This window comes from Grus americana, chromosome 7 (assembly GCF_028858705.1).
Source record: "Grus americana isolate bGruAme1 chromosome 7, bGruAme1.mat, whole genome shotgun sequence".
In the NCBI taxonomy this organism is placed as follows: Eukaryota; Metazoa; Chordata; class Aves; order Gruiformes; family Gruidae; genus Grus; species Grus americana.
The window spans coordinates 19,018,582-19,082,767 of NC_072858.1; the positions used below are offsets into that span (position 1 = coordinate 19,018,582).

At 38.7% G+C, this 64,186-nt stretch overlaps 1 protein-coding gene across 1 annotated transcript; it reads right to left on the reverse strand.

The window, feature by feature from the left end:
- Positions 1 to 1,917: 1,917 nt before the first annotated feature.
- Positions 1,918 to 41,960, reverse strand: HECTD2 (HECT domain E3 ubiquitin protein ligase 2). Its single transcript, XM_054832530.1, has 21 exons — positions 41,242 to 41,960; positions 35,824 to 35,953; positions 30,350 to 30,488; positions 27,798 to 27,900; positions 26,778 to 26,867; positions 26,109 to 26,173; positions 24,986 to 25,031; positions 23,760 to 23,869; positions 22,230 to 22,378; positions 20,585 to 20,708; positions 18,995 to 19,091; positions 17,991 to 18,098; positions 16,016 to 16,148; positions 12,200 to 12,288; positions 10,955 to 11,113; positions 10,462 to 10,536; positions 9,389 to 9,476; positions 9,027 to 9,133; positions 7,705 to 7,820; positions 6,926 to 7,069; positions 1,918 to 4,485 (listed from the first exon to the last, which is right to left on the reverse strand). Exons 1-21 carry the CDS (start codon positions 41,473 to 41,475, stop codon positions 4,365 to 4,367), a joined length of 2,427 nt encoding a protein of 808 aa, XP_054688505.1. The 5' UTR covers positions 41,476 to 41,960; the 3' UTR covers positions 1,918 to 4,364.
- Between the last annotated feature and the right edge of the window lie 22,226 nt (positions 41,961 to 64,186).

The following is a 64,186-nucleotide window of genomic DNA, read 5'->3' on the forward strand; positions in this document are numbered from 1 at the left end:
AAACATGCAACAAGCCCATTAATGTATATATCCTATTCTCATACATATAGATATTATTTAACATTAGTACTGCAGAAGAGTCCAGAACTGAACTTATGTTAAGTGCTGCCCAACTTGCATGAACTTCTCCCACCCTTCCAGAGTTTAATGAACAACTACTCTACCAGATCCTCAGAGACAAGATCTCTCTATCTTCCTTGACCTCAGCGTTCTCTCCTAAATGTAGTTTGTAGAACAAGGGTTTTTTTGAATCAAATATCCATTCTACAGTTATGAACACACTAACTATATCAAACGATAATAACCCTTGTCATGCCAGTTCCCCTGTTATACTTTACATAAAGCCATTGGGGTTTAAAGGCTTTAATAAGAATTTAATTAACAATGTGAAAGGTGCAGATCTCTGGGGGCCCATTTTTGCTCATTAATTTAGCAACAAAACCCACCTGACTATGAATTAGAACATTTCTACCACAGGGAAGTGAAATAGCTGTGGCAGTCCAAGCCATCCCATTATTATTTTCCTAGACACTATGAATCTTTAAAAGCACAAGGAACTTCAACACATACAACGGCACAGATCCTGAAGAAAAAACCAACCAACCAACCAACAAAACCCCCCAAAACACCCAAACCAGAAATAGAATGGAAAGTTACTTGACCCAAACCAAAAAGAGAAATTATCTTGGAAGAGAACTAGGTGCTCTAGCAGGGAAAACCAAATGCTCTTACAGTCTGCCAGTCAGGATGTGAAAACAGAGGCTTTGAGGGACCTTTAAGATATTTCGGTTATTTCAGGGAAGGATTCTTAAAGAATATTAAATACCACAGCAATGAAAAATAACAGATATAACATTTGCTTTTGGAGCAAGTCAACCAGTACCCACCAACAACTACAAACACAGAGAAGGAACCCCACCACTTTTGGCCAAAAAAAAAAAAATCAAAAGGAAATACTGCATTTCAGCTCAAGCCCCAGCACCAGCCATCTGATTCCTAGTTGGAACAGGACAAGGCAAGATAGGTTTTCTAACCTCTTTCTAAATACCAGTCTCGAGGCTCTTGACTGTTCAGAGATCGGTAACAATCAATCTCCTCTCTTTGAGGCTTTGGCAGAGTCTCTCATTTATCCCAATACACATTAGGGAACTTCATGGAAAGAAGAGACATTTTCAAGACCCAATGCTAGACAGAAACAACTTCTCCCTCCTACATATCTGTTTGCTAGAAGTCAATTTCTACTTGCAGATTTTGAAAAATCTGAAAAGATTTGTGATGTAGATTTATAAGCTATAACTCTTTTCTTCATTTTTTCTACTTATAATATCTACTGTTAGTTAAGAGGAAAGTCTGACATCTAATTAAGTGGTTTCAATCCTCATCTTTGCTGCCATCTGTAGGTAACTGGAGTGGTACAAGGGAGATGAGAAGCAAGTTTAAATCTGGTCAGATATTAGTCCTGTGATTAGGACCTGTGTCCACTAGAAAGTATGATGTTCTTGTTCCTTGCCCCTCCCAATTTTAATGTTGAAATTAGTCAGAAAAAGGTAAGACATACAACAGCTTGGCTCTGTGTCTTAGTGTATCTCAAAGTAATCTTGCAACTGAGGAAATTAAAAAAGTAAGGTAAATTAAGTTGAGGATCCATGATATTTTCCAGCATTGTTACACCACAATATGCAATTTTGACTCTAAATACAGATTATACTTCTGGGTGTATCTGGTAGTTGAGACTCAGTTTCTTTTTCAGTGAGCCATGCAATGTTTTAGGAACTCTTACTGTAAAGAAAACTTCTGAAAAGAAAAATAAGACAAAAGCAAAAATATATTGATCATATTTTTAAACCCATTATGATCAATTTTGGAAATCTGAAATTAAACAAGTGAGACAAGAAATTGAAATATTTAATGACTGCACAATTTTAATACATAAAAATAGATACTTAGTAATGAACAAGTTTATACAAACCAGATTTCTTTTGTACGGTACAAAACAATGATGGAGATAAAAAAAGATTTGTTGGATTATGGGGCAAGACAAAAGAACAACAAAACATCATTGAGGAGAAGTTTTAAAATGATCAGAGGCTTATTTCATAAATACAGTGCAATGCTTACATTTAACAAATACAAAATTTACCATTTATCAACATCAGGAAATATATAAAATGTCATTGAATGACAATCTTATTTAAAAACTGATGCAAATACAATAGCCTTCTTAGAATTCTGAGGTAATATTACACAGTAAATCAAAAAAGCTTCAATAAATAAAACTAAACCCAAGGCAAAGTGCAATTCAGTGAAAAGAAGATAAAGCTTTTATTTTAACAATAATAGATAAATAGTTATTAAAAGTGGGCTTAAGCCATAAAAAAATATTTTGGCTAATTTGCCATGTTTTCAGAGAAACTGTATAGCTATTTATTCATAAGCCAACCTTCCATGAATCCAATTCTACAGAGAGGGGAAAGGGAGGAGGTGTTTGTTTCCAGAGTTCTTACCTACATCCACATCCAGCTGTTAGAAATGTAACATTGCTTGAAGGTAACTAGTTCATTCAGTGCAATGGTGAAAATTTCATTTATTTCTTAACATCTGAAATCCTGAAAATTAAAACTTATTTTAAAATCTCCATTTGGGAGAAAATGTAAAATGCATGAGTCTGAAGTGCTGTTTTTAAGTACTCTCTGTGCTAACCTAGTTTTGTTTGAGGCTGAAGTCAATGGAAATTTTAATATTGGTTTCAAAGAGAGCACAATAACTACTATGCCAAATATTTTAAAATATCCTACTATTTATCTCTGCTTTAATAAAACAGTAAAATAACCAGTACCTTCTCTAGGAAATAGAATAAAACAAAATTTACACTTAGCTATTGAAGAAAATCCACAACAGCTTTGAAACTACAGGTTAGGCAGATTAATTTGTTCATCATGTGTAAATCTGTTGGTTGTATGTAAATAATACAGAGAGGGAAAACAAGAATGATACAATATTTTACTCTTATTGCAAATAAGTAATTGAGTACAGACACTACAAGATATTTAGCATCCATGCCCCAGCAGAAGTCAACGGGGGAAGCTGACAAATTAGATGCCAAAGTGTCTTGAATGATCTGGGCCTCATTCAAGCTGAAAGAAAAATCTATAGAACACACAGTAGCTATTCATATTAAAAAATTACTATACTGCATGCTGATAAATTCTTTCCATTTAATGAATAAAGCCCAGACTTATAATTACATCTGCATTTTAGAATCAGTTTCTTTCCTCCCAGCTCCTAATTTACTAACTCAGAGCAGGCATACCAAGAATTCTTTTCATGTAGTTTGTGCAGTGAAAACTGCAAAACATTGTCTTTAAATGCTGCCCTTCAAGTTAATGAAGGCTTCAACATTCTTCTGAAACGTTATTGTATTCACTTTTGTCAAGATTACTTAAGACTTTCAACAAAGTTGCTGAAAAAAATTATAGCATGACACGCTATATCCGTTTTCCATGTGTTGTGGATTTCATTCTTTTCCTGAAATATTTCACCATATGTGGAATTTATTTTAAATATCTAGGTTTGTTTACTATAAAGCCACAGTACATCTGGTTAGTTTGCTGTCAAAGAATGACCATACAGTTGCTTAATACCTGTAGTTTGAACCTGAATCCCCTCAAGCTGAAAAAAGTACCTTTTAACACTCTTGTACAGTCAAGCCTGTTGATCTGTAAAAGCTGAATATAGAACATCTAAAACCTCTTATTCATACAAAATAAATTTTTAGCAGTAAATGGCACTATCAAAACTCTATTTGTTCACAGGCAGTTATTTACATGCTTCTTAGACAGCCTGTTTCATTGAGAAGGAAAACCAGAATATTAAAACTGCATACATTTTATAAAGACTAAAATTCCTATTTGCCTTTGTGAAAATATGGCTACATGCTGTATGTTATATTTTTTCTATTATTCATGTTAATTGAAAACATTCTGCCACTGGGATTAGCTAAGAAAGAAATATTCTGTATATTATCTCCCAGTGGGATACCTGTGACATAAAGGAATTATGATTAATGATAAAGTGCTATTAAGAAAAAACAGAAACAAACTATAACTTAGAAATTGTCTTAGTCAGGTTTTGTTTATCAAATAGACTAGCTTTTTGTATGAAGAAAGCTACTTTCTGTGACAAAGCAAGCAGGAAATGTATTGCCATTCAGGAAAAACCATACACTTCATATTTAATTTAAAAAAAAAAAATCTAAGTTGGATAAGACTGGCACAGTATTAAGAGACATAACAACAAAAAGCTTAAAGGCACAATTAGAAGAGAGTGAATGCTACATCAAAATGCTGTTCTTGAAGTATTTAATTTTATTCTAGACCAAAACCCTCTGCATTTGAAATTCCAATGATCAATTTTTGCTTCAGTTCTTTCTTGTTCTTGTAAGGAGGGAGACAAAGCTGGTTGAAGCAGGTATGGGCCACGGGTAACCTAAAATAATTTGAAACAACACCAACAAAACACATTTAATAATAATAATAATACAATAGAAGTAGAATATTGCCAACTGCCTGCACATTTTCAGTTAAACACTACTTAAATAAGAAACCCTGTAAAAGGAACATTTATCCTAATGTTGTTGGTTCAAGTTCTCTTGAACACAAACACCACCACTATTGGTCATATGCACCTCAGGTGAATTTGTTTGTCTGCAACTCCCTCCCCCACCCCTCCCTTTTTTTTTTTGTCAAGTTGGAAACATCTCCTTCCATGTTTTGCAAACTCCATGTACCACATGACCTCAAAATCAGTTTTTCTCTAAATACAAAATTTGGGTATAATCAGAATCCACAACACGAAGAAGGAAGGTGGGTCTTGGAGTAGGTATAGAGACACCTAGATGAACCACAGTCACTGTAAGGATACAGAACTCAAAGTTCAGCCAGGTAACGTACATTCTTGCAGACATATGTCTCGGTGCAGAGCACTGAGGGGCTCATTGAAGCCCTGGAAAACAACAGTTCACAAGTTTTGGTCTTAGCTGTACCAACACTCAGTTGCGAGTTTCTTCCGAGAGCTGAGTTTGAACATACATTGCAGATTTCTCTTAGGACTGCCTGGCTGAAACACTGGAAACTCTGCTCCTCACTAGAATGGATTAATTTGATGAGAACTGTTCTTCAGTAGCAGAAGCATTTGTTGTGCCATCAGTATGAGATGCCACTAACATCCTGCCTCATAGCCACAATAAGAAGTTACGGGATCTTCTTGCCTTTTATATCCTCAAATGACACACAGGACAGCACTGAGGATATAGACTTATCCTATAACTGATTACTTGGGGGGGAGGGTGAAGAAAGACAATAAGCTGAAGCTCAGCTTGACATTTGGAATTAACCCAACACACTACAAAATTTCTAAAACTTGGACACTTAAAAGTTAAATTTTAGTATGTGACTCAAAAGCTCTCTAGTTCTGTTTTCATTGAAGCACTTAGTCTTTTGAATGGCAGTAGCTTGGCCTTTGGCCATTAGCAAATGTTCTTGAAAGGGGGTGGATTCCCCCAAATCTGGAAAACCGAGCTTCTTCCCCTTCCTTGCCCTTTAAACAAGCAAGCAAAGATCTGTTAATCTGACTGGAGTCATGTGCTTCAGAATTTGGAAAGCTGGGAAACTGGGTATTAATTTGGCAATTCTTATTGCTATTCTATTCTTTGATCCTATTGTGGAAGCAATGCAATGCCGACATGTCTCTGTTCATCCCTGCACAGGGAGTCTACTGCAACAATTATCTTGCAAAACACAGACCTACATAATTTTAAAATGCACACTATTTCAAAACACATTTTCCCGTTTTTAAGAAAAAGAACAAATTTATAGGAGAATGAACTTAGACATTCAACATTGAGTGATTTTTCTTCATTTCTCATCAGATCCTCGTGTTCCTTTAACATGTTACTGTAACCAGTTACTAGCTCATTGAATAAAGCATTAGAAATACCACAATAATGAGATGTACCAAATTTAAAAACAAAACCAAAATTTATTTTGTTTATGAGTTTAATTCAGCTCATCACAGAAAACCCAACAAAATTGACTTAAAAAAAATATATTTCCATTTAAGTATTCTGATTACCTTAAATGTTTGAGAAATCTAGGTAAAGCCAATAATTACTGCTTGGCAGCAGCTACCACTTAGCAGTGAGCTTCAGAGCAGCAAGCTTTTCTATACAGTATTTCAAATTATTTAAACTGTCTCCAACCTTGAGAAGGAAAATACTAGCTGGAAAGTATGTGGAATGTCTCAAGTCAATTGAACACAAAATAAAACACTACCAGAAACATAAGAACTTGGCATATACAATTTAACCTTCACAATGAAATTACAAGGCTGCTTTGTTCCTATTTCTTCTGAGCAACCTCTCTATCAGCCATACACTTACTCACCAGAGACCCTAAAGGAATGCTACATCTTCTCCAGCCATACATGTTGAAATTCTTATTTAGACCGTAAAGAAAGAATGCAAGCATTTTCTGCAACTGCAGGGGCTGCTATACATAATGACAAACAGACCCAATGAATTCAGAAAAAGTCATGGTGATTCACAGTATATTTTCATTAGCTCAGCTGTCATGTTAGAAACAATTAAATAATTTATTTGAATTGAAAACATGTAAGTAATTGCTATAAAGAATTCCTGGCCTCAAATGTAAACATTGACTGGAGAATCGATTTTATAATAGATGGTCACCTGCAAATTTTATGCAATCAATAAATGGGTATAACAACATTTTGAAGACAAACTAAAGGAGTCCATGTAGTTTCTTCCTTATACTTTAGTTTGCTCTTATTGAAAAAGACATTCAAGAGTCATAAGGGCTCTCAGGAAATAATTTAACAAAAATTTTTAAAAATCCAGAAAACTACTTACCAATTAGTTGATGTTTCACTCTTTGAAATCTTGAAATTCAAATCAGCCATTCCTCCCACAGGTACTCTATCACTTCCTGTAGCAAAATGTAGCAGCTTCTTTTGAAGGTCAAGAGAAAATCCAAGTACTACTTCCCAAAAGTATCTATGTTCAGGGCAGGAGAAGAAAATGGCGTAAGATGCATTATCATGACAAAACAGTAAGCGAATAATAATAGAACCGCAAGTACTACATGATGAATGTCACTTACTGAGACTTTAATTAATGTAATATATAGGACATCAACAGTATACTAATATGCAAGGTTAAATAAATTCCTAAGGACTTGAAAAGTACAATGTTTTATGAATTTTGGAATGATGTCTTGTCAAATGATGTCCAAACAAACTTTTCTATAAAAATATAAAATCCTTCTATTCACTAATATAAACGTCATCCTTATCAAACAGAATTGGAAGAGAAAAAGCATTTTTAGAAGATTGGATAATAAAAATAAAGACTCAGATTTCACTATGCAGAATTTGAAGCTACTCTTTCTAAACTATCTCCCTTGCAATCTGATCATAACCTTTTAAAGGTATTCAGAAACACATTATGCTATTAAGGATCTAACTCTTCCTAATTATAGATAATTTAATAGTGTCTTTGTCTTATTTGGAAACAAGTTTTTAAAGCTTCAGTCATTCTCAGATTATCCTTGGAAGAGATTGTTCCCAACAGTCTACCATTCTATGATGGTTTTAAACTGAGTAATTAGAATGAAAAAAAATTAAGCTTACCGTATAGTAAGATCAGTTTTTTGGTAGCCCTCATATTGGGTACTTCGTTGTAAAGCGGACATATCCAGTTCAGGACTGCCACAGACAAGAATTTCAACCTCTTCTGGACGAAGTAGCTGCCAGAAATTAAGGATAAAATATTTTTTTTTTTTTTAAAGATGAGAAATTATGCTACTAGATTCAGATTATTTTTTTCTTTTGGCATTATAGAAAAATTAAGAGAATATCATCCAGTATAAATCTATAACTTAGATAGATACTGTTTTATAAAAATAGGAATTCCTCAGTACTTTGGAGAATCTTTTACTGTTGTATATAGTAAAAAGCAAATTACTAGATAACATCATATTTTAGCATATTTATATTGTTCCTCACTTCTTTTTCATTCTTTATTATACTGACTTGTTTGTCATCTGATTAGATTACAAATGGGTCAGGAAGAAAATTAAGTTTGTACACATGGAATTCAGAGAGAGGGTCTTGATCTCAATTTTGGTTATAACTGCCGTTTTATTTGCACTGAAAAGTCCCAGTGTAGGTTGACAAGTAGCAGTGGCTGACAGAACTTGACTTTTAACTGTACACACTGCTGTGCAAAGCAAATACACATAAAAATAAACCATGTTTAACAATCGCTAAACTTACACCTGCAGAACCTACTTACTCATTTACTACAACATCGTTAAATTGCATGAACGTATATTATGACATTTCAGTAGATTTTCATTCTCCTTCCAGAACCTTCCCTGTAGTTAGTCATATGTCACTTTGCTACAAGCGTGTCATACTTGGCTAATTTCACAGGAATGAAGAAAATTTCATGCAAATTGTAATTGCCTCGTCTTTCTCTTCTTAACTGCACAAGGGATGGTGTAAATTACAAAATGCATTCCAACAGCCAAACAGGACTGAATACGGAAGAATGTTTAATCTCAACCTCACTGAGTGTTCTTCCTGCAAAAAGTAATAGGTGTTTTCAGAGGAGTCACTCAAGAGCACACATAGTTGCTCTGCTGCTCATAACTGCAGGGAACACAGAGAATCCTTGTAAACATTCACACAACAGCCTGTGAAGTGTCTGTGAATGCACAATGAAAAACCTAACTTGTGGAGCTTTACTTATCTGTTTTCAATGGAACACTACAGAGAACAGTTGATTACCTGCTTAATTTCTTCTGCTTATGTTGGATTAATCAACTACATTGATTAACCAAGATTCTTCACAAATCCTAAAATCATCCAGTGTAATTTGTTTAATTTGGATAAGTCATTGTCACATATTTGAAACAAAAGTGAAGAATTATGTTTCATTTTATTCTTACCAGTAATGCATATGAAGCACAGACACTATGAAATCCATAATAGAAAGCTGCAAATTGTTTGTAGATTGATTTGTTGAGAAGAAAATCAACATAGAGCTGCACATATTCTAAAGAAGAAAAACATTTTATTTTGTTATGTCATAAAATTTTAAGAAATCATTTGTTGTGCTCTCTCAAATTGTACCGAAATAAGAAAAATCAATGAATTTCATTTTAGATACTATTAAATTGGTAGATATACTAGAAAGGACTACAGTAATTTCATTTTCACATGTTGTTAATGAAAACATAGGCTTATAAGAAGGAAAAAAAGGATCAACTTAAATCTGCCAAATATGTGTAGTTGGTATGTATTGAAGTACCTTTCCTATTCTGATTTGTGACTGGAATTTTATCTCCATTTGGCTTTAAGTTGTAAGATTTTATAACACCAAATTCTTCCTGAAAAACCTGGAGAAAAAGAGGATTCAAAGTCAGTACTGGAAAATACATTCATATACTCACAAATTACAAAGCTTGTATTTATTATGTCATGTATTTCTCCTGTGTCTCTTTAGCACATGCTGTAATTCTGAGGGTTGTGGGGTTTTAAAAAGTTAAATATCACAATTTTCAACAAATTGCTCAATAAATTGGTATTCAAAGTAGAAAAATTGACCCTGTTACACAGTGGCTTATCAAACTGATCTGCAGGGTCTGGAGCCACACAGTTTTTCATACAAAAGAACAATTTAGGAGCATCAAATACAATTAAGAAGGTATTTGTTCCACTGTCACTCACCTAGGAACTCAAAAGTACCCATTTTACAAAAATTCTCTTATGGTCTGACAATAATGTAATTCAAAGCTGAGGAATAAAAGGTCAATACTAGTCCAGTACACATCCATAAACCAGCATGAAATTTTACTAACTAGTATGTGCTCTAAAACAATGAATAAATGAAAAAGGCTTTCTTGATTGAAGTAGCAGTTAGACATATGGGTCAGGCAAAACTATCGTAACTCGAACAAGCTATTGTTCAAGTGAGATTTCCTGGACAAAGCATATATAATAACCAGAATAAGCTTTGAATAGCATCTGGGTTAGACAGAAAAGGGATTGCTTTGCAGCCAGAGGAATTCCACAAACCAGGTCACCAATTGCAAGGTGATGGTGTCAGAGCAAGCAGAGCTGGAAATGCACCAGCAGGCAGCAATCAGTACTCAGATCCACCTCCACTGCCAGGGGCAGCAGCTTAAAGCCCAGTAAGGGAGCCAGCCTCTGTACGCCCCAAGCCCCCAGGACTAGACTGGTTCTTGAAGCAAGCTTTAGTGCCCATGCAGTTAAATTCCGAACAATCAGCAATCACACAGGAGTAGGCCACTCCATTGCAGAAACATTGGTAAAAATTAGTGAACGAGTTTGAGAATCACTTATAATTGTGTATTTAATGACCTGAAAGGTCGAGTAAAAATCCTCTTCAACGTTGCCTTCATAGGCTAGAAGTTCACTTAGTCCATGAGCCAGTTCCTGCAATATGATTAAAAACTCTTTAGTAAATCTACAAAGCTAAATAACGTACTTTGCAAGGAGAAAGTATCTTGGAAAAAGCTCTATATTCAAAGTGAATACACAAAGAAAAACTCACTGCTTAATTAAGACGTGTGTGTATAAATATATTTATTTTTATTTCAGTATAAACTTACATTTTTCTTTTCGCTATGGAAAATGTTTCTAAAATGCTCATGTCAGATTTTGGTATTCTAACTTCAAGTAGATCAACAAAAATTCTGCTATGCTAGAAAACATGAAGAATTTCTCTTTTCAACAGAAAAAAGAGACTTTATCAGCCTGTGCTAAAAAAAAGCTGTTTATAATTCAAGAATTAAATATAGATAAAACAGGTTCTAAATCAGTAATTTAGCCTCTTAAAAAACATAATACTTACAGGCATAATCTGAAACAGGTCATCTAACGTGACATCACAGATGCCTACAAGTGTGTTATGATCGCAGGGAACAATGGGGGGACTCAATAATTTCTTGTAACAACAAGGTGGGAAACGAATATCCAAGGTGATGCTGTTATATACAGCAAGTCCCATAAGCTATACACAGCAAAAGTTAAGGGCAAACCCCACACATCCTTATTATAGTTAATATTTTAAGTAACTTAGAAAAAAAATTTTAAGATTTTACTCAGCATACTCTAATACATGCCAAACAAACAGAAAGAATGGGAATTATTTTTTTTTTGGATTGACAATTTAAAATGCAGTTTTGTATTAAAATTAAGTAGTAGTTAAAATGGTCAAATGATGCACATTGACAGAGCACTTGAGAATCTTCGTCATAATATTCCATATAAGCATTTCTAGAATAAATTGTTCCAAAGTATTGTTATGAAAAAAGTTTTTACAGAGAACTGTAGTTATATATTTTTAATCCAAAAATTCTAGAGAGAACTCAATATAGCAATTTTTCTGTTAAACAAATCTAAAAGCATAAAGACAAACCTGCACTGGCACTACAGCTCATCAGCTAGCACATTTAAGCCTATCTTGTGAAACAAATTTGAAATTATACCAAAAATTAGAAGAATCCAGTTCACAGTTCAGCTTCTCACTATAATAGTTCAGTTGGAAGACACCTACAACAATCATCTGCTCCAACTGCAATCAGTGAAATGGGGATATTATCATCTCATCTCAGTAGAGTTATAAACATATATTATCATTAATCATTTGTCTGAGGACTTCATAAGTGAGCACAACAGAAAACCTAGGAAATAAACTTATGCTCAAAATAGCATGTGGCTTCCATTCAGTTAAAAAAAAAAAGCCGCATACTGATCAACAGGGACTTCAAAATATTCACGCATACATACACGCTCATTTATGTTTACTGAATAAACCTAGAGGTGTAAGTACATAAAAAATTACAATTTATACACAAAAAGGTTGCATGTGTAATCCTAATTCTAGTGTTTTGAGTGTAAAATGTACCATGTACCCACCATTTTCTTCCATTTTTTATTTCACTTGCTTGAATTACATTCTTTTTATACATTTAAAATGGAACACGCTTGTATAATAGAACATCAGAATGAGCTTTAATCAATGCCTTAATTCATCCCTGTACCAACTCATTTAATGGCTGTTCATTTAGCACATCTAGCAGACAGAAAAGGATACAGCTCCAACCAATCGGAATTCAGAATAGTTATCGCACTTAAAGCTGCTGAACCAATGGCAGTGCGAGTCCTTGTGGTAGGTGAACATGCCTGCAGAACAGGAACGGTGGCCTTTACCAAGCCTGAGCTTCAATAAAAAGTTGTACAAAACCTCCTCTTTCTTACATGTGCACCCTCAAAAGTGCTCCTAGGAGTGTCCATATCTCCACCCTTGTTCTCAGCCCCACCTTCCCCCCCACAGCAGGAGCCTGCCCGTGCTTGGGCAAGGACCACCAAGGGCAAAGCCAAACACGATGCAGGCCTAACCATTAGCCCTGTTGGGTGCGAGTACAACATATTCTTCAGTGCCTCTAATCACAGATATTCTACGTTGTCTCTGCACAATTTGTTTCTTCACTGTACTTTCATCTGTACAGCCAGAAACATTGTCTAACACAAAAATTTCTTGCTGCAACGTAAACCCATTTCTTCCTCACTTCCTGGGTCAATAGCAGATGACAATCTTTAAAAATGCTGGCATGAATCCAATGATACAAATACCATAAGCTTTACCTTCTTAGAATAGAAAGCTGTAAGAGGTTTATCTTATATGCACAGTAGCAGCAAAGGGGTATGTTTCATATTTTCTGTCAAAAAATTGTATCAGAGAAGTTAAAAAAACCCACCCAAACCCCAAACACCCTAAAAAACGCTACTCACTGGTCTAAAGGACAAGATAGATCCTACTGAAATCATGACTACAGGCTAATTTGACTGCTATTTGCATCAGATATGGATCATTCTGTTTTAAATAGCGGGAAGTAGAAACCTACGTAATGAAACCACGTAACACCTTTAAGATGCCTAGGCAAGTATTGCTCAGAGAAGCAAGACACACTCTAGTTAAGCGTGCACTAACAGTGGAATTAACTTCAGCAATGCAGAAGTAAATTGGATAAAATGTGATGACTGATTTTAATTTGTTGGGAGTGAATGGGGTGACAGTTTATTATTGTTTCCCAGTCAGCGTACAAACCAACGCACAGAATAGTTCTAAGGACATCTTGTATGCAGTAGCTCACTACATTTGTGTTTGAAGATGAAAGTTGGGAAAAAATAAGATTTAAATGAAAAATCAAACTTCTTTGGATTAAAAAAAGACTAAAAATCCAATAGATGTTTCAGGGACATCTAGCTCTAGCTCTAAAACTCTGCCTTCATATTCCCCTCGCACTGTGCTGAACAATCTAACTTTATCTTTTGAACTTCAGCTCAAAAAAGTGCTCACTACAAAAGATTTGTGCCTTTACCAGAAGCAACGGAACAGTTGCGTGTAAGGCAGAGCAAGGTTCACATACTGAAAGATGACAGTGATACTGGAACAAAATAGGTCTCAAATCCCATTTATTAATTGTCCGCGCCAAGATGAAGAAAGCTTTGTAACACACGCAGGAGGGCAGACAACTGAGTTAATTTAGAGTTCTTTAATTTCAGAGGTTAAATCTGCAGGATCAGCTAACCTGGAAAGGGTAATAACAGTGATGTTTTCCTATGCTTTTTCTTCCAAGCTTCTGACATCTATTATTTGCAACTTAAACATTAAAGACAGCAGAATATAGAGTCCGTTTCCAAGGGACAAGAACATTTCTGAACTCCTCCCACACTTGGCTGATAGTCATATCAATGAAAGGATTTACACTTTAAAGAGAGGAAGCCTGCCAGAGCTGGTGAAAAAATTACTCTCAAATGTTTCCAAACTCATCAGTTACCAAGCTCTGCTGACAACACATTTTTACTAACAGAACTGTCAAACTTACAGAACACTTTCTACAGGATAAATTGTTTCCTATTAAGGTTGTTATCACCAAACGTCATCTCTCCATACAGACCTCTTTTTACTAGAAAAAAGGGCTATAGGCAAATAATGATCTCAGCAGATTTGAGGACATATTTATGACTCAAAACTCTGGACCTTTAGAAGCAGTCCCAGAAACAACAGAGGATCATGCCTTTAAGGGACATGAACACTTCCAGGCAAAGACAGACAAGCTCTTACATTCTATCAATGACTATCACGTGTTATGCTGAAGTCCCTGGAAATCAATATTTCTAATTTAAGAGCCAGCCTGGAAACACTTTAACCCATTATAACATCAGTAATTTATCCATGCACAGCTGAGAAAAGCTGACTTGTTTGAGAAATAGTAGAGTGGGGGAAAAACTCCCACCCAGAATTATCTATAGCAATATAAAAAAAGTAGATTGAACTGCTTGTTTATGAATGCTCATTCATGTCTTCCAATCTCCTATTTACTCAAAAAATGTTCCTTTTTTTCCCCCTTGGGCCTGCAGATATCATTATGGGCTCACAGGTCCTGGTAACAGCAGAGGCAGGCTATTTCATTCTGTCTCAGATCTGCCTATACTGCCTCTGCACCTGACTGAAGTACCTGTCTCTCCTGAGAGCATCTCAGACCACTTTAAGAATACTGGCCACACTTTAAGAATACTGGCCACACTTTAAGAATACTGGCCACACTTTAAGAATACTGGCCACACTTTAAGAATACTGGCCACACAGATACCCCAAACAGAATGTATGATGACAAAGATTCAAGTAATAGCTAACCTCTACCTATATGAATCACAGAAATAGTGCTAGAACTTGCAGATACTATCAGTGCAAATGGAAACCATTGATACAGGAGGCCAGAGTCAGCCATTTGCCAGAACTGACCACAGTAACAGCATCCAACTGTAGCTACTTAAGAAAACCAGGAAAACTCCCTTGACTAGCAATATGAAGACAGCTGAGGGCAGTGTAAAAACAGAAAGTGCAGCAGCATGAGAAGAAAGAGGCAAGGATGGAAGGTGACAAACAAATACATTTGGCCTTATCTCCACTTGAATATTTGCTAAACCATCCACTTCAGAGGCTGCTATGTGTCTCTTCCTATTCTGGAACAGGAATATCATATTCCAATTGCAACCAAACACCATATTGAGGAAGAAACTTATTCTGAAGTCCAAATATACAGATTCACACATATACTTCTGCAAATTCTAGAAAATTTCCAAGGGCAGACAAGTGTCAGTGTTTCAATGGCTTGCATATCTTTTGCTTATTATTCTTAGCTTGTTTTAGGTCTAGCAATTCACTGACACTCAGAAGAGAAAAAGAAACCACCCTTTCAAAGGCCTAATTCCATTTGAGCTATAACAGATTTAAGTTATCCTTGTCCTACTCCATAAAATAGTTGATAGCCTTCTCCCATCTGTCCAGAGGTAAATCAGGATCCCCTCTCTTCTGGATGGAGATGGAAACACTAACTCCACAGATATCTCAGAGGAACAGCTTCAAGATAAATCTATTGCTAGTCTTGAATCCTCCTGCTTCATAACCAATATGCTCACTAGCCTAGGGATACTAACAAACTATAAACACTGAGCCTTCAGGTTCTGAAACAAGATTTAGCATGACTGAAGTCTTAAAAAGCTGAATCCTAATTTAAATTCTAAACCTTTCCATTGATCAGAGATTTGTTCACCTTCTAATTTTGCCATACTACTGAAGCGAAATCTTTTTTAGCAATGCTTGAACCTCCTTGTCAAAAGCCAAGATCTTCAAAGCTCTTCAAGTACTTCCCACTCTCTTCCACCTTTCTCTATGCCAAAACTTCTCATCTATATACAATTCTAACTTGCCTGCTTTTGTTTCTACATCAAATAGTAACTGGTCTGCCTAATACTGGATTAATGAAGAATTCTTATCCGTCACTGTTTTGATAATTTAAAACAAATTTTCACATTGTACTTAAGAACATTTATGAGGACTCACCATAATCTGGGTGAAAAATCTGGCGAATCAGAAGAAGAAACCATTCTTTTGTCAGGCCACCCATATCAAGACCAGCTTCCCCTACAAATGTGACTTTCAACTTCTTTTTCAGATCTGCCCTCTTCCTTGCTAGCTATTGCAAAATAGGTAGGAAAGAAGAAAAAGGAGATTTAACATTTTATCAGTACCTCTAGCCATAGAGAACACATCTCTCTACTGCTTTTGCTTTGTTTAAACGAGTAAATCGTATTGTCTCCTACCAATAGCTCAAAACTATATTAAAACAATGATTGAATTGCAGAAGCAAGATGATCATGACTACTTGACATCATCAACTACCTTGCACATGGTACCCCACTCTAGTTTTGAAAAGTAGTTTGGTAGTATACAGACTTTTAATAAGCTACTAGATACAATGAATTGAGTCTGTCTGGAATACTTTGGACCTAAAAAATTATTTACCTACACAGAAGACGTTCTGCCAGGAAAAAATGATAGATTTAAAAAAGATTTAGACATCCTTTGGAGATATTTAGAAATACAAAGGTAGCTAAAATTGTCTACATTTGGCTATCATTCTATTCAGCATAAGATACCTGCCAGTAAGTATCAGCTATATGGTAAACCTGTTTTTTTAGACAACAGTAACAGGCTTTTTTTTTCCATTCCTTTGTCCTAAGAGACAGAATTTCATCCATGTATGCAAAAGACCTGCAAAGAACTAGATGCAGCCTTTCACAACTAGCAGTGATCTTTCAGATCAAGTCCCTATCCAATTTTTCCTTAAATCATTAATTACTGGCCAGCTCCAGGGAAAGTGTTTAACCAGTCAGGAAGATGCATGTGCTAAAATAATTTCTATGTTGTGCTGCTCAGGTAAATTCCTGTTGCACAAATTTTATAACTACAGGTATTTGTATTATTTGACACAAACTATTAACTGAGGTGATTTTCCTTTGCAAATTATTTTTTTAGGTTTGAAATACAAATAAGACATCTTTCCTTCACCTTCTGTTCCCCACACTTTTGAGAATATGAATAATGTAATACATTCTTACTCATCCCCGAGGTGGGCAGAAGAAAACATCAGAAATAAATAGGAGAATATTTTCAAAGTTGGTCTTGGTTATTTCAGCATGGTAAATAAAGACCTACAACGCCTGAGAGAAAGCAGTATTACCACTCATATTTCTTCTATCTTAGAAAAGAAGGCCAAAATGGACAAGTTTTAATCGAAGAAAAAAAGTTTAAACTTATGTTTTCTGAACATGAGCAATCCGAACTTGTTTGGTCTTGTTTTGTTTTCACCACTTGGACTTATTATTCAATACCACCAGGCTGTTTTTAGGGTGGAGAAAGAGTAGGAACTAAATTCATTAAATAATATTAATTAGCAAGGTTCAGTGGATACTGAAGAATTGCCTACTTTAATGGAAACATTTGTTTCATTTCTAAAAAAGGAAAAATTACATTGAAGAATATGAGGAATCAGTTCAAATCAAGATAAGAAGTTAAGAAAAGAAAGCCTGAAATAATTGTTATAGACTAGAGAAGTTAGTGAAGGAAAAGAATAAAAATATTCCAAGAATTAGAACAGAACAAACTCATTAGTGATTAGTCATTTCCTATTCATGTTCCTATCATGGTACCAAGTTCTACATACCTTATAATTATGCACCATATTCTTGAGACAAACACTACAAACACATATACATACTGCATGGTATGCAAGCATGTATGTTCATTATGGGCTTAGCTATGGAGGAGTATGAGGACAGAAATTAAAGTTCAGAATGTCTAATCTATTCTGCAGCACTGCTGTTGTGACATATTAATTCAGTTCTTTATATTTAGTATTATACAGTTATATTCCTCATCTCTTAGCACAGAAAGATTTAAATATGACTTATCAAACTGAAATCTAAGTGCACTAGCTATTCTGCAGCACACACCACTTAATTACATTTTTTGTTACCTCATCAAGTGAATCACTAACAAGGTGCGTCCTCCTCACTTTCACATTTAGGAACAACATATTCATGTCAGGTTTCTGTCTGCGAGAGACTTTATCCACAAGGCTTTGCTATTTAAATAAAAAAGAAACATCATACATGCAACATTTAAAAACAAAGTGCTGCAATTCTCAATGTAAAAAGTCCCTATTATCTTGCATTAAAGACATTACCCTACTATGATAGCTGCTTCAATATCTTCTAAGAGATGGAGAGCAATTTCTTTTCTACTGCAGACAGCATTTACACCATATTTGAATTAACTCATCAGGAAGTTTAACAAGAAGGCAGAAGTTGTGCAGCAACCTTTTACGCTCCCCAAATAGTTAAAAACGTACCCATAAGATTCTGGAGACTGGCTTGTGCTTTACTTAGCTATCCACAAGACATACCCAGCAATACAGGAATGGATAGGTGGTGGTGCTGCCACACTGAGCACCAAGGAAACCAGTATCACACCTAGCACCTGAAGAAAATTACCAGTGAAGGAGGCAGACCACGCCTTTTTCAAAACAAAAAAGGCTGCCCAGAAGCAGTACCTCCTCTGTGACTTGTGAACATACAGTTGCATCTTGGTCTTCCATGACAACATATCTTCACAGAATAAAATAGGAAACAGTCCAAAATTCTCATGGAATTTTTCTTCCTTAATTATCTTGTTAATTTAACATGCTAGCATATTATGCTGGTTTCTCAAGAAAGGAAAAAAAAAGCAAACCCAAACTGTAACTCTTTCTTCACAACACTGGTATTTATAAGCATCCTGAAACTAGCACATGAAAATAAAAAAATATTGAGAGAATCCAGCATGGACATTTCTAGACTAGTAATAGTAAAATGTTCAAGTTCTTTTTCAGGGTAGTCCAATACTAGAAGTTGTGATGAAAGGCTGTGTGTAATATCAACCTAACAAAAACTTATAAAATACCGAGGATGAGACACAAGCATTTATCACTAAATGACTTACCCGTGCAATACTTATCATCTGTTGTTCCGAGTCCCTTTGAATAATAACTTTTTTTGCTGCTATAGAAATAATAAATGGGTATTGACAGAAAGAAAACCTAACAACAAGAGAAAAGAAGATAAAATATTTCCTTTTTAGCATCTAGCATATTATTTTCTTTTTAAGAATACAGGAGTGAATCTTTTCATGATCACTCAGTAACTACCTACCCTCCACTGACAGTAATTTGCAAATAGCTGCTGGGTTTTTTGTATTGCATACATAGATACTCAATGCAGTAGAACAAACTGTTATTTGCAAATACTACTAAAAATTGTAGTTAGTAATAATACTTATCCTCAATAAAGCTCTTTTTTATTGTTTATCATTATCAATAGACCTAGTAAAAACCAGTCATCTTTTGTTTAAAATACTAAATTTTAATTGCCACACTGAATTAAAGAAAATGATAATATCTTATTAAATACCAGAAAAACAGCACACTGTGCAGCATTCTTAGATACACAGTAGGAATATTTCTGGTTTGGCTTATTTGCTGCAGAATTGATTCTCAAAGGGACTGATTTTCTACAGGTCCTTTAGATTTAACCCAGGGTTACAAGTGTTTAGGACTTAAAATATCAGATCACAGCCACATTCCACTGCAGTCAAATAATACAAATAATTTTTAAAAACTTCAGAAATCATCAAGGTAAAAGATATTTTTGTTACTGGTTATTCTGGTATTTTTTTATTTTATTTAGCTCATGCATCACCTAGCAGAAGTTCATATTGAAACACCCAGAGCTTCAGACTATGTGTGCATCTTCAATCCAGACTGCACGTGCACCCTGAATCCTGCCTGTGAGACACTCTGAATTCTCATGTCTTTAGGAAAGAAAGGAAAATGAAGAAAAGTATTCTCACTTGGCCTCCTGGAAATCCTAATCCAAAACGTTTTGCCAAGAAATATTGACTTAGTTTGAAGAATAATGTATTTCAGAATATTTCATATGCAAGGTAAACCAGGACTTGCTCCTACTTGGCCTTCTTAGTTCTAAGCATATAGTCTTGACTATCATGCTTTGTTGGTTTTTGTGTTGCTTGGTTGGGTTTTTTTCAGTGGAATACCACAGAGTTAAAAGATGTAAAATTGGAAAAAAATGTGGTTGTAACAAAGTAAAAAAAATAAATTTACATTAAGAATAATACAGCTAGTCTGCACTTCAGCTACTCCAGAAATTATGTATCAAGCAAACTTTGTTTTGATATATATTGAATTCCCAGTGTCCCAGCTAACTGAAAAGAACTGGAGCAGGTGGAGATCTCACAGCCCTTTTATAAGTTTGGATGTGGGTGCCAAAACAGCCAGATGGTGTCAATGAAAAAAAAAAAAAATAATGTTGAAGCTCAGCAGTATTCAGATTCCAATGCTTTGACTGAGACTATGCAAAGCCTACTGTACATCCATTGCTATCATGTCATGGGTTTGTGGGGGTTTTTTTTTTTACATATACACACCATATATACACATGCTATATACAAGATATACATACTGTAGATATGGTGCTTTGAAATACTTAACAAGAAACAACCAGTTATTCCTTTTACCTGTGAGAATTTCCATAACATTGCCAGTTATGATATTCTTCCATAAGATCAATATGATCAAGTGTAGAATTATAGAAATCCGTGTATGAAATAACAGGAGGACTGATCAGACTATTTGCAGCATCTACAAAGGAAACACAAAAATCTTTTAAAATATTGCCTGGCTTAGCACATCTGTTTTCTAGGCATCCTGAGCACCAGTGACCTGAGAAACTTTAGGACAAATCAGCTACTATGTCTTCCTTGCTAGAGAATTACAACTATAACATAACACCGTATGACATCATATTAATTGCTGTAAAAATATAGTAAATCCCTAATTCAGCCCATTTATCATAAGAGAACGTCCATTTGACTCTAGCCCACTTAATGACGCACACTAAGTTAAGGTTTGATGGATAAAGAATGCTATGTTCTGTTGATATCAATCAAAAAGCAGTTTCACAGATGTATCTCTTAAACACCTTCATTTAATTCCAAACATAGCTATGGATATAACATCTACATGCTTTCCAGTTAACAATTATCTGTTTGAGTTTGATGCCTGCTTGCAAAAGGGATGGAAAGGGAGGGGCACAAAACATAGTATGCAAAGATATGTCTATGTCCTCAGGTAACTATTATTCCACCTAGACTCACCAGTACGCGAATTAAGTACTTGACCAAATGAAGAAAATCAATTCACATTTAGGTTGCCTATCTCATTACGTAACATTCATATAATGTCAAACAGTTAATAAGTTTTCTCTATTTGCACTTAAACATAATTTAATTTTGATCAGTCAGACAGAAGGTAGTGTATTTTGAATTACTAAATATCCCTTTTCCCAGAATTAAGGAATTAGCAACTCTTTCATAGATGACTAGACAACACACGCCTCAGGTTTAGACACAGTTGAGCTTATGTCTAAACTGTTGCTCTGGACAGGCAGGACTGTGCAGAATGCTTTTAAGTTTTAAGTTGACAGCAATGTGAAAACATCTTCATTCCAATCTTAATTTTCACTTGATGGTTTCATTTTCTCCTTGAAAGGAGAAAGGGTTTCTACCCCTCAAGAAAAGGGGACTGACCTTAAAACTCCCATTGCCATTCTAAACACTAAGCTACCGGGAATGAGCGGCAGAGAAGGTTTGTAGTTGCGATGATCAAATTTGCTGTGCTCTATGTTGAGCTGGACAGGGATTTACTTTTTTTTAAGCTGTAGTTTTGGACTTAAAGAGGCATATGCATTGACTAGCTTCTCTTAGATGCTAAATACTTCTGTGAGGGTAAGCCAGTTACAAAAGAAATTCTGGCAATTACACATTTAAAACAGTTTATTTTACAAATCTAAGGGAAACCTTAACCATCAGTTACTTCTGTGGATTTTTGTTTAAATAATCTTCAATTGTTGTTATAGGACAATGACGCACAGCAATTATCTTCTACTGGAAAGCAAATACAAAGACTTGCCAATAGAAGATGTTTTTTGTTGCTTACTACTTTTTAGCATTTTATGGTAGTTCATACTGTGCCACTATCATTGTCAGACTCCCCAAAAGGACAGGAGGTATAAACTATCCTTCCCTATATGTATCTATACACACAAACGTACATATATATACACACATACATATGCATACACAGTTCAAGAAAAATACCTACTAAATAAAGCCAGGACTTTGGTTGCTGATGGAATCCACCAGGTACATTTCACCATAGGTGGAAACTCTTCAGGTTTTGCAGGAAATAGGCGTAAAGAAATAAATTGCAGTAACCTGTCCACCAGCTGTTTGAACCTCCTCTGAGAAATCCTAAAACAAACATGTTGCAGTTACTCTCATGTGATCACTGTCCACACTAGAGTTTATATTATCAGATTTCAATATTATTTTAAAAAAACAAAACAAAACCACATGCTTTTGTCCTATACATAAAACAAAACTCCACATATAAAGTTTGAGAAGCATGCTTTTAAATATTGGCACACAGCAGTGCTCTTCAGTGCACCCCTAACTACACTTTTTAATGTCCATGATTTAAAAAAAATAATGCCATAGAATCATTACTTATTCTTGATTTTTAGTAAACGTTAAGAAAACAAAAATCCTTAGCTATTTCACTCCACAGTCTGAATACTGAGGAATTCTCATTTTTTTATTTTGAGATACTTGGTCTATTGACTAAAGAGTGGAAAGTACTTCATATGCTTGTGACAAGTGCACATTTTACATTATGTGCTGCACCACTTCCATAATATCACAACAATACCCATATATGTGTAGATATATTAAAGCATCCTTTTCTAAATAAGAGCTCTCCTATTTTAATGGCTTAGATTTCCAATACATGTTTTAAGAATAAAACCATCAATGTGCCTATTGCATCCTTAACCCAGAGGGTAAACCTTATTTGTAAACACTAATTCAAATGAAATCATATATTACCACAATTTTAAGCAAATCTAGACATATTACAGGGTGGGAGGAGGGAAATATACTTTCCATTCTCGCAGAGAAGAAAATCCTTTATTAACAGATTCCCTAGGAGATGAGGGAATTGTGAATACGGCCATTCAAACTTTTTTTTTTTTACCCCAGACGGAACTTTCGCAGTCAATATAAGGAAGGCAAGGTGCATACTAACTTAAAAGCCACTCTTTGGGCAGTTACCCCCATATGACTTCATTAGTGAGGTGCTATTAGAGTTATTCAATTAATTAAAAATCTAATGCCCTAACTACATTCTCTCAACACCTCTGTTGCACTACGAAGCAGGGATTTAATTTGTGGTTTTCATAGAATACAGTAAAGTTACAGTATCTTTTGCAAATTATGCAAGATAAACCTTTATTTAAACAAAGATCGTAAAGGTGTTTGTATTAATAATACCATTTAAACATGTATCTAAAAATTTGCATGTGTTACGGAAAAATAACTTACAACAGTTGTTTTGCAATTAAAGGTCTTTTGCATAAAGATATTCATTTTTATACATTATATACAGTTTGCATCTATAAATCAGTATCACTTAGTGGACTATGTCCAAATGTACGTTGAAAAAACAAAAACAATCTCTTTAGTCAATTAAATTAACTTTCATATATTTTATAAAACAGTCAACATCAATGGAAATACATTAACAATTGTAATCCTAAAAATGGAATTTCTAGTTTTATTGTTTTATTTTTTTTACTTTTTAGACCAGTGCACTAGGAAATGATGGTCAGCTTCTGTTAAGGCTGCTATCTGTCTTAGCAAGTGAGCATAGATGACATAAGTAGAAGTGTTACTAAATTGAGGATTCTGAAAAAGATTAAAAAAATGTGTTAGGTTAATAAGTTACATAAAGGGAAAAGAGTCATTAGGATTTTTTCTTATGTTTGTTGTTGCCAATACAATTAAGCAGGAAAGGAATTCACAAAATTGCTGTGACAGTGGTAAAATTATTAAAAAAAATTATTTGCAACTTCTAGTCAAATAAAAAAAATACATAACTTCTATATTGTAAAAGTATGATTTTTTGTTTGTTTGTTTCAAAAGAAAGCCCACAGGTAATAATGGCAGTACTCAATATATTTTTCTGGATTATCATTTACTGTGTAGCACATAAACTACACTCGTCTGAGTGATGCGCTTTCCATCTCAGTGATATGGATTCTCATAGCTCCTGTCTTTCCGCACATCAATCCAAACTTATTTTCCCTCTTATGTATAAGTTCACACATTCCCACTTTTAAGAAGGATATATTCCTTACAATTCACAGCTCATATACCACCCCAGAGAGGAAAACTATTGGCTTCAAAAAATTAAATTACCATCCGATCTTCTCAAATAACAACAGAACCCTTTCCTTGTGTGGAGAGGTGTTATCTATATTGGCAAAATTTAAAGGGGAAATTTGCCACAAATGCAAATCAGCTACAGTAGCAAAGGTAATAGGTTAACACAAACAGAAATCAGACAATGCAGCCAGTCAGACTGGAGAAGGTCTGCTGGATAAAATGCAACACTGGAGAAAGTTACAGCAATATCAAAAAGTGCATATACTGAAACTTTCTGGAAAGATCAGAGTTACGGCATACCAATAAAGCAAACCTGGGAATAAAGAAGAAATAAGAACAAATAACCTGCTAACACGTTTGTTCTTTCAACCCACAAAATCATAGGAAACAATTATATATCTAACTTAGTTCATAGTCTTAATCTACGCAACCTTTCCCCATCAACTATCTTCTATTAAGCTCCCATTCCCATCATACATACCCTGTACTTCTTCCATATTTTAAAACATTCTTATAACAGGAAATTAAATTGAAATTATCTGAGCTATACAAAGTATCTTGTTTGTACAGTATACTGGTTTATAGATTATAAGTTAAGCAGACATATACTTAAATAAAAATACTGTATTTTCTTACCTGTAAAAGTATACAGTATGCTCTAAGATCATCTTTTGTTCGTGGCCTATGAATAAATGAAATAATAAGCACAACCATATGCATACATCATATATGCACATTAAGAGTCATGAAGTCATGCACCCTATGATTTAACTTTACTTTGCCAATACATGTTGAATATCATATTTAAGGATCTTTGCTGCTCTCAGAAATTGAAGACGACACTTAAAGATTCTGACTACTCTCTAAAGGCAGTAGGCTATTTTAGCATCTGTCTTTTGTGGTATAACACAAGAGAGAAGACAAAAAAAAAAAAAAAAAAGGTAGAATTGAAGAGTAAGAGGTGTTCCAAAGAGGGAAGTCCATGCTGTTGTCTATCTCAGATGACACCACAGAAGAGTTTATTTGCCCCATCTTTGATACTTCCTGCCAGAATTCTCCATACACTTCTACCACTGCAGCCTCTGTACTTCTTGCTGTTTATCTGCTTCACGGCTTTTCCATAACCTCAAACTTGCATACATCAACAGCACAGAAAAGGCAGTATAAGGGAGAGAAAGGAATAGCCAAGGGCTGGGTCACAGGTGAGCCACACAAGGCACTGTCTCTTGCTGTATCTTTTTTTGAATGAAACTATGCATTTTGCTTCTATTATTCCTTGCTAAAAGGTCGTCATCTCCAACCCTCCTGCCTCTGAGCTATCTCTTTCTATATCCTGTGCTGCCCTTTATGCTGTTGCCACACATGAACGGTATTGTGAGGTAAGCTTCGGATCAAGGAATTATCTAGGTCAAAACATGTTAGTTGCTGTTGGGGGGCAGGCGGGGACAATGTATTTTACTCCAGATAAATTCCTTAATTCATCTCAATTCAGATGCCCGAATGATTGCCCTGGCAAAAAACAGCTGAGATTTTGTGAGGGAACATATGGCTGGGTCTGGGCCTCCCTCTCAGAGGTTCAATGTTGGCTTATGGAGTTCAAGACACATTTCAGCAGATTTGCCTGCCAAAAGGAGACAAGTTCTTAAGAGTCAAATAAGTGGTATCAGAACGTTTTCTTTCTTTGGCTAAAACAATAAAGACAAAGTATATCAGTTGTAAGTGCTGCCACAGCACTCATGCAAACATTTGTTACAATTACCCTTTCCATTCTTGTAGCAGACCATTAATTACTCCTTTTAGGACTGACTTCTGAACATCTTGAGGCTATGGAAAAAGGAGAGGAAAAAAAATCACATCTGATGTAATTATACATATTCTATACAAGATATTCTATGAACAAGCAAGTTTGTTTTGCTTGTGATTCAAGCCAGCTAAGAAATCTTAGTGTTACGATGCTAAGCTCCTAAGTATCTTCCCTCACAGACTATTAGCTGAGGCCTGGAGTTGTGCCAACAGTGGCTCTCAACGCTTTAAACAACTTAAAAACTGTAAATGTAATTTCTAAATGACTCCTGTCCTTTGTTTACTAGGCACAACATGTACTTTTTACTACCCCCATCCTCACATTTTCCTTATTTCCCACTATGCAGTATCCCATCACAGTCATGTCATATCTTGCAAACGGTCTTTGAGATTTACCACAGTATGAACTGTGCATTACTAGCAGAAAAATTTCCTCCTCTTTTACTACAGCAGTTTTCATAATTCTATGGCAATTCTCATGGGACCATTTTAAGTATGTTTTGAGAGATTCTTCAGAAATTGTGCCTAAGTGAGAAAAAATTTTGGTATAAATTTATTCTTAGCATATTTCTTTGCTGAAATAATTTACAATGTTTTAAAACATGGATTCTTTTCTTCTACTTACAGTATTTAATAAGGCATCATAGACAACATTCACAAATTTTGCATTGATTCCAGAGTCCTCAATGGTATTAAATGGAGAATTGGTATCTTTCTGTAAGTTAGATAATACATGAAGCATTTTGGTTTTGAAATGTTTTGAATATTTTAGCTGTCTTTGAAAATAAAAGTTTAACAACAAGTTTAAACAAAAACACATACAGATATAGCTATTTATTTTCCTTATCAAAACATAAGAATCTAAGTTGCTTTTATTAATATGTGAAAGATGAAGCTAAACAATATTAGTCTTACACAATGGCGATATTCACATAACTCCATTACTTTGTCATTCCATTTTAAAAATGTAAGAGGGTTTCAAATAATGAATTACATTGAACTTCATCTTTCATCTTTGTTGTCGATCCATCATCAGACAAGAGCAAAAAAAGTGACAAGCATTCCATATTTGTTAAGTAGCTAAAAGTCACAGGTTATTTTGTCTATGTTCAGGTCCTACTGTCCATATTAAATATCATGAGCACATTTTGCTCTGTAATAGGCAGGAAATATTAATTTGCATGAATTCAGAAAGTTTTCACACATGAATATGATTGTTCCCAAGGAAAACTGAGTATGCCATCACAACGCAAGAACAGCTATACTACTTGAGCTCACATCACATGTTTTTTTAGGGACAGGGAATTTCTGTTTCCAGATTTGCCTGAGCCTCCATAGTAGCTGCATTAGCTTGCATGTTTTTAAACTGTAGTTTGTGTAGAAAGTATCTACATAGTCACAGTGTCACAAAACAAACTACATACTGGAATTTTAAAGCTCCACATACACTTGAAATACAGTTGCTTAAACTGGAATCAATAAATCAATGCAATAACAGATTGTCTACCAAAGGCAGTGAGAACATGACAAAAATATCTTACTGGCTTTGAGTAACTGGCTGCAAGCCTTTAACTGATCTTTTTGTAAACACTGTCAAGATACAAAGCACTGTAAATACTAAATAGTATCATGAATTATTTTCTACCTTAAATGCAGCATTTATCTCCAGGAAAGAATCAAATGTTGTAGAATAAAAATCATGTACAGCTTTCCAATCTCCTGATGACTTAGCCTTTTCCACATCATCCCTAGAAAGAAAATACAAAAAAGTTGGTAATATCAAGGTTCAGTCTCTCCAACCACTTAGACTTTAACCTGCACTGTAACTCTAAGGTTCCTTCACTAAGCACACTTAGAAGACAGACAAGTATAATATCAGTATCTAACATCTTCCTTGTCATTTTAAGATCATGGTATTACAAGAGAACAAAAGCATAGTTTGTGTTTGATACAGCTGAGCAATGTCTCTTATTCAAAAATGTTAATTCATGGTGTCACAATTCAGTATGTTAAGACAAATAATTAGCAAAACAGAATTATGCTGAAGGTACACTGACATGATAAAATTTCTGAGACTAATTTATTTAAGTATGCAGGATCCTAAACTAGTCAAATTCATTATCATTTGTATAAAATTTTATTTCTCTTCAAATTTTTCAAATAAAACTTAATCTTTGCATGCAACTGTACACGTTCCTTAAGGGGACAACAAAATCTATAGATTTACTCTTAAAGTCCTTTTAAGTATTGGATCTTAAAGCAAGTATCTGTATAAGAAATTTTGTATAATATCATGCATTTAAAAAAACAAACAAAAACCCCATCCAACCTTTGAAGCAGAATTTTATTGTAGCTATCTACAATGCTGGTGATACAAATCCAAGTTTGCCCTCCCCCCAAAAATTTCTTTGTACTAGATATTTTAAAAAGTTATCAGTGGGACATACCAAAAACTATAATGAATTTTTAATACTTTACTTGAAAGAATAGAATTCTTGGTAATTACATAATTAGGCAGCAGTCAATAGATACAAAAATCTGAATATGGAAAAAATTTCAGTTCTTCAGATCACCTGAATACCAACAAGGGATCACTTTTTGTCAAAATCTCTTTTATTCTTGTTTCCTTTTCCACCAAATACACACACTAACTAATCAAAACCCATTCCTTTTCCTCACTGAATGCACAAAATTTCAAACATAGAAAAGAGCAATGAAGAGTATATCTCATACGCCTCTTGGAGAAACTGTGATTTTTTTTTTTTCCATCTGTTTGAAAAATGGAAGAATCAGGTTTCTTCCTAGGAATACTTCTCCCCATTTCCTGACCAAGATTATCTTACTGTAAAACACTCAAGGGAATTACCACAGCATAACACTGCTCTGTGGGTGCTAAGGCTAAAAAAAACCCCAACAAAAACCAAAGCCACACTTTCAATGAATTAGTAAATACCTAAGAACACGTCCACTCTAAAAAACCACTCTGCCAATATATGTTTCCATATTGCAGGCAGAATCCCCTAGTGTAGACACACCTTATGCCATTAGTTTTTCAACACAGCTATGCCATTTCCTCAAATGACAGTGTCACAGTGTCAACATCACAATTTTTGGGAACATAGCTATCTTAAGTAGAGAAAAAACTATTCTCTACTGCCTTATGCCCACAGTGCATCAAGTAAAGCCATCAAAACTTTGTGGTGTAGACCTGACATCAGGGAAACACAACAGGTTAAAACACACAGGTTAAAAACAATTAAGGTGGTTTCCCTGGGAACCTCTCCTAGCCTAGCTAAGCTGATCGAGCATCATGTACAGATTATCATAACACTGCTGGAAGAAATCTAATGCACATACAGTTTTGATTAAGGGTCTGTACTGATCTGGAAAAACAGAAGTGGAACACAAGGCATTATTTCACATCAATTCCACTTCTAGCTAAATCAGTGTTACAGGGCAGCAGCATAAATATTGTCTGCACAGACTCTTTGATCTTAAAACTCTTTTTACTTTGCAAACTTAAAGCATAGTGCTTCTCAGAGAGAGGTGCTAGAATAGCTTACACTTACAGTGCTTAAAACGGTCACATAAGCAGCAAGTATACATCAAAAAAGAAATAAGTTTTTGCCATAAAACTACTATTGAAAATTAATGCTCTTTAACATGATGCATGAAGAAAGGTCATCTGTACTTTTAGACAATGTCAGAAATAGTGCAGTCCACATATGTAGTTACCATTCCAGGTCCTCAAATACAATATTATACATTTAAGTGTCTGATGTGCAGTGTTTCACACAAGACTGAGAATGCCCTGTACCTCAATGGACAGGACACACCATAATTGGCAGTACAAACAAAATACCTAAGACTGAAAGGGATTTTCCAGCCTACAATAAGCCATACGTATTTTTTTCCAAAACTGTACATCTATGGAACATCAGGAACTGCATTCTATCTCTGAAGTACAAGCTTTGCCATTTCTTGAACAGAACAACACTTCAAGCTAGAGACAGTATCTTATTTTCACAGTAACAGTTATCAATGCCACCATCACAACCAAACTAACTACTACTACTAATCAGTCTTACCAAACTGTTCCCTCATTTGCGATTAACAAAATCAAATGTATGAGTTTGGACAAAACGAAGAAAGTCCAAAGAAAGAAAGTACACTTCTAGAAACCCCAGTGCAACTTACTGAAAATCTTTCACAGTTTTGGTTCGGATGGGAAGGGAAGGTTCAGTAGGAATTGGTGCTTTCACTTCTTGGGGTAGTGTATCTATAGAGATGCGCTGCTTTTGTCGTACATCGAGGCAAATAGGTGGTAGGTCTCTCACTTATGAAAAAAAAATAAATACAATGCAATCATATAAATGACAAACAACTATAGATATATAGAAACTAAGAGAAAAAAAAAAAACCCTCACACTGTTTGATTCTACATCTTTAAACCCCTAACTCATCCAAACACTTTTCTTACTGTGTGCTCACCCTAGACAGGATGGAAGCTTCCACTAATTGAAGGGAAATAAAACCCTATACACAAAAACTGTGTCCTGAGTTCATAACCAAGTCTTTGTGAACAAAGTGCTTCCTTCTGGCAATGGAGGAAGAAAATTGGCCTGTCTGTCTCCTATCTAAGGCTTTCCCAAAGACAGGAATCTTTACTATTTTATATGTGAACTGCTGGGCAAAGTTGCAAACAAATTATTTGTCTATTACAAAAACAAAGAAAACCAAGAGAGATTTTCACAACTGAATTGCTGGCATAATGCTGACAAAAAAGAAAGCTGGTGGTCTGTATTCTAACTCATTATTAGGGAAAATAGTAAAATATTGTACTTACATCAGATGCACTGGTATTACATCAGTAATAACGCACTGGTATACATACAGCAGCATTCACATCACAAGAAAACCTGAAGTTCATATATAATTTCATTTTTAGAAATGAGTGCTGCAGAATTTTCGTTAAATCTATTTGTAGCTGTAGATGCTCAACCTTCTAAACATTAAGCCACGTGTCTTCTCAAGTCAGATGCATAAAGTGCCTATTCTGAACATCACATCTATGTGAATCTATAAGGAACTCAAGCTAAGCAAGTTAGAACATAATTACAACAAAACAAAACACCAAAAAAAGTCAAAGGATGTAATGGAATTAGAATTACCCAGGGTGATCCTGTTATATTTGTTGTTTGAAAGACATAGCTGCCAGTCACGGACTTCTCAAACTTGGCTGCTTATCCTAAGTACAAATAGCAGTGCTTTAACAAGGTCTTTCTATTCTCCTCCTTACTTTGTATTTGATCCAAGAACATTGTATAGGGTTTATGTGGCAAGTTTTCAGCAGCAGCGAGGCTGCAGGGGTGACATCTGGGATAGCAGACATGGGGCTGCCTCTATGTCAGACATAGCTGACTTCAAAACAGACCCACTGCTGGCCAAAGCTGAGCCCATCAGTGATGCTGGTAGTGCCTCTATGATAATATATTTAAGAAAGTGTAAAAAACACTGCAGAGCAGCTGAGAAGAGGAATTTGAAAAAAAAAAAAAAAAAAAACACAAACCCACAAACCAACAAAACAACAACAACCAAAACCAAAAGAACCCTACCCACCCACCCAGAAATCACCCTGCAGACACCCAGGGCAGTGGAGAAGGGGTAGGAGGTGCTCCAGTCTCTGGAGCAGAGATTCCCCTGCAGCCCATGGACAAGACCATGGTAAGGCAGTCTGTCCTCCTGCAGCCCATGAAGTACCACAGTGGAGCAGATATCCACCTGCAGCCCATGGAGAACCCACACCTGAGCAGGCTCCTGGCAGGAACTGTGGTCTGGGGGACCCACAGTGGAGCAGTTCATTTCTAGAAGACTGTAGTCCAATGAGAAAGGGCTCCCATTGGAGCAGTTCTTGAAGAACTGCAACTCATGGGAAGGACCTGTGTTCAAGAAAGACTGTATCCCATGGGAGAGACCCCATACTGGAGCAGGGGAACAGCATGAAGAGGAAGGAGTAGCAGAGATTAAGTGTTATGAGCTGACTGCAATCCCCATTCCTCTCCCCCCTGCGTCGCTTGGGGAAAAGGAGGTAGAAGGGGGGGAACAAAGGAGTGAATTGAGCCTGGGAAGAAGGGGCCAGGGGCAAGGCGTTTTGAGTTTTGCTTTTGTTTTATTTAACTGACAATAAATTTATATCCTCAAGTCAAGTCTGTTTTTCCTGTGACAGTAACTGGAAAGTGAACTCACATCTTTATCTGAACCCATGAGCTTTTTCATCTTATTTTCTCCCCATGTCCTGTTGGGGAAGGGGAGTGATAGAGTAGCTTGGTGGGCATCTGGCAGCCCACCAAGGTAAACTCACCAACAACATGAAAAAAATATTCCAATGTGGTATACACAAACTTCCATTTTACTGACAGTGTCTTCTCAAATATCCTGAAATGCTTCTGTAGTCTGATTTATACTGCATGTTTTTAAAAGCATTTATATGACTTATGATGTATGTTTGGGATAAAAGACATTATATAAAGTAAAAGTGTCCACAAAAGTCAAATATATTAAACCAAAATCCTCCATGAATTGTCTAAGAACCCTCTAAGACTTTTCACTACAATTCCAAGAGTTGTTTTTTGTTGTTTTTTTTTTTTTTAAATTAACTAAACTTCATAGTAGTATCACTACTCCATTTATCACAGCAGGGAAATAGATGCTAACAAAATCCCCAAAACTCAAAAGGCAGATTCTTTTCCCTTATGCTAATGACAGAAACACTGTCATTGCGACTTAACTCAGCCACCATTCATGAAATGATAATACATCAGGGCTGCCATCAATCCCCTGAGTATAACATCGATTATAGATATGGGACCTTGCCTACTCTCACAGCTGGAATTTAAAGCCATTTAAAGAGAAAAATAGTAATTTTACAAACAAAGTGGACACATAGATACTAAATTAATTCAAGCCAAGGTGCCAAACAATCCCGCCATGCAAGTGCTCTGCTATTGCACATCATTTTCTGAAAGCAGGATGGACTGACTTAAAAGAAACTAAGACTACGTCTTATTTTTACACTCTGAGAAAGACAAGTAATTTTAATTTAACTCCCATTCTGTCTTCTCAATTTTAAATGGATTAAACATTGAATTATAACCAGCTGAATACACTGAAATGAGGAAAATATTCTCTGCATTTGTAGAAAAGTGTCAGCAGCTGTTTCTCCCTTCAATAAATTGAGGCTGCAGGTGCTAAGCTGGTAACTTGCACATTGTCAGTGATGCAATTTTCTTTGAAATATATGCAGCTTAAATTAGATATACTAAAACTGAGTTTTAATAATATGTTTAATAGATACTGTCAACTTCAGTACATTTTGCCATAATTCAAGTTTATTTGTAAATAGATTTATTTGCTTGTCTGACATTCAGAAATATTAATTAAGATCTGTCATTTGAGTTCCATTGAGGAGAAACTTGAAACTTTAGGTATTGAGTTAAGCAGCAATAACACAATATTACAAGACCAGAAAGGCAATCATTTCTGGCTGTTTGCCCAGTTACATCAAGTAAAAAGACTCAGCAATGCATGACTGCTTAGGGAATGATCAAAAAACTGAGGAAGAAAGGCTCATTGATACGAATTGACTACTACAAAGAAATTTAGGGTGAATGAATTTACATCAGCAGTTATTTTCATGGTGACCAACACAGCTACTGGCAGATGAAAAATGTCAGACTAGGTAAAGCAAACAACTTGTATTTGTAACATTATAAAAGAACTAGAACAAACTAGTTCCTATATAGATTTCATACCAGATCAGTTACATTAGAAGACTTGTTATATAAACTCAAACTCTGTGGCGGCTATACAGCAAACAAACATCACTCCAGCTTTCACGCTGTATTTACCAACATTACCTTTTCCGCACTTTCGTTTTTCAACAAAATTAACATTCTTTGAACTCAAGCCCAAATTATTACCAGTATTTACACACACATATTCAGAGATAGCACATGTATAGACAAACTGAAAAAACCCACCAACCTAGCATTGTTCCTGAATTCCAGAATAGCAAGAGAAGCATTTTTCACTGAGAAGTTTGTTTCGGTGATTATTTTTTCCATAGAATACATATACCTACTTGAAAAATTGAGTGCACCTTGGACTGTTAGTAAGGTATTTTTATATAGGCAGGTTACCCTGATTCTGAAATTACCAGAATATCTGCTCAATTTTACCCATTGAGCTCAACTTCAAGAATATATCCTTGACTATAATAAATATTGCCATGCATTAGTGTGGTGAAAATTAACAACTAAGTACTTATAAGGCAGTAATTACAACTGGGACAGTATCGTATTCAGCAAGAACTGAGGGCACTTTGAGAGAAGTGTGTTTAGAGTTTACCATTCTTGTCAGGTACAAAAAAAGCGGGAGTAGGGGAAAATGTATTTGTTTAGTGAAATGAATTCTCCAAAAGGGTACTGTATTTTTCACATTGTTTGGCCCAATACTAGATTCAATTTTACTTTGTCCTAAATTTTATTAAGCAGTACGCTTTCATATCATGATATAAGATTGTATTAAGCAACTATTCAGATAGAAGCTGGACAGGACACAATTAAGGCTTCAGTAATGAAAGACAGCTTACAGTCTATGAATCAACTGCATGCACATTTCTCTTAAAAAGGGTAGCGACTGAGTAGTTAATATTGACAAGAGGTCACTTTTAGCTTCTGAGGAAAATAATGTTATCAGAGAAAGGCAAAGCATTTTAGTTCTCTGAGGACTTCCAGATTCAAACAATATTGCAATTGTTTACCTGCAATTCACAAACAAGACTTTCCTTTAAAAATACATAGGTGAGAGCAGTGGCCACCTGAACGTTGTTCTTCCAGCTTTGTTAGCTCAACCTTACAGCACTTGGTAAGAATCAGCAGAGCTCTGATCTGCTGTGCAGCACCTGCTTTTCGCCTTACCCCAAGTATTGCCCTCAAGAATACCACTTCTACCTTAGCTCCGGTAAGTTATGCAGCAGTGGGAGAATTCTTCACAGGCGACTTCCAGCACCTTTGTTTCCTTTGTGTAGTACAAAGTGACTTCAGCAAAGTACAAAATCCCGTCCAAGCTGTCATTTACACATAATTACCTTTTGTTCCTTCTCGCCTTTAAAGACCTTTGGAACTTACCAACCTTCTTTGTCTGTGAGTTTTATTTTGGCATCGCTGGCCTTCACCTTCACTGAAAATCAGCAGCTCTCGGCAACTGTCTCCCTTAAAAGCCCTATGCTTGCCTCATCCCTGCCATCCTTCAGGTGGTGACAGAAAAATCTTCTCCATAAAGTTCTGACACAATTTCTAGAGAACCTGTCATGTGACTGCAGTTAGACAAAACAGTATCTGCAGATGGACTGCTGAATCTGTAACTTTGTTTAAAACTTCAGTTCATTATTTCATCCTCCAGGTCTATTTTTTTCTCTTATCCAACTTGTCTCTATGACATAACCTCTACAGAGGATGGACTACCATAGATATCACTGCCTGTACAGTGTACAGCACAGCCTAATTTAATGAAATCAGATTTTCTGGCACTACCACAATACAAATATTGGCAGAACACTGAGCACCTTCTTAAATTGGTAACTAAGTAACACAGGGCTTTTATTCTCTTACCATTTTTGATGTTAGGTATAACAAGTTGCGTAGGCGAATTTCTGTTTCCGATGCCTTCTTTCTTTTGGTTGATAGTTGTGATGAAATTGCTGAAAGTGGAAAACTGATTTTTGGCTCCTCTCTCCAACCCCTGTAATTAAGATGACAGCATGCTATAAAAGGGCTAATACATTACTGCAAGAGTAATCTTACTCATGAGGTAATACACAGAATACTTAAATATCTTTTATCCTGAAATCAGATTGGTAATACTTAAATAAGACATAATTAGTGATCTTGCAAGTTTGTATCAAATTGAAACAGGAGAGATACTATAAAATTTCTTTCCATTACGTTAAAAAACCTCAAGTATTAATTTGCAGAATATGAAGATATCCTTGGATTACTGTAAGGAAAACACAATACTATTAGAATGCTTTCAACAATATTCTAACTTTCTGTATCGTTATTTCTAACTACTTTTATTTTCCTCACTACATCTAGCTCAGTTTAAACTGATGAAAGTGTCACATATTCCTTTTTCCAAATAACTCTAATATATTGAAGTAGATTAGACAGATTTCCCCAAGTCTTGAAATATGGGGCCAAAAATTCTATGTGAGCTAATAAAATTTAAATACTAGCTACCCGGGTAAAAACCCCTAATGATTCAAAATTGTCAGCATGAGCTGCCACTGAAGAAAAGCTAGCCAACAAATATTTGTTAACACAACATTAAAAACCCCTGCTTGAGTACCTGTTAGTGCTGCCACCAAGGAGTCCGCACAAGCCTTTGCTGAGAAGCGTTGAGCACTAATGTGCTTTAACAGTGAACAGCAGTGAAATCACACAACAGAATTCCAAAGGATTGCACCGATAGGTCTGTTTTCACACTGAGTGCTATTAGATATAGTTATTTGCCCTGGAGAATTTGCAAAGCATAGGTGGGTTAAGGGGCTTGCCCAAGACAACAGAAGTTGCATGATGGAGATTTTAATTTCCATCTCAGCTCCAAGTCATCAGTTGATATCAGGCAAAGGCAGATCAACTCAAAAAAAAAAAAAAATTATACACACTCTCCCTGCGCATGATGATTTTTCAGCCTCACATTAACCTAAAGACTCGTTTACTTGATATCTGGTACCTGCGCTCTCAGTTTAAAAAAAAAAATGTTTTCATGCAAATCAAAACTGTAATTCCCCAAACAGGAATAAATATTCTAGAATAATCAACATAATATCCTATCTTTTTTTTTTAACCCACGCATTTCCCTTTCCCCTTGAGAGCGGTAAATTGGGACTAAGACATACAGCCAGAGTTCTGAGGAAAGCACTTCACTTCCACCACAACATCCTGAAATACCACCAGGAGGGTAATAACACAGCCCATAAACCTGCCATGCCGCAGTGTATGCAAGCTGGTATGCTGCCAGGAATTTTAAATAACTGTGGTACAAACAGCCATTTTTCCATGGGTTATAACTTACCAAATTATAAATTTGAACAATCAGCAGGACTTCTGGCTTTAAAAATATCAAGTTTCAATTCCTAGCTCCAAATTCCTCATACGCAACAAACATTCAAAAATAAAATGTAATTACCACTATAACTTTCTCTCTTGTTTTATAACCTTTGTAATATCATTAAGATGCTTCTTAGAATTACCTGGCACATGACTGGAAAAAAACAGACCCTGAACAAAGATGGCAAGACATGACTGACTGAAAAAGGACTTTTAAACAAAAGCAGATCTGAGGCTAATCTGCTGTGTCACAAAATGTATGCTCTAGGTAGAAAAAACTCTGAAGCTTGGACTAGTCTAATTATGATTAATAGGGAATAGATATCATAGATAATTGAGAAGAGCTTTTATGAAACAGACTATTGTGACAGCCTTTTTGACTGAGTCAGCTTTCTAGGTTTTGTTCCAGCCACGCCACTGAAATAGTATAGTTGAGCAGTTATTTAAAAAGGTTCTTCTTAATGCCACCAGTGTCAGCAGTGATCAGAAAGAACAAAAATTACACGTGTTATTTAACTCCATCACCCTGCTTCAAGTGCAGTTCCAACAGTATTACACGTATGGACAAAAGCTTTACTGGAAAGCCCTGAAGGAATACTGGGATACTACATGCTCATTAATAAGGATCTCTGACATCTCCTGGGAGAGTAATCTAGGACAAGTGTACAGCACCATGTCATACTTACAAAATTTTGTAGGAGGTCAGTGAGCCTCTAGAGCCTAAGACTCTACATGCACACTGCCATCAGAATAGTGAACCCCCACATAAAGAATGAGTACGCTTAGAGGCAGCAAGTGGATCAAAATAATCTTTAATCCTCTTTTGTTTAAGAGCATATTAATAACTCGCAACTCTGCTGGCTTCTCAGTGGAAGTTTTCCAAAGCATTAAGCCCTCCATAAGACTGGAGAGGTACTAACACTTTATAAATCTATGTTTTTCATTATTGAAGTTAAACTAGATGGTGAAAATAAGTCAAACTGTTTTCAAAGAGCACATACAGAGTGCTTTCTGGAAGAGGCAAAAGACCATCTAGAAGAGTTTTTGAAAAATCCTACTCTCTAGCCCTAACTTAACTCACTCAAGACCCATATGTATGTTGCAAGCAAAGGCCAGTGAAGAGTAAAAGGTCTTCTTCCCTGTGCAAGATGACGTGAAAGACACTCAGACTACCTAAAGGCAGCTATCAATGCAAGAACCTACTCAAAAAGTAGGATTTTCCTTTCCATTCATGTCTTGAAAGGTGTAACACAGGACTGGTTTTGCTTTACAGAAGCCTCTACTGGTTCCTGCTTACTAGTGTGCAAGTTATTTAGCTTCCTGCAAGTTTCCTTTGAGAATCTGAACACTGACCTCCAAACCATTACCCCTTATACATTATCTCTAATCACCATTTGGCCCGTAAGAAAAGCCTGAACTCCTTGCAGGATCATGTTAATTTAATCATGGACTAATTTAATCTCCACAACTTTACCTAGAAATAAAAGCCAAAAAAAGAAGTAACCATTCTTGCACAAATCCACATGGCTCTTGGCTAGGAAAAGCCACAATATGAATGACAATAGCAATAGTTACATAATCCTTTTATTCCAACTTGCAGCCAGCTTAAACTCCAGATGAGACCTCTTTCACGCATATGCTTTTTGGAGAAAAAGGATACCACTGTTATCTATTGACTTACTAAAATTCTGGCCTTTTCCACAGCTTTTGCAGAGAATGGAAAATGATTAGAGGATGTGTCACACCCTCATGTTGCCTTTGAGGAAGCTCTAATCATGTCACATCAGTTGCACAAATCTATGGTGGGTCTTTAGTGCATTGAAGAAGTTGTCAATTACACAAAATCTGGGGAGATGTTCTGGGACAAGGATACCTGAGGCTCACTTCATATAGAGACAAGATAAATTATCTATATCACCATAGTCATCATATGATGACTATAAATTTAGAAATAATAGGCAGACAGAATAGGAAAATTAAGGTCATCTGATGTATCACTGTATTTGTATTATGCATGTATTTTTAAAGGAAGGGAATTTTAATGAGAAAAAAATGATTATTTTTTTTTAAAAAGACAATAATTTCCCCCTTTTGACATCACATCATATTACAAATTTCCTGCAGGTTAATGAGGGGGAAGCTGAGAACGTATTTCTTTCTTTAAAAGTGTTTGAGAAGATTTGATTAAGTAACACCCATTTTTTTTTGTGTGTTCAATTAGAACTTTTAATACAAGAACTTGTATCAAAATGATGCTACATATCATGATTCTCACAACATACTTCACAAAGCCCTGGATTTAGATGTGTAGTTTGGTCACAACTAGGGCTTAGCAGACCAACAGTCCAATACCTTCTTTACAGCAACTCATGAAGGTCTTGCAAAAGCATACCTGCATTCCCTATTTGAAACGTTTGGATCAAAAACTGCATTCTGTTACAGAGAAATCCAGGGCTATGGAAATATCTCTTACATCTGTCCGCAAAACTCTCTCTCTGTAACATACTATTAAAATCCGTATGAAGCTCTTTGTAAATTCAAAATACCACACACATTTGACAAGCAATCACATCTAGCTAGATCTGAGCTCCTCTGTAGCAGCTCAACTTGGACAATTTATGCCTGTGGGGAACAGTTCAGAGGTACACGAAGGATGTCCAGCTACAAACAAGTTCTCCTGATTCTTTAAGGCAGCGGAAATTCTACATGGCTGCCCAGTTGCACACGCTTTTCATTAGCTGAGCTAAGCCTGACACGTTTTAGATCAGCACTCGTATCTTTATTTTAAGGGACTGCGTTTGCCATTCAAAGTCTGAAGTGGAAATTTTCAAAGATACAAATAACTCCTGGGCACTTGTCCATTACAGACTTCTCCCACCAAATCTGTATTTGAATCACAAGAACAAACACATTCTTCCACATTCAGGCAGATTTGCAAAGCTGAAAGTCTTTCAGAAGATTGGAACATTATAGGCAAAACATAAAATTGGCAGAATTGCTCCAAGGAGTTTGCAGTTTGCCTACGATTACTTCGTTTAACATTACATTATTTCATGACAGTCATAAACATTAGATGCTCAATCTTTTCAACTCAAATTATGCAAAATGATAATTTCTAGCAAGTCAGATACTTATCAGTACTGTTGAATTAAAGTCTCATAACTATATTACTTACTACAGGATTGGTAAAATTTTTGCTCTGTTGTTGGACTGAAGTAAGTTACAGCAAGCTTTAACATCGTGCTATGCAAGATATTCAACTCATGCCAGGAAAATTTTATGTTTTGTAATATTGTATGGTCAGCAGAAAGAAAATCATAACTCCAGTAAAATTAAAAATCTCAAATGAGGTTTCTAAATTAAAATTATTCTGGCAAATATCCTTCTCTCAGTTTTTTACCCATGTTAACTCATTCATCAATTATCAAAATGTTTTGTCATCTTTGCTTCAACACAATGTAAAAACCTTCTGGTTTTTACCTTTTAAGAAAAAGTTAAAAATACAAAGTATTTTCCAGCTAGCTCTCTTGCTATTAAGTGTATTAAGAGCTGAAACCCTCCACCCCCAAAACCCTTAACGAACATTCACAATGCTGCAAACCCTCAGTCATGACTAACCCAAAAGAGCACACCGTTGTAAAATGTTAAAGAACTATAAGTAGATGGAGAATTTATAGCTTCATTATGTCACTGCTTACAGATGCACTTGTTATTTTTAAGAAACTTGAATGAAAGCCTCTCAACGGAAAAGAACATGAAAGAAAAGGAACATGATGCTCCCCCCCACTCCCCCGAATAAAACGGCAAACAGAGCAAATGACACCGGGGACCGCAAAGACGGTCCCGCTCCCCGTGGCCGGGGCCCGGCGGGCGGCAGCCCGGGTCGCTCGGCCCCGCCGGGCCCCGCAGGAGACCTACCCCGGCCGCCGCGCTGGATGCCGACGGGATGGGCAGCAGTTCCTCTCGCTCCTTTTCTTTCTCCTTTTCTTTCTCCCCTTCTCCCTCCTCTTCTTCCTCATCCTCGCCGCCCTCCTCGGCTGACGGAGGCGCAGCGCTGCCCTGGTTCAGCTCCGCGCCCGGCGGGAGCCCCGCGCCGGGGCCCGGGGGGAGGTCGGCGGCAGCCGTGGCCGCCGACGGGCTCTGCAGCGACATGGCCCGGCTCCCGGCCGCCCCGCGCCTGCCTCCTCACGGCAGCCCCTCAGCCCCCGCCGGCACTCGAGCTTCCGCGCCTTCTTCTTCTTCTTCTCCTCCACCTCCTCCTCCCACCCGCCGCCCCCGAGCCCCTCCGAGGAGCCCCCGCGGGCACCCCCAGTGCCGCCGCTCTGCTCCGCACCGCTCCGCGCGGGGCCGCCGCGGCAATGCAGCAGCCGGGCTGCTCCCGGGCGCTCAGACACCCCCGCACGGCGGGGCGGAGCGCGGCCCTGCCGCCGCGGCCCCGGCGAGGAAGGGGAGTGCGGGACGCAGCGGAGCGGAGGCGGCCGGCGCCGCCGGACCCCGCTGCCCTTGCGCCCCCTCAGCCACCGCGCCACCTACAGACCGCGGGCAGGAAGAGGGGGCGCGGCCGCCATGTTGTTTATAGGCGGCTCATAGAAACGCGCTTGGCGACCGGGGGCGCTGCGCGGGGGCAGCGGAGGACACGGTTACGGAAACTCCGTAGCTCAGGAAAAGCCGCGGTGCCGGCCAGGAGGCGCCGGGCGTACGGGAACCGGGGCTGTCCTCCGCCCTCTGCGCAGCCGCGATGGCGAGGGGCGAGCGCTACGCTGCGGCCGCTCCCCGGGGGTGTCTTCGTTCGCCGGGGCGGGGTGGGGGCACCGCCGGGCTCCGGGGGTGGCGAGGCGCCCTGCAGCACCCGCAGCCCCGCGAAGCGATGCTTCTGCTGGCCAGGATCTCCCCTGTCCCCCGCGAGCGAGGAGCGGCCTCTTGCGGGGCCGCGGGGGCAGGCCGGACCGGGTCATGGCTCCAAGTAAATAGACGAATAATAAATATAAAACTGTGGCCAAGGGATCTCGGGGTGGGTACCGGCACGGCACTCCCGCTCCTCCTTCACACCGGGCTGGTGTCGCACCCCTGGCAGGGACTGTGCTGTTAGTGGCACCTCTCACACCAGCCTGTCACCTCGTGGTACCTCCATCACGGCTTCAAGTCATGCTTTAACGAGGAAAATACAGAAATGAAGTGTAAAAGCTTAGTCCTGTCTCCGTTTTGCTGGCAAAGCCAGAGCAGTGCCAGAACCTGTGCGATGGCAGGTCTTGGCCCTTCGTTCGGACAGGCCTTGGGAAGCCTGAGGGAATACCGCGGTCAGAGCCTCCCTGCGGTAGCCCAGGCTTGCTGAAGCTTTGCTGTAATAATATAAAAATATCATCTTCAGAAGACGAGCTATGTTGAACTGGTTGCAATACAATATCTAGACTAGATGTCATACAGCATTTGCCTGTGGGGTACTGAGCTACCACTTGGCTTGGTGTGCCAAGGTGTGGAGTCCTTCCGTGTGCGAGGAGTGCCGTGTTTGTGTGCGCTAAGCTACATAAAATTTAAATCCTTCAAACTATTAGCTGCCAGACAAAACAAGTTTCTTTCAGACCACTCTAATTTTGTGTCTGGAGAAGAGTTCCCCTCCCAGCTTCAGGATCAAAGGAGTGTAAATAGCATTACAGACCGCTTGAAACAAATCTCCAGAATTGTTTTTCAGATGGGGTAAACCACGTGACAGTTTTTCTCAGCACTGGCATTACAGAAGTAGCTCCTGCAGGTTGGAGCTGTGGTAAGACCTCTGTAAGCTGCATAAAAGCAAGGGCATAATAGGTACTGCAGTGTTAATCTAACACATTGAAAAATGCTTTCCCTTTTTGAAGGAACTGGCAGACCTGGAGTTTATTAGGTTTCATTAAGGAATCGCTTTGTCTCCTTACCAAGTTAAATATGAGAGCTGTTTTTCCAAAAAGTTCATTCCTCACTGTGCTTACTTCCCAGTTGCTCTCAGTGGTTTGCATGAATAAGTGGCCTGCTGCGCTTAAACAAAGCCCCCCAAACACTCACTCATCTTTTTCCTTCCCATGCCAAGAAATAACATAATGATAGTAATTGCAACAACTTCAGTACAAGCAGCTATACACCCAGTGGCAGTCCCCAACTGGAAGTAATGGGCACAGCTGTTTTGTGGAGCTGTGCCAACTTGAAACATGGAAGGATCTGCTCCCTTGAGCCTGCAGAGAGATGAAGCAAAGGGAAATAGAAATGTAAGAAGGCAAGTATACGAACGAATTCATAATGCTTTTTTTTTCAATTCCATTGAGCTATGAAGGCCTGATTTCGATAGCTTCAAAAACACTGAAATAGCCTTCCACTAAGATTATTTCACAAAAAGCTAATGCAACATCAAAGGCATCAATTTTTACTGTCCATACTGTCCTGTGCTATTTGAAGCTGAAGTGTTCTGTTGAACTAAACTAATTCAGGTGAATATTTTGACTTGTGATAATTATGAAAATAGGCACAAAAGTACTGTTAAAAAACCTTAGTATTTTTGTAAGAGAGTAAAAGGACCACATATTGAAGGAGAAGCAAATGCATTTTCCTGCTTCTAACAAAGGTAGCATACAGCTGGTGCCTAGGGTTTGTAACTAAAAGTATTTCAGTATAATTCATAGATCCACAAGGTAGTCAAAGATGTAACCACAGCTGGCAAAAGCATGTCTAAACTGGCTTTCAATTTGCTAGCAGGGATGGATGCTAGCTGGGTGCAGCAGTGCTGCATGTAATGAGGCAATGCACATAAACCCTGCAATCGTTTGTTGCCAAAGCGATAAATCAGGCTACCAGGCAATGGAGCAGTCAGAAAATGGGATGAAGACCGTCTGTCTTCTAACAGACAAGATTTGTGGGTTATACAATGTACAAAAATTTGCAAAACTATAAACAGAGGTGTGCAACTACCATTTTACAAGACTTCATGGATTTGCTGCCCAGATGGCCTGGGAGCCTTGACAAAGGGCCATGCACACTCAATGCCTTTATTTTGAAAGTGTTCACAGGCTTTTTTTTTGCATCACCTTTCATAATATTTCCATTTTTTTCTTTAAGGCTGATAATGCTTTTCCTTACCTTGGTGGTTGCTTTTCCACCCTCAACTGTTATTATGTTCCCTCCTTTATCTTTCCAAGGGCCCTTTCCTTGATTTTTTTAATCTCTTCTGAGCTGCTTAAAAATCTTAAATCACATGGTGCCAGCTACTTCACAGTATTTTTTTTCGTGAGTAGGGTAAAGGTAAAGTTCAGTCAAAAACTGTTGCTCATGCCAAGTACATGCTGCCTGGGCCTACACATCCACCCTGCTTCCTGGATGAGTTTGCAGCCTGTGCTGGACCCCACGCTGGCATGCCACACTGCTGGCTCAGAGAAGCATATGTACACTGCAGTGACACCCCTGAATGACTACGGGGGGGCACAGGCAGTGCCTATGACCCTGAACATATTTTCTTGTTCTTATGGAAGAACAATCCTGCCTTAGCAGGGTGTTGGTCCTTTCAGCCAGAAGACCTTCTTGACAACTTATTTTAAAATTGTTCACAAATATATTCCTTCTATCCAAAGAGTTTGAGTTGTCAGGAAGGGGAAAAAGTCAATGGCACATCTCTGTGCAATGACGTGGCCAGGCACAGACCGCCACTAGGAATGACAGATGGAAACAACCCAAATGCTAACATTTGTTCACAAATGATTAGTAAATGCTTACAAGTAATAGATACACTCGCAGAGACTAGTATTTGGGAGTGATGCACAAATGAAAAAAAACCAAAAAGGGCTAAATTCCCTGGCTACTATTTTCATGACAAATAATTGAGTGTACGTCACATGTTCCTCTGTAGTCAGAAGTCAAAATGCAGCCATAGCCAAAATCAGCCCTGGTTTAATTCAGTAATATTAGGGGTGGTTTTGGCCCATTATGGGTTTTTCCCTGGCTCTCAAATGCTTTACTGATGTTTGCAGTCAAAGAGTATCAAAGATCCCTGGTGCAAACTGGCATTTCAGGAATTGAAGTAACCTGTGTCCTTTAGAAAAGGTAGGCTGAATTTCCTGTTCAGCTGGTGATACAATCTCATCACACAGCTATAGTGTGTCTCTCTCTTTTATTGAGTAGTACTGTTTCTTTCTTTTCATACTTTTTGAAGATCTTGTACATGTCCCATTACTAAATATTTGGACCATTTAACACATGTGTGCTTTGTGAGATGGACCCTGAGTGGGCACAAGGGAAGCACAGGATGGCTGAAACATCGAAAGGGGACACAAAGGCTGGAGACAGCCCGTTTCCTCTCTATGGGAGTAGGAGAGAGAGAAATGGTTGGGACTTTTCCAACACAACAGGTTTTCAGCAAAACATTTCGGTTTCAACAGAAAGACCTGATTCATTGAAATGGAAATGTTTTACAAAGAAGCATCTTTTTCAGTGACCTTTTAGCAGAACTCAGGCAAGATGCCACCAAAATCCACCTGTTACTCTGCAGACTCAGTTGGAGAGCTTGCCACACTTGCCATGTGACTCATCAAAATCAGAGACTGCATGACTTCTGGACTCTCCAGCCAGCTAACTCCCAAGCTGCTCTAGTCTCCCGTGCCACCTGCCCACATCACCCATTAGGGAAGATGGAAGTTCATGTCTGCCCACAAGTCATGACTGTTCTGAGATTGCACAGCTTCAGAGCTTGTAAGGGATGACCCTGATCTCGTCTCTCCTCCCCTCTTGGCAGCCATTGTTTTCCCTTGAAGTTGGACTAAGGTATAAATTTGGGGAATTTTGTCCTAAAGAATCCAAATGATTGTGAATCTGCCATTGCTGACAAGCTAGTCCAATTATGTTTATTGTTCTTGCTGGGAATAGGAAATTACATCAAACTTGAGCTTGTCTTACTCTGTCTTTCAGTTTCTGGGTCACATCCCTTCATCTGTGAGAGAGAAAAGATCCCTCTTTTCCAGGAGCAGATGTGCGAGGTGCACTGAAACTCTCCTGAGCTAGGTCCGGATTATTTCCCCTACGACTAAGATTAAGTGAACTAATCTATAGCTCTAACCATTTGGCTGTCCTCCAGTACTTGGAAAACCCGATTTTTTAAAGAGTTTATAAACATTTAGAAAAGTGGTGCAAAGAAGTACTCAGCCAATTCATCTGAGGCACTTACATGCAAGTTACCCAGCTGTTGTTTTGCTTTGGCAGATACCAAATTATATCTTTCTCTTTGGCAAATGGTAAACTTTTGATTGAAGGTACATCATCAGATGAGATGCATCCTGTTTGGGCATTCCTAGTACAGAGCAGGAAGAGGAAATCAGCAGTTCTGTCTTAATCTGCATTTGCATTTGCATTTTGGGTTCCTTGTCATCACTGGCCGGTGCAATACAACATCTGTACCAGCTAACTGTGAAAGGCTCATGGACACTGGTGCCTAGGCAACAGCTGATTTTTTAGGTTAGTGATTAACTCTTTTTTGTCTGCCTGAATAAGCTGAATATTATATTACCCCTTGCCATGGAACAGGACCTTTGGGTTGAAAGAAACCATTAGCCTCTGTGAAACACTATGGCTATTTTAGTGATGTCCAGAGTGAGGTTATCTGTGATAACGTGGTGTATGCAAACACTAGAAGAGAGACACAGCACCAAGTGAAGAGAATGAGCTTAGCGACCATGCAACTTTTACTAAGATTTCCATTTCTTCTCCCCAGAAAGTTGGTGTTGGTTATTCAATCTTTAAATTCCAGTTAACTTCACTTAAACTCTTGCAAGATGTAACAGTAGCATGATCTCTCCCAGGGTGTAGCAAGGGAAAAAAGTTAAAGCTAGGAGATAACCTGTCTATCTTTGTCATGTCTGATCTGGAAATTATTTTTAAATGAGATAGAGGCAGATATTAGACACAAAATTTTATCCAATTTCTATTCAAATTGGAAATAAGAAACAAGTATGCTATGCTAAAGAAGGTTCAAATGAGGAGGCAGTATTTAATGTTTAATTCAGAAAGTTGCTTCTGTACCTTTGTCATCATCTGACCTATAAAATTGTAAAATACTGTTGGAATTAAGATTTCTGTTCAGCATGGCTTTGCTAATCTTTGCTTCCTTACGGGTTAACAAACTAGCCTGATTTCTTTAAAAAGAGAACATTCCTGAACTGCAGTGACAGCGAGAGATAACTGTAAATAATTTCAATATGCTCATCCTCTTTGCTTAAGAGGACTGGGCGGAAAGGCGCGGTGCCGGTGAAGGCGGCGGTAACCGGGGCTACAGCTCCCTCCAGCGCCGGCACGGCGGCGTTTCCAGCTGCGGAGTCGCTCCGGGAAGAGAGCCGGCCTCGGCTGAAACAGCATCGCACACGCCTGCACGCCTGGTTCCTGGCGTTTGGAAATTACTTCTTAGCTCACGGACGTGTTTGACATCGTAGAAATTCCTACATTTTGAGCTTTAAGGATAATACATGTGGGATCAGACCATGCGTACAATAATTTGCATGAGTATCCTGGAAACTGATAGGGTAAATGGCATAGACAAAATTAATCTCATATGTTAGTTTGGGCAGGATTAAGAGCTGGATTCTTGAACACTGTTGAGAATTTCACATCTTTAATGCAGTATGTGGTATTCCCTTTGTAATGTCTAAAAGGGATGGGTACAGCGCCTGCTCCTTCCAATACGATGGTTAGCTAACTCTCATTGTATTTCCTGTTTATGGCTAACTTTTATAAATAGGAGAGATGCCTGAACAATTTACAGAGGTCTTGAATGTCCCAAGGAGGAAAGACCTCTGGCAGACATAGGATGGTAACTAAAATCAGAGGGCTGGGGCCGTTACTGCCCCCACCCACTGAAGGGTGCTGTTGCCGACGAATCCCCTCCTTTCCTGCTACACTTTTCAGGCTGGTCTGTAAGATAAACCAGCTCTGATTTTAATCTGTTGGTACAAGCCTGTAGAAACCCAAAGTGGAGGGGGAGCCTCTCCCACAGTGCTAGTGGGGCTGTTCCTGCGGCAGAGCAAGCTCTGAGGACGATTCTCCCCAAATCCTGTTCCTCACCTGCAGCTGGAGCCGGGCATGGATCCACCTGTGGATCTGTAGCACAGGCACCAATGTGCCCTAGCTTGGCACCTGACCGAGTGGTAGCTGTTGGGCGCTGTGTCAAACAGGCAGGTACCAGGCTTTCCTAGGCTCAGCCTTCCCTCTTCCGGGGCTGGTTTACTTCCTCTTCTTCCCTGCTCAGGGTAAGTTATTTGAGAAAGTCGGTTGTTTCAAAATGTGTGCCAGGGCTTTCTCCCCTGCCTCTTATAAATACCAGCAGTTCTAAACCCATCTCTTCCACTTTCACAGGATTTTCTTAACTTTCCCACACTGCTATCAGTTGCAAATTTCCCCTTGGATGCTGCTACAAACCCACTGGCTGCCTTTCAACAGCTTGCCTGATGTACCTATGAGAGAGAGTAGAGGTAAGGAACAGCGTGCCGTGCTATGGTGGCCACAGACCAAAACCACAGAAGGGTGAGAAAAACTCCCAACACGACCCCAAGCTGTGCTGTAGTGTCAGCACAGGCCCATCACACATACAGAAATGTTCACCATACCTCTGAGGAGTGCCCCTGAGGTTTCACGGCAGCTTTGGAGTAAGACAGCAGCTTCAGGACATACCCTCAGTCAGCATGGACTCTGACACCAGAAGCTCCCTGTGTGCCAGCAAGAGGCAGCAAGGGACATGACTCATAATTTTCCAGGAGCACCAGAAGCGTTTATGGGATCGGATGGGTGCCAAGGGCATCCCTGTGCTGTGCAGCCTGGAAGCCATTCGAACACGCTGAAGGGCTGGCCGTGGCTGCAGGCAGGGTCCAGGGCAGGTCACGCTAGCATACTCCCCAAAGGCCTTTTAAAAAAAATGCACAAATGTAAGTAAATAAGATCTAGATGGGTTTTATGGATAGTGGCTAGCTTCTTTTACAGAAATACTCACTCAAAACTTGTTCCTTCCTAAACAATTTCTACTCTAGTAAAACCTCCTTGTCCAACATAAAGCACAAGCAGCTCCCCTCAGTGTGTGTAGAAGAAAAGGAGAGATGCAAACACAACTAATGTAATGGCAACAGAATATACATAATAAATGAAAGAAATAATGCTGCTTTTCTTCTTTCGTCTTCAGAGGAAATGTTCGCCAAGTGGTGAATAATGACATTTTCTGCCCTTGCCCCACTCACAATCCGTGTATAAAAAAAACCCACCACAGTGTTTGACTCCAGTGGTAGAAACTTTAAAAAAGAAAAGCATTGGTCTAGATAATAGGATTGATATATCTGACTTCTTCCTGAATAATTATTTTTTAAGAAATGTTTTCCCTTTGTACTTTTCCTGCACTAATTCTCCTTAAAAAATATTCTGTCATTTTTCACGAAGATCTTCACCTCTACATAATCTCTACTAGGGTCACACTCACTGGAGTCCCTGAGACACATAGTAAGGCAGTAGAGAATCCTGTAGTTACAAAACACTTTTCATATATAGATAGGAGATATTAAAACTAATAGCTGTACCAGGTCCCTGTATAAATTATTACAGTTCTTTAAACTGAAAACTGTCTACTGAAAATAAATCTGGAGGCGTTTTTCTCAAGACTGGCTTCAGCTCCTGGCGTTGTTGGCCAGTGCTGGCAGCGTGAGCAGGACATCACTTTCCTTTTCAATCCAAGTGACAAAATAGGCTCATCCTGGTCTTCCACCCTGCACTGCTCCACCTGGAAACAGAAAAGGGGCAGAGGAAAGGTCTTCCAGAATTTCCTGTGAACCCTCCGTCCAGCAGAAGAGGCAATAAGGAGATGTGTATAGATCCTCCCCATGCTGCAAAGCCTGGACAGGGGTGAGCAGGGGTGCCTGCTTCGGCAGGGTGCGCGGGGGGGTGAAGCCGGGCGAGGATGGCCCTTCTCCCTCCAAGGGGCTGAGCTGGCAGTGGGGGAACAGGGGAACCGGCTGTGCTTGTAGAACAGTCTCCCACATTTTCAGCTGATATTGCAGAATTTACTGCTATTGAGTATAGAGGTGTCTGATTTGCTGGGGAGCACTGCAGGAGTACAGGCTCCTTCCCAAGGCAGCGGTGCCAAGTTATAACGTCATTTGTATTCAGCCAAGTAGTTCTATTTATAATAACCTTTCAGGTGACCCAATCGTATACTTGGTAAAGCACTTCTAAAGAAGGAGATTACTTTTTATCCTTCCAGGGTATGAAGTCGTGTACTATATAAATACTGCAGCTTAACTACTGTCTATTTTGAATGTCAGTTAGGATCAGGTAGTGTTTATACACTCCTGGTTTTTAGCAGTTTTTATTCAGGACTTTTCAAATTTGCATCAAGCTGAAACTTGGCATGTAAGCTGTCAGCACAGATGCTAGTTTTACTCCAAAAATAGAGTATGTTAAAGCTTTTAAAGGTGTCAAATGGCTTATTTATGCAGTGGTTGCAGATGCTTTAATTTCCTGGCTCTTTCAACTATACAAAAGCTTACTGTATTGCCTCCCTCCCTCCTCCATTCTCCAATGTTACAGTCCTGAACAGTGAGGAATAAGAAGACAAATAATTGCACTGAAGTAATAATCCAAGGATGGTGAGCCCTGGAAACAGGTGTAAGTAACAGTTATTTTTGGTGAAACAGAACTATCCTTACAGAGTCACCATAAAGAAAAATATTGAGAAGGCACCCGAAGTGAACACCTTACCCAAAATGATGACTGTGAAAGGGAAGACAAAATCCTCAGCACTCTGGAGGGTCCCTAACACTCCCATTTGGACAAGGAAGAAACTCCTCCTGGTGATGACAGCAACCTCCACCTCTGCAGTAATCACTGCAGAGGATAGCTCTGCATCCACCACGGTATTTATTGAGTATGTGTATTCAAGTATAAGACATCACAATTCAGAAAACTGGTAATAGTATAGATCACTTATGTTCAGTGATCTACAACACTGTTTGAATGGTAGAAACCCACCCCTCATAGAATAAACCAACCCAAATACATATCCACAGGTGAACCCATCTGCTCCATTTTGCACAGGCAAAGAAATGCCCTCTGCCATATCCTGGAGTTAACAAACTTGACTTCTGGTAGACTACAAAATAAGACCAGGAGATTATAAAACACAGTACCTTTCATCCAGAGTGCCCTGCCAACAGCTGCAGGAGAGGGCAGATCAATGTAAATATGACATACACCCTGTTCTCTTTCTTTTGTAAGTTCCCTGAAAGACAGGATGGGAGAGATAACAAAGCTAGGATAAATTAGAGATTGCATTTTTTCCTAACATGCATAAAAATGAGACAGCCCAAAAAGATATAGGCAGAAGAATCCATGTTTGTGTCAGTGTCTGCCTAGACCCCTCTTGGAGCTGCATGAATGCAGGGATCTTCACATCACACATCATCTGCTGCTGCTGTGTGGGCATAAATTGGTGTTTCCTTAGCACTGCACTCTCCTTTGAAAGAGGTTTCAGGAAGCTCAGGCACAGGCTAGGGAGCAGCACAGAATGGCCATGGTGCCCAGCACTCACACTCTCAGAGGCTAGCACGGCTCTCCGGGACACTTGGCTCAGTCCAGAGCTCTGAGCGTGTCCCCCGTGCTCGGGGTGTGTGCTCCAGGCAGTGTGCAGCAGCAGCAGCTCCGCGACTCTCCCAGAGCTGAGCCGGCGGAGGGAATGGGTCAGAGGAGCACATCTTGGCCAAAAGCTTTTTGTGTCTCCTCAGCCTCCATGAACCCCAGGTCACACTGGAACGTTTCCCCTCAGGAAACGTCATGGTTGATGCCAGAGTTTTCTAGCTCCCAAGAGTTTCTTCTGTACCTGTATCCAAGTGAAACTAATAGAAGCTGGGGTTTTTTGGTATGTTACTCATCCCACTGGTAGTCAGCAGTGACTATAGTTTCGTGAATGCTTTCAGGTAACATAGACCAGTTCTGGCGTTGAAAGCAGCTGTCCACCCTTCCCCACCCTCCAGCTACTTGCTATCATCTCACTACTCCCCTGCCCTGGTGTTTGCAGGAGTGTTTTGTGTGGTTGTGCTTAAACTAGGGGAAAACCAAGAACGGTTGGTAAATCATTCACAAAAAGATTGTGAGGGACAGCAATTCCAGGGCCTGGGCTCAGCAGTGGCTCGGTGCAGTGCCTGAAGGTCAGGTGCCAGCTCCACGGCGGGGACTCACCACACTTGTGTGGGTGCTGTACAGGAAAGGGTGACTGAATCAAACCCCTGGGATCCAGAGCCCAAATTCACTTCTCGTGCCCGGCTGCCTACAGCACGGAAGAGGAATGTGCATGTAGGTTATATTTTGTGAGAACTGCCCAAAAAAGGTACAGTGAATATTTTTTGCTTGTGGTGTGATTTGACACATGACATACCACAGCAACCTGCCGGGGCAAAGAATGCGATCCTAGTATGTATCTGATATAATTAAGGATGTATGACTTAAGTACCAGCTCATGGCAGCAGTCTGAAGTGATACCATTGGACTGAGATACAACATTGTGGTTTTGCTTCCCATCTAGGGAATTGCAATTTGTGCTAAAAATACTGTTGGGCGCATGGAAATGCAGAGTGTTATCGCATGCGGAGGGAGAGATGGAATGTCAGTCCCAGTAGAAGTCACCACAGAAGAGGGAAAATGTAGCAATGAACATTTTAAGGCGAGCCTTTTTGTATTGCCAGCAAGAAAATCTGTGACTGGGTTGACATTCTTTTCCCTTCCTCCCCTCTGTCCCTCGCAGGATGAGAAATGATCTGTTTAGAAGTGAGTCATAAGTAAATAAAACATATGTAGGTAAGCATTTGCACCGTATTAAGGATCAGGTTTCTGCCACACATCATATCTGTGTAGCTCCTGAAGATGATGTTTTCCTGCCTGTGTTTTGTCATGGGAAGAAGCATTTATTTTTTAGCTGTATTTAAAGTCACTCATCTCTAGGGAAAGATGGGAGGGGATGCTTGACATGCAAGGACCGCAGTGACTCATCCTCCCCTCCAAACCCACTCTGTGCCCTGGCTCTGCTATCCCAACTCTGGGTGGCACACAATGACTGTGGTTTAAGAGAGCAGCCAGAACAGGAGAGTTGTTCTGGCAACCTTTTTAGAAAAAGTACCCATGACCCTGTCTGAAATTTTGGTTACAGACAGCGGCATCTGCTGAATTATTTAAATTGATACATTCAGGTTCTACAATCATATAATCAGCAGAGAGGGAGCGGAGGAATTTATACACAGAGTTACTTGTGAAGGACAATAAGGTAATAAACAAAATGTTCTGGATAAATAACAAATTAACCAAAGTGATTAGATTTCAGCCTTAGAGAGCTGTAGAGCCAACTCCTGCCCATTTTACCCAAACGAGTAGTTTCATTAACAACAATCTGCTGCTTAGTAAATTGCCAGTTATAATAAAAACAATTAAACTCGTTCTTTTGCTTCTCTATTGTTATGCATTTTAATAATGCTGGTCGTAACCATTAAAAGTTGTGCTTTTGTACTCCCGCGTTGCAAAATACTCTTCACATTGCTGTTAAACCACTCAATCTCCCTTTTCTGTCTGAGTGTCAATATGGCATCCACAGAAGAGGCAGAGGAATAGGAAATACATCCAGAACAGGTGCACGAGCGGGATGATGCAACCGTCTGTTCACTCTGCCCACGGGAGCAACGCGGCACCTCGGGGCCATGAGTGTGGATCCAGAAAGAGGGACTGAGTGAATTCCGTGCCAAAACATTGACAACATCTGATGTGTGCAAGAGGGATGCTGAGCACACCGAACTGCGTGTCTTGCTGAGCATAATATCATGCAAACGCCAGTGGGGTTAGATTTGCACACGGTAATCATTTATTTGCTATAAAAACAGATGTGCCGTATAACTGTATCTAAAAGGTGAGGTCCCAAAATCAACAATCCAAAGCCCGTATGCAGATAAAGAGTTTGTAACTTTAATCATTAATTTGGAAAAGCTACTCTCCATTTTCTTATACTGTAAGTACCAATTTTAGTAAAGTACTGAGTGACTTCTGTGAAGTTTTTTTTTAATATAACCTTATTTTTCATTTTGTCACATCTTTATGTTTATAACGACCCTGCATGCTACATAGATAAAGGGGTGGCTATGCATATATTCGCTTAGAGCAGCAAGTTTTCTTTAGGAGTTGTTTCATGTGTTTTCTTTTCTTTTATACTATTAATGAAGTACTTAAGGCTATTCAGGTGAACAGCTAAAACCTCATGATCTTTAATATGCACATATACTATACTTATAAAAAAACTATGAAAATGAGTTGGCAGAATTTTGCATGAAGTTGTGGGTAAAATCTCTTACCTGAACAACAGTACATTTAGGAAGTGGCTGGCAGTTTTTGATTCTGCCCATGAGAAGTGACACTCCATGAGACTCCCTTTGTACCCATTCTTAGGAGCGCTACCCAGAGAGAGAGAGTGGCTCAGCAGTGCGGCAGCTCTGGGAGGAGAGATTTCACTTTACTGCCCCTATGAAAGGGGAAGAGCGAGGTAAAATTGTATTAATTCGGATGGTTATCCACACTTCCAAGCGTCCCCCTTGAGAAGCTAGCAGAGTTTTGTACAGGCGCTACTTGTCCCTCTTTCTGGAGCCCCTAAATCTGTTGTGCTGAATGTTGTATCAAAAGGCAGGCCCAAAGGAAGCTGACAATCTATGTGTGATACAACAGATAATACATGAATATTAATGGATGGAAATAAGGAAATAATTCTGTTACAGGCCACTCAGCAATCTGAAGAATTTGTTTGCAGAGAAGGTTAGAGGGGATAAAAACTTCCTGATTTCTAGCAAAAAGACTGCTTCTAAAATAGAAGGACTTTGCTCAATATCTTTTTACAATCTGTTTGGAAATTCCTCATGATACTAAAGGCTGTTTAGTAAAAGGAAAAAAGCTCCCTTGCGTCTTTGCACCAAGGATAACATAGTTCCAATCCAAACTGGAGCTCCACGATACCATTAAGAATATATTAATGGTAACAGACGCTGTACAACTGAAAACAGAGGTCAAGGACGCAAGACACCCTCGCCTCAGTAGTTTTCCATTTTCTCATGATGCAAATGTCTCCAATGACTATCTGACTCTTCTCCTGGCTTGTTCCAGTCTTGTGGCAAAAGCATTAACTGTGATGAACGCGGGGTTCATGGGAGCTCAGCTCACGTGGTAGGTGAGACTCCAGGCTCCCAGGCTGTGTGAGTAACTCCACTGATGGCACTCCCTTAAGCAGAGTTGTAGCTCTGTGCCCTTCATTCTCTGCTGTATAAACCTGGGGCCATTTAATCTAAGCAATTCTGGTTAAAACTGGTTGGTGTAGTGGAGTTTCTGCTGAAAGATGCTTGAAGATGGAGATAAAAAGTGAGTGATATGAAGTGAAGCCAAACTGTAAGTGGTGTGAACCTTGTTTTCCTTTTCAAAGTAAAATTAAATGTATGTGATCTAATTTAAAATGACAGGATCCTTTTGAAATAGATATAAAATGTTTCATTTTAGTAAGAAGAAACGCTGAAAATCTTTTTTGCTACCAGGCAGACATGTGGATGACATTGGCTGGCAGCCTGTTACAACACAGTAGTACAAAGGGAACCTTTTCAAACATTGCCACAGTACATGGTTTTTTTCAATTGAGATCTTACTACTATAGAGTCAGTCAACTGAGAAGAATTTCTCATGTTTTGGGTAGTAATAAATCTTGCAGAACCGTGTTAACTCACACCTCGGGCAGTTTTGCTGGTTCATATTACTCTATATCCCACAATACATATTGCTGGAACAGGAGAAGGGGCTTAGATACACATTTCAAACATTTCCTTCCTAGTTTTGGTCAGCATCATATGACTCCGTGAGAGAAATAGCAAGGGATTCATCAACAATATAAGCAGTAAGCTACATCTCAGGTTTTAAGTTAAAAAAGAAAACAAACCCCAAACCACTCTTCTTTCCCCTCTCCCCCTCCTTATTCCCATCTAACTGTTCGACAGACTTTGTGAGAAGTCTTGGAACAATTTCCCTTTTCAACACTTGTAATTTAAATGACTTACTAGAAATGAATATTTCATGGGATATCAGGACTCCGTTCTTCAAAGCTTCGTCTCTTTAGTGCTAATTATTTCAACAAGACCTATACTAAAGGCAAACCCTGTCACTTCTCTATATTGTCTGCATTAACACCATAGGACTAGCTCCATATTACAGTTAAAGTTCTCGTTTCTAGTATTACCTCATTTTCACTTTTTAGTGTCTCCCACCTAAAGAAGCGACACAGTTTGAAGAGAAGCAGGGTTTGGAAACCCTGCAGTTAACCGGCTATGGCTTTGTTAGTAAAAAAAGCACGAGTACTAAAATTTAATCCTTACTTCCCTTTCTTTTCTAGCCAAAGCCACCTTCAGTTCCTATACTGGCAATTCGCATAGCAGTAGCCATGAACAAAGTAACATTTAACCCTCCCAGTCAGTTTGAAATAGTATGTATTGCCTGAGCAAGGAAGCAAGGTCTGCTTAGAGACCTACATGTTTGGAGTTAAGAAACTGAGAGAGTTTCCACTAAACCTTGCTTCTCTTGTCAGAGTGAAAAACCAAACCAAACAACCCTCCACGTGTATTCATTTCACAATCTGGTGGGCCCAGAGGTAATATAATACACACACACCCCTCCCCCAAAACCCAACACTTATATAATTTGATCAAATGGAAAGACACACAGTACAAAGCTGGAAATCTTTTTCATGTACCTGGGCCAAGGTCAAGACAACCCTGCGTACAACCTACCTCCTGGGGCGTCAGTGTTTCTGGCACGCTTTCAGAGGCTCTTGCCACAGTTCCTTCATGCACTGTGCACACTCAGGAAAACAAATGTAAGGCAAAGTCCAGGCTCTTCATCTCACCCTTTGAAGTTCCCTCTTCCTCCTTTATTCATACTCAACCCTCAACAGCCCATCTCTCATTAGCTGCAATTAGGAAAGAAAGTCTTCCTTTGTTGTGGCTTCTGCCTGACTCTCAAAGTCTAGCTGAGCATCCAGGTGGACCCTCAGATTGAGAACCTGAATAATAAAAGCCACTGGGAATGGCCTAGAGAACAGCACGGGGGCTCCTTCATGACATTGTAGCTGAAAAAACCAAGGCAATTTTGCATTTTTCCATACAAGCTATTGGAACAATTTTTGCCACAAAGCTGAAATGGGATCTGCAGATAGCCATTGGGGTGCAAACAATGTTTGTATGCGTGAAGCATCCTGGCGTGCACAAATGATCTTCAAATGCAAAAGATTGCTTTTGTATTTTGCATCACAAAACATCTGCAGCAGTCCTACCTCATTCGACAGCGCTGTTTATGATCAAGGGCCAGATTGTAATCTCTGTGTTCACAGATATTTAGCTTTTACCCTAGCCCTTCCCAAATTCTACTCCATTTTATCCCGCTTCTGTTGGGCTTGTGACCATATAAACTGTATGAACAACTGTACTTCTGTCAGGCTAGTCACTCTGTTGGAACTGCCAGAATCTCACTGGGCTGATAAATCACAGTTCGATAGCTGCTGCCAGACATAACAAGGACATCCACTGATGTCAGTGACGCTATTTGTGAAGCAAGGCACTGCTCAAAGGGAATAAGGGTATCTCACAGTTGATCTGCTTGCTAGGAATGTGGAAGTTAGGGGAGCAACAACAGGCAGAAATATTAAAAAGTCTTTTTGTATGGTTAAATACTTATTCGGGGATTGCGAAATACAGGAAAACAGGGAACATAATATATGTAATTCGATAAAGACTAATGAAAATGATTCTTCACATGAAAGCTGAAGCACCACAGTGAACAAGTATATATTCCAGCAGAAAATCCATCGCTATTTACCTCCTTCTGTTAATACAATCATAGTTTAGACTAAGCCCATCATAATACTTTAATGAACTGGAAAACAGAACATTCTGTTTTGCAACTGTTAAAAACAATTGAATATGATGTTAAGTTCACCATCGGGTTTGGCAGTAAGTCCTTGTTCCTTTGAACTCCTATGTACACACTTCTACTCTTTTGTAACAGGGACTTTAAAAGTCATTAATTTGACTTGATTTGCATGGGAATGATGCAATCCGAACAATGTGGAGAGCAGCGATTGAAAGCCATTGTTCGCAAGGCTGTGCTGGGTAACAACAGCACTTCGATCTGTCAAACACTTGAAATGTGCGCTCACTCTGGGAAAGACTGGAATAAACAAGGAAAATAAGGTGATATTGGTCACTCAGCTGCAGCTACAAAGCCTTGCCTGGCACGTGGCTGAGTTTTTGGGCAGGCAAGGAGTATACCAGTGGTGTACATCAGCAGAAAGCCCAGGATACATCTGGTACTGAACAGAAATAATTCTCACTTCATCTGCAGTGCTTAGCAAACAAACTTGTTTCACTAATTTTTCTTTAATAAGATTCTGAAGTAAAATAATTCTTGCTTCAGTGAAACTAGAATAAGGAATATTCTAAAAGCATGAAGAACTGATAAGACATGAATAAAATTACTTCCATGTGTATGTGATTATTATAAATGTGACTTCGCTTTTAAACAAAGAGTACTGTAAACAAATACATGATCCAGTTTATTAACTGAAGTTGGCTGGATTGCAGTTTGAAAATAAGATACACATGTTGGCAATTACTGTACTTCACTATAGTTAGGCCTTTAAAAAGCATACTTCATGTGTTTTTTCCTGTAGAAATTGTAGCCTTTCTAGCTTGCCTTACTAGAAGAAAAAAGAAATCTTTTAAAAATGTATATACAAGCCTGACTGCTGAATCCATATTCCGACATGAGAGAACAGATCCAGTTCCATCGGCTGGGGTAGAAGTTGGAAAGATCTTCCATCCAGATGGGGTACACCTCAAAGGGGGACCAGGTAAACACGTTTCAGTGGTTGGCATGCTTGCCTATAGCCTGTGTTGCTCAGGATACGAGACCAAGAGGTGCATGGCCTGGTTCAGCTAGGAGAAGAGCTGTGCCAGTGCTCTGTTTTGTTAGGGCTGTTTTATCTTGCAGGATGGTTGTTTTCATCTCCTGGTCTGTAAAATGGTGACAAAACAGGCCTTCCCTCCTTCCCACAGATGTTATTAGGGGAACTTAAACTGCCAGGCTCTTAGCCACTAGTTGCCAAAGAAAGGTAGATTATTTCTGAGTTGTTTTTTAGAGTAGCTTTGAGAGAAAAAGCTTCTCTGTTTGGTATAAATAAAGAAACCTTCTGAACAAGAGCAGCCTGGCATTCCAGGCACTCGTGGGAAGTCCGGGCCAAGTTCTTGTCCCCTGTCAGGCAGAGCCCTTGCTTCACCCTGGGTCTGCTGCCTTGCTGGTGCATAAACCGTAAGCACTTGGCTGCTGGCCATTCTGGATGGAGCAAGGCTCGCTCCAAGTGGAAGCCTCCTCTTTCGGACACACAACAAAAACGTGATTTAAGCCCTTCACATGTCTTGAGAGAGCTCTGTGCTGGGATGTGCTAGATAGAGTGGAGGGGGCAAGTTAGATCCCATGGAAAGGAACAGCGATACAGATCTGAACCAGAGCACCATATTCAGCCTAAACAAATGATTGTTGTCGCACAGTTTGGACAGATGGCTGGCAAAAACAGCCAGAGGCAATTCAAAGGTAATATTCGTATGATGTCCCACTTCCCCATGTTAAGGAAACGCATGTTAATCCTGGCACTAATCCAGTACTGGGCTATGACATTCGAAAGACATAGGCAGCAAGTAGGAGCATGTCTGCAGAGATCATTAGGGATGATCATTCACTTTCACAATATGAGGACTTTCTGTAGCAGATGTAGAAAAAAGAAGAGGAGACCTAGGCCCTGAATCTCTGCTTCAAGCCCATGATAATTTCCATCATATCCCAGCAATGATGACAAAGCGTTTTGCAGACACGATTGGAGCAATATTTTTGGGTGCTGTTAGTCCCATCCTGGCGCAGCTAACAGGCAGGCAGGAGAAACAGACCTTACCTCTCCCTTCCTGTCACACAGCCTAGAAACCCAATGAAGTATCACAACAGATACAAACAACAGCACAAATGAACCTCCTTATCTAATTGACTCCAGTATGGGTGGCTCACAGTTAAATATGTTAGAAAGACAAGAAGTTAAAAGAGACAAACCACCAAGTTAAAAGCTAAAGGAACTAACTCTGGCCGCAGCTAAGATTCTCACGCAGCAGCTCCACAAATAGAGGAGTGCCACAGTTCAAGCATTCTTTACCTCAACCAAAATTTGCCACATTTACAGTGTGAAGGATTCCCCCAGTGACGGAGCTATGTCAGTCCTGTCCCCCCTTCCAGCACAGCAGCAGACAAAGATGGCCAGGTGATGGGTTAGCTTTGTGTACTGCACTTCAGGCTTCATCAAGGCTATAGCAAGACATCACTTTCCAAGCAAAGCCTGGGATAAAATTACATCAGATGCCATACCAGTCTTCAGTTGCCCTGAGAAGGCCAGTAACATAGGAAAACTTTTTTTCCCTGTCTTGTGTTACAGCTTTCCCCCAGAAAAACCTCAGATTATTTTTGGGGCTTGGTGCTGATTCTAATGCCACTTTTTAACAACATGAAAAAATTTGTCATTTGCAAAAGGAATAGAGTCAAAATCGAGAATGTCATAAATCTTACAAGAAAAAAATCTGTTCAAATTACATGAGATGGAAGTATGTTCTGAAAACTCTCTAAAGGCTCTTAAAAATGCAGTATGGGGAGAGAGATGCCGTACACTTAGTCCTCTAGTCCTACCCACCATCATGACCACACTAAATAGCAAAATAATCAGTTTATGAGGGGTCAGAAAACACGGGGGGAAATTGAGCGAAGGACCCAGCAAAGCCAGTATTCCCACCTCTCTCTGTGTTTCATTTCATTATACAAAGCCAAAGATTGTTTTATTGTCTTTATAAAATGAAAGCAAGCCCTGCCCTGTTTTATTAGAAAGTGTTGATCTTTTTATATCAGCTATCTGCTCAGACAAGCAGAAAATTTCGGATAAATCCTTGTAACAGGCTCTTTTTTCCTGTAAGGCCAAATAAAGGTTGAGGTATTTATTTCTTGGAAGAATAATAGATGAGCTTCTGCTCTGCCTCTGCGTTTGTGGCCATTAATCGGTGACAGCAATTAAAAATTATTGCCTTGTAAATTGTTTCCATTACCAGCCTAGTTCATGTGTTGGAGGGAGGCAAAGGTGAGCAGGACTACGGTGGTCGGTGGCTTTCCCAGGTTGGCAGCCAACGCTAGCACTACTGCTGTCACGTCTTCCTTCCTGTGATGGGCGTGCGCTGGAGCCCAGGTCCCTCAGCCTTTGCAGCACGAGTGGCGGCATGCATCTCATGTCACAGCAGCTCCAAAGGGCTGACATGATTGTCTCTACTTTCATGTGTTCCCATCTTTGCTGCATGTTAGGCTAAGCCACAAGCCAGCTAATGGATTTATCAAACACCTGTAGAGGATTAGATGGCCATCACTCGACTAAGGTTTCACAGCAAGCCCAGGCAGCTCATGGTGGCAGCAGCTCTGACATGTAGGGAGCTGAACTGCAGGGTCCCATGGCCCCAGCAAAGATCACACTGCAGTTATGCAGCCAGGCTTTACAAAACAGCCATCAGTCCCTCTTCAGATGCAGGGGACTTAGATGGGTTTTGGCAGCTGGATGGGAGCAGACTGTAACCAAACTGTTACAAGTCGGTGATGGAGACCTGAGGAACTGCTCCTGAGGCAGACACTCTCTGTCACAGCAAACCCCATGCCAAGAACTGCAGCAATGCAAGGAGAGAAACATTCATCTTACTCCCCATAAGGTGTTAGTTCTGTAGTTCATACAGTGAGAGAGGTATTATTAATAGCAAATTGGGCCCTTGCTCTCGGAAGCCAGGTGCCTGACACTGTAGAAATCACATCAGGGATGAACACCATCAAAACTGTTTTTAACTGGGCATTCTGGAGGTGTTTCCAAATTTGAAAGCATTTGTTTAGGGAAATCTGCCAAGTTGCCAGGAGACAATAAGGTTACCTAAAATAGAATTTACAGAATTTGGATGCCTAGTACAAAAATGAACAGATAGAACCACAAATCTATCTTACACTAACTGCCTCTATTATTCAGAGACCCTTAGAGTTTAATTTTTATATTTTCCAATGCTTGACTTCCGTAATGGTAGGAATTATATACTACTGTCATTTGCTCAACTCTAGCAGACATTATTTTTATTAAAACCAATGGAAGGAAGATTAGATGCAAACCTATTTACAGCAAAGCCAACCAACCAAAAAAACCCCCCAAAACACCCAAATCCTGTAATTTATAAACCACTTTCTCCGATGCAGCTCGTGCACAGCTCCATGGGAACCATGAGGGAGTAAGTGAAATCCTTTGCAAGGCCAAAGGCGGCAAGTACCAGATGGAAGACACTTTATAGTAGATGTACTCTGACTCTAAGTCATTCGAACTTCAGCAACTGTTTGAGATGCCTTCACGTTCTCTGACTATAATCTCTTGTTTTCAGACCAAACCAAAACAGTTTTCCAACCAACATTGCAGAGGATTAAAAAAGAAAAATGTCCTTTCTCCCTTACACAGTTAAGGGAAAACCCACAATGAGGAACTGAAAACCAATACTCTGCTTTTATACAGAAATTCCAAGAAAAGAGGAGTGGGGGAACAAGTATAACAAACAGCCAAGGAATGGGCTTTAAGAAGGATGAAATGTTAGACAGTTTTCAAGCTTATCTTAAGCAGATATCATTGTAAAAATGGCTACAAGGAACTTTTGTTAGTGCTACAAATTTAACTGGAAGGACAATTCTGTCACAGTAAGGAAGCTGCTACTGCAAATATTTTACAACAGAGAAATAAGCTTTTAGTAGCTAATAAAAACATACATATTTAAAGAAACGGTGCATTACCCAGGTCAGCATTATGTTTCACCTCTGATTTCCTTCCCCCCACACACCCTCTGCACATTTCTTTCTTGCTGGAGGCTCTAATCCTTGAGAGAGGAGGTAGTGAGGCTCTGCACAAGTGTAATAGTCTAAACCTGTCTTTTTCCTGCAGATTGAGACCTAAGAGTTTAATGATTTACAAGGCAACACCTCTGCCTGAAGACTTCTTTCAGCTTTTATTAATTAAAAGTACATGTCTTTGATACAAAGTGGAATCTCCGTGAGGTGAGAAGCTTTATATTCTCTAGTATATTTAACAGAGTGCAACATAATAGATTTAATTTAGGGCTCTTCTATACTGCTCATCTCTTTGGCGGCATAAATTTAGAAAGTGTTAAAAGGTCTAATGCCTATAAAACTTAAGCATGTTACAACAAGCCAAAAAAAAAAAAAAAGGGGGGGGGAGGTTGTGCATTCCCTCAGGAATCTGTCTGAGGAAGTTATGGGTGTAACTGCAGCGCTGTTTGGCTTTGGTGAAAGTCTTGTGGGAAGTCCCTGGGGAAACTTACAGAAACAAAAGCTATAAAGTAAGGGAAAAATTTAGATAAGAGAACTGATTAAATCCTTAAGAGAAATGGATCTTCTATTGGACTGAGAGTCTAGAAGAGGAATATCTTCCTTCTGGAATTAACAGTTTATTGCAGAAAAAGAAATTAAATGCTATAGCAATGATGGGTCCCCCAGAGTGGTTACTGGGACCTCTCACTCGGAGAAGAAGTGAGAGGAATTTTATTTTTTTATTCTGCTATTTTGTTAGTGTCAGCTGTAACAGCAATTTAGGCAACAGAAAGAATTTCTAAACCACTTGGGGAAGTTGTCAGCATTTTGTGATTGATTATTATTTTGTGATTTATACAAA

Bases quoted from the DNA above. Each gene is read 5' to 3' on its own strand.
- HECTD2 (XM_054832530.1), bottom strand. From the start codon at position 41,475: ATGTCGCTGCAGAGCCCGTCGGCGGCCACGGCTGCCGCCGACCTCCCC. The intron at 30,489-35,823 runs GTAAGAGAATAA...TTTTTTCATAAG, and splicing joins TATACCTAACATCAAAAATG to TGAGAGACCTACCACCTATT. The intron at 22,379-23,759 runs GTAAAAAAAATA...TGTTTGTTTTAG, and splicing joins CTAGTGCACTGGTCTAAAAA to GATTTCTCAGAGGAGGTTCA.